General features: G+C 37.2%; 3 protein-coding genes, 1 non-coding gene and 1 pseudogene across 4 annotated transcripts; 4 read left to right on the top strand and 1 right to left on the bottom strand.

The window, feature by feature from the left end:
• Nucleotides 1–7,188: 7,188 nt before the first annotated feature.
• Nucleotides 7,189–9,622, bottom strand: LOC111019050 (Pollen Ole e 1 allergen and extensin family protein). Its single transcript, XM_022295340.2, has 2 exons — nucleotides 9,403–9,622; nucleotides 7,189–7,719 (listed from the first exon to the last, which is right to left on the bottom strand). The coding sequence occupies exons 1-2, from the start codon at nucleotides 9,575–9,577 to the stop codon at nucleotides 7,436–7,438; spliced, it is 459 nt and encodes a 152-aa protein (XP_022151032.1). The 5' UTR covers nucleotides 9,578–9,622; the 3' UTR covers nucleotides 7,189–7,435.
• Nucleotides 9,623–10,093: 471 nt separating this feature from the next.
• LOC148208517 (small nucleolar RNA R21) lies at nucleotides 10,094–10,162 on the top strand. Its single transcript, XR_015788607.1, has one exon. It is a non-coding gene; the product is annotated as a small nucleolar RNA R21 (small nucleolar RNA).
• Nucleotides 10,163–20,808: 10,646 nt separating this feature from the next.
• Nucleotides 20,809–23,204, top strand: LOC111019021 (uncharacterized; annotated as a pseudogene).
• A 15,589-nt stretch (nucleotides 23,205–38,793) lies between these two features.
• LOC111019005 (putative serine/threonine-protein kinase PBL23) lies at nucleotides 38,794–41,541 on the top strand. The gene is made up of 5 exons (XM_022295288.1): nucleotides 38,794–39,207; nucleotides 39,543–39,724; nucleotides 39,808–39,997; nucleotides 40,323–40,714; nucleotides 41,024–41,541. Exons 1-5 carry the CDS (start codon nucleotides 39,084–39,086, stop codon nucleotides 41,348–41,350), a joined length of 1,215 nt encoding a protein of 404 aa, XP_022150980.1. The 5' UTR covers nucleotides 38,794–39,083; the 3' UTR covers nucleotides 41,351–41,541.
• Nucleotides 41,542–43,466: 1,925 nt separating this feature from the next.
• LOC148208516 (uncharacterized) lies at nucleotides 43,467–44,831 on the top strand. The gene has a single exon (XM_088119092.1). It carries the CDS (start codon nucleotides 43,467–43,469, stop codon nucleotides 44,829–44,831), a length of 1,365 nt encoding a protein of 454 aa, XP_087975218.1.
• Nucleotides 44,832–72,089: the final 27,258 nt, after the last annotated feature.

The raw sequence follows: 72,089 nt of genomic DNA, 5'->3' as shown, positions 1-72,089 counted from the left end.
ATGAGTGTTAACACTCAAACTTCCACTCTACCAACACCTTAATATACAAACTTTACTTTCTTTTAAAAAAACAAAACTTCTCATTTATTTTTTAAAACTAAAAAGAAAAATTTGCATTTTTTTTTAAATTAAAACAAAAAAAAATAACTTTTTATTTATTTCAAAATTAAATAGATTATTTAAAAGAAAAACTTTTATTTCCTAATTTAACAAAAAAATCAGTTTTACTTAAAACAAATTTTATTTGCTAAGATTCTTTCCAAAACTATAATTAACAAAATTGTTAAAAAAAATTCATTCCTTTATTTATAAAAACTTATCTTTTTATGCCAAATTTTCTGTAAAATTCATTTTAATAAGTTTTTTTTCTTTAAATGGTAGATTTGAAAACTCTAAAGACTTTAATTAATCAAAATTTCACCTTTTTAAACATAAAAAATAAAAAATAAAACTCTTCTTCTCACTTACCTGGTAATTTAAAATAGACGTTTATTTATTTTGTAATTAAAAAAAAACTCATTTGGATTTTTAAAACAAAATAATTTTAAAAAATGTTTTACTCTTTTTTTTAGAAATATATTTAGAAAGACCTACTTTTGAAACAAAATCCTTTATATATTAAAAAAGTCAAACAACTTTTTAAATTACTTTAAAAGAAAAAACAACTCTATTTATTTTAAAAGATTTTATTAAAAAACTTTATTTAAATTTCACAACTTATTTAAGATTTGCTTTCTTAAAAGAAAAAGAGAAAAAAAAAATTTTTGAAAAACACACGATAATAAAAAAAAATGTACAGTGCAATACTTTATGTAGACCCCTAAATTTGTCCCGTATTCATTTTCATCATTCTTTTTTATTTGATTTGTAGTAGTTTTCTTGTGAAATTTTATTTTTTATTTTACGGTCAATATTTTCCCTTTTGTGTGTTTTATCAAAAAAATTAAAATAAAATTATAAAAATATATAAAAAAAAAGTATTTGATTTCAAATATTGATTTCCTTTTTAAAATCAAATCTTTTTAAATAAAACAAAATATAATAAAATCAAAAATATTTTTTTGGATCAAATATGAAGTTCTATGTTTTCTCATAATGAAATCTTTCAATAAAAATAAAATAAAATCTCAATAAAAATAAAATAAAATCTTACTCATATAAAAAGTTTTAAATTTGATTTATCATAATTTGGGTAAATATCAAAATTTGTAATAAAATCATAAGATTTGATTGATTGTATAATAAATGAAAATATTTTTTCCATTTGTAAATTATGGTTTTGAAGCACTATAAATAAAAGCTATGTGGCTAGGTTTAGGGAAGGGAGAAACGCATCACAAAGACAGAGCTACTACTATCATTTTCTGCTCTCTCTTATAGGTTTGCTTCCTTTTGTTTTTTTTTCTCTCTTGGTTCGTTACTTTATCGTTTTCCCACAAATTCTCTCTCACCACTTCCTACTCGTTCCGCACAATCTGTCACACGTTTGCTCTATCACTATTTTCACCACAACTTTATTCTTCATCATTTGACTCGCGACATATTTGAATAAGAAGGCAAAAACCGAAGTTTTGTTCTCAAGATGGTAAGTTTTCCATGTTGTTATCGAATAAAGTAGATTGATATACTTCCTCATATATTGTTTTGCCTACCTATGTTCCAAGCGCAAGTTTAATTCTTTCGACATTATTTTCGGGATATGTTTCTTCCCTTATTTTATTTCACATTGTTCTTTTATCTATATTGTTAATTTCATATCATGGTTGCTTGAACTATTTGTAACATGTGATTTTATTGATTAGTTTATTTTGATTACATACATGATATTTGACAAATGTATTTAATATTGTACATTGAATGTTATTTTTCTTAGTTTTATTAAATATGTTCAACTAAAAATTTGCAAAAGGGAACTTCCCAACGATGGAACGTTGAAATATTCGGAAGGATTCTTAAAGGGGTTCTTAAAGGGGTGTTTGGCCACGCCTGGGGGTTTGATGTTGGGGTGTTATGCTGCCTAGATTTAGGTAGCTTTGGGTAGCTATTTCTTAATTTTGTGGGATGGAATGAGAATTTTATAGGATTTATGCGTTCTCATATCCTTCCACATTCCCATCCTTTTTTTTTTTTAATTTCTCTATTTTACTTTTTACATTATTTGTTGTTGTAAAAATAATAAATTCAACAAATTATATCAGATTTTTATATTTCATTTTTTAATTACTATATTAGATATTCAAATATTTCTATTCATATATTTATACTAAAATTATTTATGGTTAGAAAAATATTAAAATGATTTCTATCCTGTAGTAAAATTATAAAATTATTTTATTTTTTAATAATTTAAAAAACATCAACATAAATTTACAAATTTGGGGATTGAAATAGTTTAATTTTAGTCTAATTAAGCTACAATTAAAATTTCATTTATTAACTAATCAATTTCGATAAGTTTTTATGATTTCCACAAATGTTCTCAAAAATTTTGCCAACATCAATATGTACTTTGTGAAATTTGGAAGCTTGACATTTTTCTCCATATCAACATTTTAAATCTTTCTTAAATATGCTTTATTATAACTTAAATAATAACATAATTGAGTCACAATTAAAATCTCAATTATAAATTGAAACCATTTTCACAAATTTTCACATATCCCAATGGTTATTTATGGAATTTTGATTGACATCAATATTTCAATATAAATCTATAATATATTAAAAAGTGTGGTGTGTTGTCTTTATACTTATTTTTTATTTTTTTTCCTTCAATACTTCCGTTTTTCTTTCCATTCATTTTTTTTCCTTTTTTTCCAACATTTTTTAAACATTATGCTTTTGTTTTCTTTTTTAACTTTTTTTTTTCCTTTTAACAACTTTCCATTTTGTTTTCTTTAAACTTTTTTTTTTCTTTTTAACCTAAACATTTCCTTTTGTTTCCTTACTTTTTTACATTTTTACATTTTTTTATAACACTTATACTTTTTTGACATCAAATCATAAAATTTTTATTTTCTCATAAAAAAACATTAAACTCCTAAAAATATTATCTCTTATTTTCAATTTAAGAGATATTTTACCAAATCAATTATTTTATAAAATAAACATTTAGACATTCATTATAAACTTTTCATTTAATCAAATGATTTTCATTTTTTAAATATACAACAACTCTCATAGTAATTACACAAATTACATTATATTAAAAAAAATTTAAAACTTGTAACTTCTTCCATGAGTTTTTATAAATAAATGAGGTATGGTGAGTTCAATAGCGGAGTGTGGGCAATAATAGGTGATTAACTATTTTTATTTTGAGAAGAAGTCTATTGAAATTCTATTTGGAGTGTGGTTTTTCATTTTCTCTTCAAACACAAAACATTTTGACATTCAAAAGAAAATTCATACCTCACTAATTTAAAGAAAGAAAAAAACTCACGCCTAAGACTTTTCATTTTCTTACTAAAAAAATAAATACAATTTGACATCGAATCATAGAGTTTCATTTAAATGAAATGGTTTTCATTTTCTCAATTACGAAATCAATTTTATAAAATAAACATTTAGACATTCTGTCATAAACTTTTCTCAATTACATTATATTATATATATTAAAAAAAACGAAAAGTTTCTAACTTCTTCCATGAGTTTTTTTAAATAAATGAGGTATGGTGGGTTAAATAGTGGGTTGTTGATAATAATAAGTGATTAACTATTTTTTTTTTGGAAAAGAACTGGAAAATGATAATTCAATAGAAAAATCTATTTAAAGGTTTTTTTTTCTTTTCTTTTTTCCTGAGAGAGGTGTTAGAAAGAAGGTTAAAAAAATTGAATAAAAACTTGCCGGCAATGATAGTTTTACAAAATAAGAATAAAAATATCAAAAAAATTAAATGATTTTAATTTTCTCAATGACAACAACACTCATGTAACAACACATATATATAATAAAAAAAATTTGAAATTTTCTAACTTCTTCCATAACCTTACTTGAACATTAATGATGATTAAATAAATTTTATAAAATAAATAATTACATATTAATAATAAACCTTTCATTTAAACGAGAGACTTTTCATTTTCTCACATATTTACCATATATATATATAGATTGTCTTGGGTTTGAGGCATCATGTTCACCCTTTTGTTCCATTGTCAATTTAAATCGCATATTTGTTTTTCAACTTTTTGTGAACATATCTTTAGAAAAATATGTTCTGTTGAAGAAGTTGGAGTCATTTGAAAAGGAATGGATAGTAAAAATCAGGGTACTTCGAAGAGGAACAATTGAGACTTATACAAACCATTGAGGTCCACTCTAAATGTTGAAGTTGATCCTGGTTGATGAAAATGTTTTTTTTTCCAACGAGGATTTATTATTTATTCATAAAAATTATTTTTGGATTATTTATAATTCAGACGGTGATGTATAATGAAACTATTGCAAGATGGGAGCACGTTTGAAGAAAAATGGTTCCTGTTTCATTATCTAGAAATGTAAAACCAGTTTATAATAGATTCCTCAATGTTAACCAAGATATTGAGTCATAACTAATGAGTCTGCTACACGCCAGAAGCGTGGTAGACCAATGAGTTCCAAAGATAAAAATCCTAAACATGAATACTCATAGAGATACCGAGAAAGATCAAGTATCTGATGATAATAATGAGATCTTAATAAATTATGTCATGACAGGAAAAAAGATGGAACCGAGCTAATATAGTTATTAACAACATTTTTTCTTATAATGTTACTTTTGACATTTTATCTGAAAATGAAGATTCTGAACCAAAATCTGTTGAAGAATGTTGATAGAGAAAGGATTTGCTTAAGTGGAAAGAAGCAATCCAAGCAGAATTGAACTCGCTTTCAAAATGTCAAGTCTTTGGACCAGTAGTCCGAACACCAGAAGGCGTTAAGCCTATGGAATACAAATGAGTATTTGTAAGAAAAAGAAATGAAAATAATGAGGTCACAAGATATAAAGCAAGACTAGTTGCAAAGAGTTTTTCGCAAATACCTAGTATTGATTATGAGGAGACATATTCTTCGGTAGTTGAAGCAATTACACTAGATATTTAATTGTCCTGATTGTGTTTGAAAGTCTTGACATGCATCTTATGGATGTAGTCACAATATATTTCTATGGATCTCTTGATAATGGTATTTATATGAAAATCCTTGAAAGATTTAAGGTACCTCAAAAATATAATCAATTTTCTCGAGAATTGTATTCAATAAAGTAATAGAGATCATTATATGGATTAAAACAATCAGGAGAATGTGGTACAATCGTCTGAGTGGATATTTGTTAAAAGAAAATATCAAAATAATCCAATTTGTCCTTGTGTTTTTATAAAGAAATCACAATCGAGATTTTCCATTATAACTGTATATATTGATGACTTGAATATAATTGGAACTTCTGAAGAGCTTTCAAAGGGAATAGAATATCTTAAGAAAGAATTTGAGATGAAAGATCTCGGGAAAACAAAATTTTGTCTTGGCTTGCAAATTGAATATTTAGCAGATGTGATATTTGTTCGTTAGTCAACCTGTATTGGAAAAGTTTTAAAAATGTTCTATATGGACAAAGCACATCCATTGAACATTCCAATGGAAGTTCGTTCACTTGATGTGAAGAAAGATATATTTTGACCTTTAGAAAATAATGAAGAGAGTTTCTTGGTCTTGAAGTATCATATCTTAGTGTAATTGATGCACTTATGTATCTTGCTAATAATACAATACCAGATATAACATTTTCAGTAAATTTTTTAGCTAGATATAGTACTTCTACAACAAGAAGACATTGGAATTAAGTAAAGCATATACTCCGTTATCTTCGAGAAACAGTTGATATGGGTTTGCTTTATTCTAACAAATCGAATTCTGGTCCAATTAGTTATGCAGATACTGGATATTTATCTGACCCACACAAAGCTAAATATCAAGCAGGTTATTTATTCACATGTAGAGGAACTGTTATATCATGGCGATCAGTGAAACAGATCATAACAACAAATCATGCCGAAATTTTTGCAATTCATGAGGCTAGTCGAGAATATGTATGGTTAAGATCAATGACTCAACACATTCGTGGAACATGTGGCTTATCTTCTAAACATCATCCAACAATAGTATATGAAGATAACACATCATGTATAACTAAAATCAAGGAATGATATATTAAAGGAGACAGAACAAAGCATATTTCACCAAAGCTTTTCTACACTTATGATCTTGAAAAAAAATGGCAAAATCACTATACAACAAATTTATTCGAAGGATAACATGGCAGATATATTTACAAAAGCATTACCTACTGCAATATTTGAAAATTTGATACACAATATTGGAATGCGACAACTCAGAATCTCAAGTGATGTTTTCATGAGGGGGAGCAAATACATTGTATTTTTTAGTTTATTAAATTATATGAAATATGCACTATTTTTCCTTTACTAAGATTTTTTTATAATAAGGTTTTAACGAGACATATATCATATAATGGACATCTAAGGGGAAGTATTATGAAACTAGTTTATTAGATGTCCATTTATAAGCCATGTGTCTTGATCTCACCCATTCTTAGTGTGCATCTCCTCCCACCGCATGCTTGCCCAATTTCTATAAATAGAGACGTTGTATTGTCGATTTTGAGAGAGAAAATTTGGAGGTAAGAAATCATGTTATTTATGCTCTTTCGTGGTCCCTCGTTTTACTCTCGTGTATTAAATTTCCGTCGACATATCAATATTTTTTGTATCCATAAGTTCAACATTAACATAAGATGTAAACCGACATTTCCATAATATTGAGAAAAAAACGCCATAACATGATAAATATCAACAAAATATCACTAATATTATTAATTTTTTAAACATGTCAAAATTTTTTTAAAAAAATGGTCAAATGCTTATTCATTAATTTAAATATTTTTTTATAATTTTTTTATTTTTATAACATTTTTCATAAATATCCATCTATATCGGCTAGTTATTAAAAAATAATGAAAAAAATATATATATTTAAATAAAATTTTTAGTAATTTATAAAGAAGTCTAATAAGGATGGCAGTGATTTTTTTAATATGAAGTTTAAGAACTAAAAGATTAGTTTTAAAATTTTAAAGACCAAAATAATCCTAGCTTTTAATATAGGAATATAGATATTTTTCAAAATTCATGAATACCTTTGGTTCTAATTGATATACATCACAAGAGGGAAAAAAAAATGAGGTTGATGTACAGAGGCATCAAAGCATATTTGTTTATCCCAAAGTCGACTTTGCATTAGCTACTCAATAAGCTTATATACTAAAACAAACCTTAGCTACTTCACTGAAGCTTATAGAAGACTACATTTTTTCATGAGAAAGTTCAATTCTGGATTTCTACTCAACTTTATTGGCAACATGTTCAGAAACTGTCATATGCAGTATGTTGGCACGCTGCTCGGCCGATAGACGAATGGCCTCACAGTGTGAGAGTGGCCAGATGGATGATTGTAGCTGAACTTCACTCCCGAGCTATTGGCACCGAGATGGGTGCAGTGTTCATGGAAACTGCTGATTGGTCGAGCGAGGCATGCATCCCAGCGGTCGCTTTCTGACATCGTCTCAGCAACAGTGTATATACCCTTGGAGTTCGTAAAGGCCTGGTAGTTTAGAACTTCTCCAGATCTTGTTATGCAAAGGACTGCTACTTCAGCACCTGAAAATGGTAAGAGAATAGGAACCACAATATTTTATATCTCATCTAACTATTTTTGGCAGAACAAAATAGTGTGAAAGAGCAAAAGGGTTGATGCCCTGTAGTTGCTTATCATCTCGAAGTAGCGTAGATACGAGGTCAAAACTAAACTAACCGAGTAAACACCAATGATGGTAAGAAGAAGATAATGAAGATTTATTTAGAGTACTGAGATTTATGCAGCTCAAATGCAAGTGATTCCTTTCCTAGAGCATGCCAAAGCAACACGATAAAACTAGAATTAACCAAAAAGCACCATCAAATTTTGCTTCTAGTTCCTCATCAAATTTGTCCCCAAAAAGATTTCAGCACTCAAAATCTGCATTTTCTCAGTGGTAAATGGTAATTAATAATATCCAGTTTCATCACCACAGTTGAAATTAACATTGTCTTTCTTTCAATGAGTGAGATAAAGACGAAGAGTTCTATACCCTATAGAGTCTTATCACACAACATAACATGGACTTGAATTTTAAGGCAAAAGGACGACTCGGTAAGTACATGATATGAGTTGATCGCTGCAATAGTTATAACGAACAGAGAGAGAAGTTGACAATGAGAGTTACCGTCCGAAGGCAACAATGTTAGCTTCAGCTACTAGTTATGGCCAATAAATTCATCCAACTCAAATATCAAACAAATATAAAATAACATCAACCACAACATAAAACAATAAATACGTGGAGAGCTCTTTCGGTCAATGTGTAACAGCAATGATAATTTGTTATCTCATAGTTTTATTTGGGAGACAAAAATGGGTCATAACCAATGTTAAAAGCACTCTCCATTTCTAAGCATTTCCAAAACTAATAAAAAAAAGGGAATAATTTCCACTATAGCAAAAGGGGATGTTCTACAAGAGGCTGTGATTACATAATCAAACGCATAAATGAAATGGCTGTTCAGAGCTTTAGATGCAGAGAGCCTAAGACCCTAAAAAGTGAGAATATTTCATTCTCCAATTCGACATAAGCTCAGAAGGAACCATATGCACTTCATAACAATCAATCCAGTTGTTAACTATACGAATTCTAAAAGTACCGGACCCAAAGTAGCCCACGGCACGATTTGTTTTTCTTTTTCTTTAACTGAGAGTCGGAGTTTTGCTTCCCGTACTCAGGGACACCCGTGCCCACCCTAAGACCCGGACCCGAAAGACATCAAGAATATTTGTATCAAGAATATTTGGTATTGAGCTGACCAAAAAGTTTGAACTTGATACCTCTAATCCAGATCTCAGGTCTTGCTGACTGGGCTACCACTCGGAGGCTCAAAGGAAATTTGAGACCTATGGTACCAGCAGAGGGATCGAGCTGGAAGGCTCCAGACCATAGTTTACTAATGTAGTTTTCAAGATCATCTTTAACTCGAGAGAAATGGAGCCCAATTCATTCATTACACAAAGTTCTACTTGATCTTATATACGAACAAACCTTAACCCATTAATTAAACATAATTCTTCCTCAAACTGAACTTGAATCAGCACAATCCAGTTAGTTCATGGCCAAAAGCAACAATTTCAGACGAAATCATACCAAAAATGGCCGCCCACTAAAAAATCGAAAGCATCCAGTCGAGAATTCCTCTCCCAAAACATGTAATTGCAGAAAAGCAAAAATGAAAAATTGAAGCGAGGAGACAAACCTTCAAGAACATGGTCTTCTGGGCCGATGGAAGAATCGCCACAGACATCGCAGATAACTCGGCCATGGATTTCCCCGGTCCAACCGCTCGCACCTGAAGCGAAGATGGCTAAAATAATCAAGCCCATCCACAGCTTCTTCCTCTGCGCTCCCATGGACGAACTCGTTCGGGCCATTTCAGCACAAAATTTTGATCTCCACCCATTTATATGGCAGCCAGAAAGAGAGAAATCTGTCGGTGACGGTAGCAATAGCAAGTAAAGTAAGGAAAAAAAAATGTAATTTAGGCGCTGCGCTGGTGGACAAGGGTTAAAAATGTAATTTCGTATACCCACGTGGAGTGCACGTGCAATTGGAGGATCCATATAAAACCATATGAAAGCCCTAATTCTTCATATCCGCCACTCCTACCTCTTCTTCTTCTTCTTCTTCTTCTTCTTCTTCTGCAATTTTCAGATTCAACTGCGAAAAGCTGCTACAAATCCTCGCGTTTGGATTTTTTTTTTCTTTATTGTTGTTTTTGAACGACAATTTCAGCTTTCAATCTCTGGCTTGCTTGTTGGTTCTTAGTTTCTCCTTCTCTTCTTCTTCTTCTTCCTCAAAAACTGTTGCAAATCATTCGTTGGGTTTGTCTGTTCTTAGTTTCTGGTTTTTTTGGCTGAATGTTGATGTGAAGAATGGTTTAAGTTTTATATCCCTATGATGATTGTATAAAAGTAGTGGACTGAAGCTTACTGATGAGAGATCAATTCTGAGGGATATTTGTTTCGAATGGATCCGTTACTTTGGATTTGGTTATTAATTTAATTTTCCTTTTATCTTATCTGTATATCTTTGTTGAGAATTCAGTTCGTTGATCTATGGAAGCAGGGGTATTCAATTGTAGATGTGAGCTTGCCACATTTTGGGGAAATTGGGTTTCTGACTCATTCTATAATCCATTTGGATTTTTGACCCTCCCTAAAAAAATTCCTAATTTGTTACTCCTCCCATTCTAATTTGTAACATTTTTTACTTTTTTTTTTAAGTAAAATTTCCCCCCTTCTTGATTCCGGAAGGGATATATGACCTCTGCCATAAACTATTTTGGATTTATGATCCCTTGAAAAAACCTTGTGATCCCTTTTATTCTAATTGGTGATCCTTTTCCATTTGTCTTTGTAAAATTACAAAATATATCCACTGTTTTTTTAAAGTAAAATTATCCATCCATCCATCCCTCCTCTTAATCCTTACCATCCAATAAGTAAATTAAATCCTCCAAAGTTTGGTATATTCAAGAATAAATGCATAAAATTTGTTTGGATTTAATTATAAAATAAATTAATCCATTTTTTCTATATTAAATTTTTAATTAACTATTGAGTTAGATTTTTTTCTATTTTTAATTGGTTTTTCAAATTTTTTAAATTTGTAATAGATTATTGTGAGAGATTTGTTGAGGGAATAAATATTAAAAAGAAATTTGTTTTTTCTTATAACAAGGGGGAGAGGTTGCTGATTTTGAAACGAGGGTACACGGTAATTTCACAGGGGAGTGGAACCACCAACTACTTTTATGAATTATTGAAGGGTCATCCATTCTAATTTTTCCTTGATTCCCTCCCCCAATCCCTCCCTCTAAACCTTATGACTTTTTTTTTTTTTAAATGATGTAAATTTGATTTTCCATTTTAAACAATTAACTATTTAATATTCGATTTCAACCTTTTTTTCGTATTAGATTCATAATTGATTTCAAGTTTAAAAATTAGGTTTTTTAGATTTCTAATTTTTCCTATTAGATTCAAATTGAAGAAATTTGTAAATAAATTGGTGGAGGAAATAAAGATGTGAGTGAGGATACTTTGATATTTTACAAAATCAAAAATTTAAAATATTTCAAAAATTAGAAAAAATGTGTCATGAATAAGAGATTGGACAAAAATCCCAATTTCCCCATTTTGACTACGATTTTGCCATCTGATTATTTTAACTAAAAACAATAATTCATAGTTTTAACAATAAAATGTCACTCATATAATATTAATATTACTCGTTTGAGCAAATTAATTTTTTTAAACGAATTATATCGACTAGTTTACAAATTGTGACAAATGTCAATAAACTTTACATTTACGTCTGTATAAAACTTTTATTCGCTGAGAGTTTTTCTTTTTTTCTCCTTTTCCTCTTTCTCTGAGTACGGCTCATTGAGAATGTTCCAGTATGTTGAATGGCTATTGTATCTTGGTTACAATTTAATGCTAGTGTTTATATTTTTATATATTTAAATTTAACTATATGATTTAATGAAATGTTCAAAAGTATTCTAATTAGGGTTTAAACCTTACTTTAGTTACTTAATAAGTTTCAGCGGTAGTTTTAACATCTATTTTAGTTGCTAAAGCGAGCATAGCTCAGCGGTAATTGACATGTACCTCGAACCAAGAGATTGTGAGTTCGAATTCTCTCCCCAACATGTTGTACTAAAAAGAAAAAACATGTGTTATAGAGAACAAAAACGACCCGAAACGAGACAATTGAAGCCTGAGATCATCGACTGGGGGAGATCGACCCACGACGTAACGGGCCGGCCCAAAAAGGACGACCTAGTGTCGAGGCCGTCATGGCGCCTCGGCGCAGACCCCACCTCGGCGCCTACTTCTCAACAATCGCCTTCGGGCCAAGATACCATGTGGGCCTCCTTTGCTCGGATCTACATCGGGAGGTTAAACACACCTATTCGGGGCCGAGGCCAATCATTGGGTCTCGCAAATCCGAATTAGGGCTCAACTACAAGAAAGTTTTGGAACCACCCTCACAGCTATAAATAGTCACACCGATTTAGATCGGTTTGGTTTTGCAGGTATTTGTTCCACTATCATCGAGTTAGGTGTGTGCGAGAAGAAGAACCGGAGGGTCAAAATCCACGCATCAACAATTGGCGCCGTCTGTGGGAACGATACATCAAAACAAGCTTCGTCAAAGCGAAATCCCGATCCGAGGCGTGTAGAGTGAAGCGGCCAACCACTCGGGTGAAGCAAGATCGAGCCCTGATCATCGACTTGATCTGAAAGGCGACATGAATCCTGGTGAGAGCCATCAGTGTTTCGAAAAGAAGAGCCTGAATGAAGCGGCCAACCACTCGGGTGAGGCAAGACCGAGCCCTGATCATCGACTTAGTCTGACCACCCTTAACAAGGGAGAACCGACGTCGAGCCTGAATGAAGCGACCGACTTCTCGGGTGAGGCAAGGCTGAGCCCTGGTCGTCGACTTAATTAGACCACCCTTGACACGGGAGAGCCGGCTGAGGAGGTAGAATTTGTTCCTCTGATAGCCGAAGATCGACGAGTCAACATTGGAACCAGATTGGGGAATGAGGAAAGAGAAAGCCTTATAAACTTCCTCAGAAGCAACTCCGACGTGTTCGCTTGGTCGCAGGAGGACATGCCGGGAATCGACCAAGGAGTCATGGTACATCGACTCAATGTCGACGAGAGCTGTAAGCCAGTGAAACAAAAGCATCACGCGTTCAACCAATAAAGGAACGAAATTGTAGCTGAACAGGTGGAGGAACTACTAATAGTAAGCTTCATTCGAGAAGTATATTATCCCTAGTGGATATCCAACGTAGTGCTGGTAAAGAAGCCAAATGGCAAATAGAGAATGTGCATCGACTTCACAGACCTAAATAAGGTCTGTCCAAATGATTCTTTTCCTTTGCCTCGAATAGATCAATTGGTTGATGCCACTGCAGGGTGTCACAATCGCACTTTTCAAAGGACTCACAAAGCGATTGTGCGGCACTTGCTCTTGCCCACGAGCAAGTCAGCCAACAAAAATCGGATAGCCGGCGGCACCACGGCTATATATCGCAACCTCCACCTCCGTTCTCGAGAAAACGGTTTTGGAAGACGGGGTTAGAGAAAAAAGGTTTGGAAAACGTTTGAAGATATTTTGGAAAGCTTGTTGTATGCTTGAATGCAAGAGAATAGATTAGCGGCAAGACAAGAATACAACTCAATGTAGGGAGGAGACTAGGTGTACCCCCCTAAGGTAGATTATAAAGCATTTTGCCTTTGGCAGGCGTGAACATGCAAAGTGGCGAGGAGTCACTCGCCACTAAAAGTACAATGAAAAGTAAATAACATGCAAAAGTAAATACATGACATAAAAGTAGGAGGGAAGAGGCTATCATGGACATGCGGCCATGGGCGACATGCACTGGACGAGCATAACCATGACACAGGACATGAAAGATTGAGTTTCATGGATGCCTACTCTGGATATAGTCAAATCAAGATGCATATACCGGATCAAGAGAAAACCTCTTTTGTCACGAGTCGAGATTTATATTGCTACACGGTGATGCCGTTCGGATTGAAGAATGCATGTGCGACCTACCAACGAATGGTGAATCGGATGTTTGCAGCCTTAATCGGCAAAAATATGGAAGTCTACGTAGACAATATGCTGGTAAAGAGTCGAAAGAACAAGCGACACGAGGAGGATTTGGCAGAAGCATTCGACGTTTTGCGAAAGTATAAGATGAAGCTGAATCCTACCAAATGCACGTTTGGAGTGACCTCAGGCAAGTTCCTGGGATTTTAGTACACCAAAGGGGAATCGAAGCCAATCCAGATAAGATCAAAGCTGTTTTGAAGATGGATCCACCCAGAACTCTAAAGCAACTACAGGGACTCAACGGAAGGATAGCAGCACTCAACAGATTCGTTAGCCGTTCGACTGACAAATGCCTGCCATTCTTCAAAATCCTGAGGAAGAAAGGACAATTCGAATGGACAGAAGAGTGTGAGACTGCCTTTAAAGATCTGAAGTAGTACCTGGGGGCAGCCCCACTCCTCTCAAAGCCAATCATGGTGATGAACTCTACTTATACTTAGTTGTATCCGACGCTGCAGTAAGTTCCATGTTGATAAAAGAAGAAAACGGACTACAGTCCCCAATCTACTACACAAGCAAAGCAATGGTAGATGCAGAGCTTAGATACCCGCAAATGGAGAAATTGGCGTTAGCACTGGTCACTTCGGCTCGGAGACTACGTCCATATTTCCAAGTTCACAGAATAACCATCCTCACCAACTTTCCCTTGCGACAGATTTTGCAAAGGCCAGACACTTCTGGGTGACTGGTGAAGTGGGCTGTGGAGCTCAGCGAGTACGACATTCACTATAAGCCAAGAACTGCCATGAAAGGGCAGCTGTGGCAGACTTCATAGTAGAATTAACCCCAACAGAACCATAAGTATATAGTATCGACCCACAATTGGTTGAGGAATAGCAACTTTGGACACTCTACGTAGATGGGTCCTCAAATTTCCGGGGATGCGGGGCAGGACTTCTATTGGTCTCTCCAGATAGAGAGAGATTCGAATATGCACTGCGGTTCAGTTTTCATCCATCCAACAACGAAGCCGAGTATGAAGCTCTGCTAGCAGGACTAAAGGTGGCCAAGTACGTTGGAGTCAGGAACATACTGATACTCAACGATTCACAGCTGGTTGTAGGTCAGGTGAAAGAGGAGTTCCAGGCTAGAGAACCGCGAATGGCGAAATACCTTTCTCAGGTAAAAAACCAGCTCGACCAGTTCTCAAAATATGAGATTCGACAAATTCCACGTGCTCAAAACGTCAACACCGATGCGTTAGCTCGACTGGCTGCAGCTTATGAAACCGACCTAGGAAGAACTGTACCGGTCGAGATTCTACCTGAGCCAAGCCTAGAAGCTCGGGAAGCAATGGATATCGACGAGCAAGGGCAACTAAAAGAAAACTGGATGAGCCATTTGATCAAATATTTGAGAGATGGGATCTTGCCTACTGAAAAGATAGAGGCCCAGCAGCTACAACGACGAGCAGCCAGATACGTTCTTAAAGACGACAATCTGTACGAAAGAGGCTACTCGTTGCCGCGTTTAAAATGCCTAACACCCGATGAAGCTGACTACGTCATGAGAGAGATACATGAGGGCGTTTATGGGAGCCATTCTGGAGCACGATCCCTAAGTCACAAAATAGTTCGACAAGGGTACTATTGGCCGACCATGCTGAACGACACGAAGCAATTCACCAAAAAATGCGACAAATGCCAACGGTTTGCAACAGTACCTAGGCAATCGCCATAATGAATCTTTGGCCCTTTGCTCAGTGAGGAATAGACCTTATAGGCCCCCCCCTCCCCCACTAGGAAAGGGTTAGACCAAATTTATAGTGGTGGCAGTCGACTATTTTACTAAATGGGCCGAAGCCAAAGCCCTAGTTACAATTACTAAGAAAAAGGTCACGACTTTATCTGGAAAAACACAATTTGCTGCTTTGGAATACCCTACACCATTATCAGTGATAATGGGAAGTAGTACAGGGAGTTAGGCATTAAGCACATATGTTCCTCGCCAGCACATCCGAAAGCTAATGGGTAGGTTGAAGCAGTCAACAAAATCATCAAAAGAACTCTGAAAACCATGTTAGAAAAGCTTAAAAAGTTGTGGGCGGAGGAACTTCCCAATGCATATGGGCCAACAGAACAACACCCTATACTTCGATGGGAGAAACGTCATTTTCACTGTCATTTGGCTCTGAAGCAGTGGTGCCAGTGGAAATTGGTCTCCCCTCCCCAAGGGTAGAGCAGTTCAGTCTACTCGACAACAATGAGTCTGTGTAGTTCAGCATCGACCTATTAGAAGAACATCGAGAAACAGCACGACTACGAACGGCTGAGTACAAAAATCGTATAGCTTGATATTACAAGACCACGAGCGGAAGTCACTAAAGTGGTTGCACCTCAAAAGATACTACCACTAGTTCGACATATTTCTAGATATCTTTATGTTTTTCCATTATTTGGACCAACTAAGGTTGTTGTAACTAAATCTTCGACAGGACGATCTTGCTACTAATAAAGTCTTCGATGTAATACTTGAGTTTTTATATTCATTATGAAATAAATTTCTCAAGTAGGGGGCATCATATGAATATCTACATATCTACGACCAATCAAGAAACTCGAAATTGGGACAGACCTAGAAGCAAGTCAAACAGGCAAAAAGCCAGTAACGACTCAGCATGGTCAAAACTAAAGCAGAAAAATACAGGATATAAAACTGTTTGGCATAAAAAGCCAGGCAAGTTAGAAATCCAAAGGTATCGACATTAGTTCTATTAAAGTTAGATCCCAAAGCCAAAAGTAAATGGTTTAAACTCATATGAGAATAAAACCAGGCTCAGGAGACTTGATTATGGCCAACGAAAAATTGGAAAAAAATTTCCAAATCATGAATAGTATCGACAAGCTCAAGGCACAAAACCAGTGGTAGGAACCAAGCAGCTAAAATCCAAAATTGGATCAAAATCTTTTGGTAGAAGCTCTGTGCATTAGAAACCTTGACATTATTAGCCACTGATATATATATAAATGAGGCTATAGAATGATCTCGCGGTAACGACAAGCGACAGGTACTCTCAAAACAAAGTCTCGATGCAGTTATTCATCTTCTGTTTTGAGAGTGGGGGCCATTGTTATAGAGAACAAAAACGACCCGAGACGAGACAATTGAAGCCCGAGATCATCGACTGGGGGAGACCGACCCACGACGTAACGGGTCGGCCCAAAGGACGACCTAGAGACGAGGTCGTCATGGCGCCTCGGCGCCTACTTCTCAACAATCGCCTTCGGGCCAAGATACTATGTGGGCCTCCTTCGCTCGGATCTACATCAGGAGGTTAAACACACCTATTCGAGGTCGAGGTCGATCATTGGGTCTTGCAAATCCGAATTAGGGCTCAACTACAAGAAGGTTCTGGAACCACCCTCACAGCTATAAATAGCAGTGCACCTAACCCTAGAGAGGAAGTGACTTATCTCTAGCTTATTATTTTCTCAAGTCTCCCTCGCTAACTTAGGCATCGGAGCCCGTGTGACTGAGGTGGTTTGGTTTTGCAAGTATTGGTTTCACTATAATCGAGTTAGGTGTGTGCGAGAAGAAGAACCGGAGGGTCAAAATCCACGCATCAACAACATCCATTTTAATTTCTAAATTCTAAAAAATGGATTGCTCTTAATAAATTAATAGATGGGTGGTGTTGACCAACAACATTCTTATTATTTTCGATCAAAAGATCAGTTTGAATCTTTACTTTCACGTGTACTTATTGGTGAACATGTATTTACATCTTGTATTTATAAATAATTTTTTAATGTTGGCTTTCACAATTTACCTTTATGAAGGTCTATTTGATTTGTGACCTAAAAACAAAAAATTAAAATTTCATTTCATTTTGAAATTGAATCTCAACTTAAAAAATCAATTCAATTTTAGTAATATATTTTTACGAGGAATCATTAATTAAATATTTAATTTAATCTAAAATATAATTAATTAATGGATTAAAATATATTTTATAAATTTTGTATAATTACTGTTTTACAATATTATATAAAGTTTTATATGTTTTAATTATAATAGATATGAAATGAGTTTACAACCTATAAAATAGTATATTTATTAAAGTTTGTATGTTTTTTTAATATATTTCTTCGTATTTTAAATTTAAAATTTAAAAACATTAAAAATCCAAAAAAAAATAGATTTTTTTATCACATAATCTAAAAAGAGTTTGAGAAACTAAATATATTTATGAATCCATTTGATTCAATTAATTTTAAAATAAGAAGTGGAATTCGAATATTTATACCACCAACATTTTTTTCTAACCATAAAAAACATTTAAAATCAGTGCAAGCCCATTAAATAAATATAATATATTATTTAATAAGGTATTAACATGTGAATGAAAGTAGTAGGTAATAGTATTAGAAATTTTCCCCCGCACCAAAACGTTTACTAAGTCGCTGAGTCAGCTCACTCAAACTTGTTACTTCATCGCATTCACAACACACCCACAATTTTTTCTTTTTAACTTCTCGAATCATTTTGGTACCTACACTACACATGAGTGATTACCCTTGTTTACAAGAAAGGAAAAAAAAAGTTAAATTCATACTTACCAATTTTGTTTTATTTGGAAATAGTTATTTATTGCTTACTTTTTCAACTTCCCATCTCTTACAAGAAGCGGACCAGTAGTTAAGGAGCGTGAAAATTCACAGTACTTAATTACCATATTACCTACTTTTTTTTCCCTTCACAATCTGGGTTCTATTTCTGTAGAACAAATCAAGAAAGGAACTCTTGCTTTTTTATGTCATTTACGTATACAATAGGATCTGGATATTGATCCAATTCATCTAATTATTCTTATTTTGTAGTACAATAATCTACTGTATTTCGCTTCAACATTTTTTTGAATAAACAATGGTCCACCTTCTTAAATGATCTTGACATGAAAAAAGAGTTAAAAATAGTCTAGAAGTTTATCAAGGAAATTGCCGTGAGCGGTTTTAATTGGATGGTGTCAATGAGATATAATAGCATTTTGGAAAACTTATTATTCTAATATTTTGTCGTGTCACCATGAAATTATTTTTTCATCCCTGATTTATTTATTCCTATGCAATACACAATATAATTTCCACTTTTTTGTTTTGGTACTTTTCTTTTTTATCTTCCATCTATCTCTATTATTTACTTTTCATCTTTTACTTTTACTATTTTTTCCTTTTTCTAAAATAAAAAAAAATTCAAGCGTTTCCTCATTTTTCTCTAAATTCAAATTCAAAATATTCCATTCAAGTTTTATAAAATTGCTAATTAATTTAATTCACAAAATAAATCTCCCTGTCAAATCACAAACCCACAAAATCTTCCTGTACAAAAATTTAAGGATCTGAAATTTAAAATGAGTATCACTCAAATATTTCAATCTTCGACTCTTTTTGGCTATTTTTTGTTTGAATTTTATTTATTTATTTTTCTTTGTTGGGTTGTATTATTTTATTCAATTTTTATTTATTTACTTTTTTCTTCCTCAAATTTTGCTATGAATAAAATCAAATCTCTCCCCTCGTTTACCTCTCCTATTTGCTCTCTCTCCCTCTCCCCTATCTCATTATTTCTCTCTCTACTTGCGTTGCGTTGTGTTTGGTGTTTGGAATTTGATAGAAATGATTTCAAATTCCAAGATCCGAATTCTAATTAATTGCGTTTGGAACCAAATTAATTTGAAATCATGGAAATTAAAATTTATTGTTTGGATGTTCGCAAGAAATGACAAGAAAGCATAACATGTTATGTCCTTACCATTTTGCATGATATTGTATAAATAAATAACAATAATATAATGTTATAATATGAAAGAGTAATCTCAACTACATATAAAAATAAAATAATTTAATTCAATTAATTTAATAATTTAAAACTTGGCAATGAAATTAAAAAAAAACTAATAAATTTCTCTCTTGAAATATATATTTTGTGAATTATTTTAAATCTAAACCAAAATGAGGGTTATAACTAAACAAATTTAAATCACAATTCAACGTTCTCTTATCTTTTTTCATTTATTTTCCTCTTTATTTTTATGCTCTTTTTTTTTCAAAATAATACTTTCACTAATAAAAAGGTAAAAAAAAAAGCAAAAAATAGTTTTAAAAAAAAGTAATGAGAGATTTTAAATGTAGAAACTACTCTAAACAAAATTCATTGAAAATATTACAAAGCAAAACATAAAATTAATTTATATTTTGACTTAATAGTAAAAGGGAGACAAAAGAGAAAATAGTATGCAATTTGTCTAAATAAAATAAAGGTGGAGTGATTAATTTTTAAAAAAAATGAAAAATCTATTTTTTAGCTATTTTATAGGATAAATTTGGAATTTGTTACTTTTTAATTCCAAATCAATCCAACGTATTTGTAACAGAATTTTTTTAAAATTTCAAATTCTAAATTAGAGGTTACAAACATAGGTTACGGATATTTTTTTCCCTCTCCCTCCTCTCTCTTGCCTTTTCATCTCTCCTCTCTGATCTTTTTTTCTCCTCTTTCTTCTATCGCTCCTTTTTCTTCTCTCCTCTCTCTCTCTTGTATCTCTATCTCTCTTCTATGGCTCATTTTTCTTTCTCTCCTCTCTCTCTCCTATCGCAACAGTGGGCGTTTGGCTAATTTTCTCGATTATCTCGTCTCAATTATCTAGCTGGCAAATTTCCCCAATGATCTCTAACATTGGCGGGTTTTTCCAATTATGTCGCTCTCCTATCTTACTAACACTGGTGAACGAATAATAAAGATGAGAAATATGGATATTCTATTCAAATAATAACTTAATAACACCTCATCTTTCTAGTTTCTATTAACAAATTCTAACTGCTGCTGCTTCTTTTTTTTTTTTTTTTTTTTAATTTACGAAATAACTTAATAAAAAGATCAATATTAAAATTGACCATTTTAAAAGCAACCCACAAAATTGACAATTTTTAAAGATCAGACTGAAATTAAATGGTACAAAAAAGAAAAAAGAAAACTGACATTTCCACAAAGGGAACGCTGCAGAATCGTCACTGATCTTATTCACAGACTCATTTACGGGCCATGCACAGAAAATTTCAAGTGCTCCCTAACCTAGCAGCTATGGCGACGCCCACTTCTTCTGCAGAAATGTCTCACTTTCGCTCTCCCATCGCCGTTGAGTTTCGTTGCCAGTCGCTTTTGCCATTATCAACCACACATTCCTACTCCATTTCTTGTTTGCTCCTCGGCGTTGTTGATTGATTCGATTCCATATTTGAAGCTTTCTTTTTCCTCCTCTAACAATGGCGGAACCATCAGATTCCATTGTCGAAGAGAGAGAGGAATGGATGGTCTCACCTTTCGGCGGAGGCGATCGTGCTCCAACTCTTAGAACGGCTCATTTTCTCAAACCCTCGGTAAGAAGCCCCACGGAGGAGCCGGTGATTGAGTTTCCTTCGCTCTCCGCCGCTCCATTGATGCACAAATTGAAACCTAACGAGCGGCCATTGAACGTCCATTTTCCTGGATGGAGGGTGCGGCCGAAACTGTGGTTAGAATGGTTGGATCAATTGCATTCTACCTATCATTCTGTGTGGAAACAAGTCGGCATATACGAAGCGATCGTGAAATTTCGTTACGAAATTAGAAGAAACGATGATGTTATTTTTGGAATTGCGGAGAGATGGAATCCCAAAGCAAACACGTTCGTTTTCCCTTGGGGTGAAGCAACGATCACTCTGGAAGATGTTATGGTTTTGGGAGGGTACTCTGTTTTGGGGGAATCTGTTTTTTGCCCTCTTGGAACCCTAAAGTTGAGGGAAGTCGAAGAAAAACTCATCCAAGCAAGAATAGAAGTTGGGAGAGGAAGTTGTAGAAATGCCTCTCTAGTGGCGTGGATGAAGATGTTCAAGAACAGTGGGAGCGAAATCGAGCACGAAGCATTTCTCGTAGCTTGGTTGTCCGGTTTCGTTCTTCCAAACACGAGTTTGGTTCGAAAGCTGGTTTTCCCCATCGCTGTTCATCTGGCAAACGGTAATCGGATTGCTCTTGCTCCTCCAGTGTTGGCTGCCATTTACAGGGATTTGAGTTTGCTGAGAACAGCAACAATGGTTTCTGCCCAACGACTTGACAATTTTAGGGGCGGAGATTTCATATCAACGCTTGTTCTATGGTCACAGTTACAGTTAGTTCAGATTTGGGGGTGGGAGAGATTTTCAAATTGCCCAAACCCAACATTTCAAAATGCAGCAGCGACCGAGAATTTGCTCGTTGGCACAGAGTAAAATGTGGTAAGATTCATGATGTGAGGATTGCTGTGGACTTAGCAGGAGAGAAATTTCTATGGCGTCCTTACGCCATACGCGACTGGGCTCCAGAACTCTACCCAGAAAAAGCAAAATGGGCTGATCTAGGTATGGAAGAAGAAGTACATTCTTTTGCTCGATTCTTGAGATCGGATCCCCGATTGCTTGGACTTGATTGCACTGAACTGTATTCGCCACATCGAGTCGGAAGACAATTTGGGTTGGATCAAGATCTTCCAGGCTGCGTCTTGATTTCCAACAAGAACAACACACTCGGGAGTTTGAAGCTGTACATTCCTCCCAGGCTTTACGAGGCACAAGTTACAGCTCGTTATTTGGATTGGTGGAAGAAGTCGATGTTGGGTGGCAAGAAAAATCGTACCAACACGCCTCTGAAACTGGAATCAAGCCCAGTGAAAATGGAGATGGATTATTCAGATAGAAACAATAATTCCGATGTTCCACCTGGGTTTCCTCCAAAATCTTACCCCAAAATCGACATTGGCTTTCCACCCAGAAACGAGGCCACTGAGTCTGAGAATCAGAGTGATGAACCAATGGTTGATGAAACGATGACAACAGTGTTTCGGAAGAATGAGGATGTTGATGAAGGGAGTTCTTCAGCTCCAGCAGGGGATGGAGATGCTTTTGCTCCACAGAACTTGGTGGAAAAAGCTTCAGGTGAGATGTTGGAGATGGGCATGGAAGATGAGGGAGAAGAAAACAGAAGATGGGTGTGGGGTGATGAGGGAATAAGGTATGTAAAGGGAGTTACAGAGATGGAACTTGAAGCTCGTATTAGTCGGCTGGAGAGTTTGGATGCTGAAATACGCGCAGCAAGATTTGGGAACATGACCAATGGAAGCTGCTCTGGTTCTTGATCTTAGGAATTCTCATTCTCGCTGATTTCTCTCTCTTTTCGTTTTTTCCAATTGTTTCTTGAAACTGTTCCATTTACCGAGATTGGGGATTTGGAATCTTCCACCCCTTGACCCTTGATTTTGCACTTTCTTTTTTCCCTGCTTCTTGCGTTGTGCTTGATATTGCTTATTGAAAAAACTCACAGCTCATATTCAATGTCATCTTCTTTCACTTCAGGGAGCCAAATTTTTTGTTTCATAGTTTATTGAGTTATTTAAAGCTTGTTTGATTATTGAGCCAAATTTTTTGTTTCATAGTTTATTGAGTTATTTAAAGCTTGTTTGATTATTGAGTTATTTAAAGCTTGTTTGATAACGGCCTCGTGTTTCTCTTTTTTTGTTTCTATTTCTTTTTTAAATTAGAAACAGAAATATGTTTGGTAATCATTTATGTGAAACAAGAAATAGAAACAAAAACATATTTCTGTTTCTAATTTAAAAAAGAAATAGAAACAAAAATATGTTTGATAACTATTTCCTATTTCTTGTTTCTATTTTTTTTTTACAACTTGTAGGGGTGGAATTCAAACCTCCTGCCATCAGAATTTATACCTTATCAAGTTAGCTAATTAAACATATCTGTAAACAGGAAACGGAAATGTTACCAAATAAGGTCTTAATTGTCTTCTCTTTGATTTTTTCAGTTGATTTAAAATATTAGAGGTATTTTCAAATAAGAGAAAAAAGATAAAGTTGATTTGATTTTTTTTAGTAGAACATGTGGGGAGAGACTCTTGATTTAAGATATATGTCAATTAAGTTGATTTGATTTAAACGTGATATATTAAATTTTAGAGGGGGGATCACGATCATCATTTAATCTTGCAATCCTAATTATAAATAAATAAAACACATCTCCTATTTGTCGTACCCAAAATAAAATTAAAAGAAATCATTCTAATTTAAATAATAAACAAGTAAATAAATAAATGTTTAATTATTGTTTTTTGTCTTGTGTTTTCTACTTTTATTCATTTGTTTCTTCATTTTTTTTATCTCATTTTTATATTGTAATACTAGAATAACATTAAGATCTGGATTATGTTTTTCAAAAGTTTTGGATATTGAAACTAATATTTTTATGTTTTAGTGTCTCGAGATCTTAGTTTTTTTCTTTTAAATACTTGGAAGTCGAGTTTTGCTTCCTATATTCCAGATTACCTAAATCCAAGAGACGTAAATAGTTTTCTAACTCACTTGAAGGTTAAATTCTAAGCCTTGTCACTATGACCGTTACTAGGAGTTTTTTTTTTTCCAGATTTTGAATTTGAAAATTTAAAATATAAAATTCCATAAAAAAATGGTATAAATATAACAAAAAGATATTTAGTTCAATTTATAACAAAAAGATGATATTATTAATTATAATAAATTTACCACGAAAGATATTTAGTTGAATCTAAAATATATCAACTAATTTATTAATATATATGTTATAAATTTTGTATAATTATTATTTTACAATATTATATAATTTGTGATATATTGTGTTTTACCCAATTTAATTTTAATAAAAATAAAATGATTTTATAACTTGAAATAGTATATTTATCAAAATATTTATCTTTGTTTTTATTGTAATTTTTCATTTTAAATTTTTAAATTCAATAGTTGAAAAATATTAAAAAAGAATGTTGTGTTCGGGATTTTTATTATTGTAGATCACACAAATATTCATTGAATCAACTAAAATGTTTTTAAAATATCGCTTTTAAATTTGTTTTTCTTTTTTAATACGATGAGTTGAAGTCACAATCTTTTGATTGAAGATATATATCAATTACTATTTAGCTATGCTCGTTTTGTCGAATCAGAACCTTTTAATCATCAGATGGGTCTTAACAATCATGCTCAAGGTGACATTTTTAAATTTTTCTTAAACTTGGTTTGGCCCGAATTGCTTATGCCCCTAGTGAACTATGTTATAGAGCAATTCGGAGTAATTTCAATACTTTTTTTTTTCACACTTTGGTAAATCTTTTTATTTTATTTTATTTTCTTTATTATTATTATTTGAGAATTTTGGTAAATCGTTTTAAAAAATAATTCAATATTAATTTTACAAATTAATTATTAAAAAATTTCAGCTCGAAAATAGTAGTAAAATAATGTATTCATTGTAAAAACACTATATTTGAAATTAAAATTTAATGTATCATTTTTTATTTTTTGTTATTTCGAAAGTAAAGAGGACTATCACAGAACTTTTTTTTTTTAACAAATGACACAAATAAGGTAAGTTTGAAAGTATTTTCAAAAGTAGTGTATTGGATGCGATTTCAGGTATATCGCATTTAATGGCTGCGATTTTAAGCGAAATAGCAATTTTCATATGCGTGTTAAGTCGAAATTGCAGCCAATGACCGCGATTTTATGAAAGTCGCTGTCATTGACAGCGACTTCGGTGTTTTAAGGATGCTGTTGCGATTTGCGACTTCAGTGTTTTAAGGATGCTGTTGGGATGGAAATCGCGTGCATTTGTGCAAGTTATGTCTCTTATATCAATTATTTTGTCAATTGATTTCATGGTAAGAATTGTTGAGTATTGGTCATGATGTTCATTGTAAACCCTCTATTCATGGGTTTGATTCTCACGAATTTTAACTTTTTTTTTCTTCAATTTCTCTTTTAACCTTTTTTAAAATTTTAGATTTTCTCTTTTTACTTTTTGTTTTAATTTTTTTTTCTTTTAACTTCTTTTTATTTTCAATTGTACGTTACCGTTACCTACCTGTGATTCTTTTTATATAAATTATTGTAATATTTAATATGATCTAAGCTTTATTAAAAAAATATGTTCCTGACGAATGTATACTGTTACATATAATAAAATAAATTACATTTTATAGGTAAAATAAATAAAATCTATATAGAAAATAAAAAATAAAATAAACAATATTTTATACGTAAAATAAATAAATAAAATACATAAAAAAATATATAAATATTTTAAATGGAAAGTCATGTACAACTTACACGATTTCATTCTTCAAAGTCGACGTTATCTATGTCATGTTGGCACTTAAATCGCATTCATTGTATGCGATTTTTGACTTTGACTAGCATCTAACCTATTTTTGTCAATAGTTTGAATGTATAAGTTAATTTTGTAATTTTTTATTTATACTACATTTATTTTATTATTACTCTTAAATCTATATTATTTTTGTAATTTATTTTTTAAATTACATTATTCTTAAACTTTCTCCAGGATCACTTGATTTTGATTTATATATTATATGTTTATGCAAGGATATGCACAACAGTGTGTTCCAGATTGTAGCTCGAACTCGGCCTCCGGACCGACCTGGACGCTTGGGCGGACCTGCACAAAAAGGTGAGCACTCCGACGATCAAGTCAGTATAGGTCGGATTCCAAGTTTAGTTTGAGGCCAGAAATCGTCGTCGTACCTGATCGGGGAGTGAGGTCCTCTACTTATGGGTGGTAGTCCCGCTAATCTCGCGATGGTTACATTCGGTAATCTCGGGACCGTCGGTTACACCCGGTAATCTCGGGACCGACGGTTACGCCCGATAATCACGCCGCAGACAGTTGCTCATATCGGCCCCTACCAAGCTCCCCGGCAGGTCAGACCTGGGCCAAGTTCACCTCGGCCCTCATACTTAGCATTTGTCGACGTTAGTGGCGGCCATCTCGGCTATCCGAGCTGGGCATGACTCATGAGCCATCTTGGAGCACCAATAGGGGTCCTCCACGTGTCCAGGGTGTTCCCTTCCCCAAACATTGGCCCCCTCTCTGTCTGGTCCGAGCTCGACCTGGCAGAGAAGTTCATTCAACCTGCTTTGGACACGTGGCGACTTCCTATTCGTGGGAAAATACAACCGTCGCGGAAGATTTATCGTCGGAATATTCAAATATTCCGACGCTTCGGATCTCAGGGAGGATCCTAGCCGCTCGTTGATTACACGTGTACGGTGGGGAAATTCTTCCTACGGGCTATAAATGCCCCAAATCCTTCAGGTCATACCTTACGTTCCCTGAATTCTTGGAGTTCGATCTGAAGGCAGCTCGAACCCTTGGCAGGTCGGTTTCTTCCCTCTCTCTTTCGAACGTAGTTGCCATGTCGTCCTCTATTAGCAGCAACCTAGGATCCGATTTAGCTCGTAGGTTAGACTCCGAGCTCGAGGAGATAGAAAACTTTAGAATCTCCGATGACGGGGAGGATAGTGACGCCTCCACTTCAGGTCAGGGTTTGGAATACCCTTCTAGGATACCTGAGCACTACCTCGGATCCCTTCGTAGGGGGTTCGCTATCCCTGAGAACATCCTCCTCAGGCTTCCGGAGGAGGGGGAGAGAGCTGACAATCCTCCAGAGGGATGGGTCACTCTCTACTTCAAAATGTTTGAGTACGGCCTCAGACTTCCCCTTCACCCTTTTGTCCAAGAATTTCTCTTCCGGACTGGATTGGCTCCGGCTCAAGTGGCCCCCAATGGGTGGGGTGTCATTTTCACTTTGGCCATCCTTTTTTGGCTACGAGCTCGGGATAGTGAGGAGGCCGAGCTGTTTGACGTAGACCAGCTTCTCGCGTGCTTCGAAGCGAAAAGGATAGCTAAGAAGCCCGGTCGGTTCTATATGTGCGCAAGGAAAGGCGCAGGCGGTATAGTTAAGGGGCCGACCTCCATCAAGGGATGGGTGAGGAACTGGTTCTACGCTTCCGGGGAATGGCTCGCAAAGGACGAGTCAGGTCGTTCCTTCTTTGACGTCCCCACTAGGTTTGGAACCTAGGTACGGAGTAGTTCTTGCTTTTCGTAATTTTCTTTTCTGTCGTTCAGGTCTAACTCGAATTTTGTCTTCGTGTAGTTTCAATCCGTCAAGTCCCCGAGCTTACGCAAGCCTCCTTCGACACGCTGAAATACTACAAGGAGCGCTTTCCAAGGGGTAGGAAGGTCGGAACCCTGGTGACCGACGAGCTGCTGCTTGAGTCCGGACTGCTAGATTACAACCCTGCAGTTCGTCCCATTGAATCCTCAAGGCCGAACTCTGAACTTGGTATGCCGAGCTTGCCTCCCCCCTTTTTTCTCTAACCTTGTGTTGACCCCTGTTTTTATTTCGCAGCCATGGTTTGCGGATTTGCAAGCAGCGTGAAGCGCAAGTCCAAGGGCCGAGCCCATGCTCTTGAGGCCGCCCAGAGTTCGAAACCTGCCACCCCTGCCGTGGCAGGGCCTGCCTCGGAAGATCCAGCCCCAGTGATCGAGCTGGAGTCTTCTGGGGGTCCCTCGAGGGAGAAGCGCCCCAGGGATCAGACCGAGGCGGTGGACGTCCCGCCTTTGGGCGAGGAGGTGAGGGAGGAAGCCCCTCTGAAGCGAAGAAGGAAGAAAAAGAAGGCGATCTCCCCCTCGGAAGTCGGAGCTTGCAGGGTCTTGCCTGCAAGTTTCGCAGATCGGGTGGACGATCCTGCGGCCAGGATGGGCGGGACGTCCGACGTGACAGCACGGTTCAGAGTTGAGCAGTCAAGCTCCGGGGTGAGGGACCAGGTGTCCCGCATCTCAGCTGCAAGTTTGGACCGCTGCCTAAGGAGGGCGTCCAAATTTGTGAGCGACCCTGGGTCCGTTCTGCAGAGGACCATCGATTACGCCGCCGAGGTAAGACTAGTGTCCTCATTTTTGCTTAATTTCGCCCAACAGATAGTTCGGTCTAACTTTTTCCTTGTACCGCTTCTCAGGCGTTCGTTGCTTCCATTCAATCGGCTCTGGCTGTAAAGGCCGAGCTGGATGGGAGGGAAGTTCTGGCAGCGAGGGAGAAAGAGGAGTTCTCTGCTGCCTTGGAGGCTGCTTCCTCCACCATGAAGGATGAGCTGCTGAAGACTCACTCTGAGGTGGAGACTTTGAAGGCCGAGGTGGAGTCCCAGGCCGAGCTGCTGAAGAAGGAAGAGGACAGGCGCAAGGCCCAACTCCGAGCTGCCCACGCTATCACCAGGGCTTGGAGAAGGAGAAGTTCCAGCTCCTGAAGGAGAAGGACGACATGCTCCAGGCGCTTGAAGCGAAGGATAAGGAGCTGGAGCATGCGACTGTCGAGCTGGAGACGGCGAAGGAGCGCCTCAGCAATGGAGTCCTATTGGAGGAATCGTTTAGGCAACATCCTGACTTTGATGGATTTGCCAAAGACTTTTCTGACGCGGGCTTCAAGTTCCTCATGAAGGGCATTGCTTCCGACATGCCCGACCTTCAGATCGATCTCAGCGGTCTGAAAAGGAGGTATGCCGAGAAGTGGGCGTCTGGGCCTGGCGGCACCCCTGGCCCCCAAGCGTTGGTGGATCAGTATGTCAGAGATCTGGACTCTGACTACTCCGATCCCGAAGAGGACCAGGTCGGCTCCACTCAAAAGGGCGCTCCTCAAGCAGGCTCTTAGGCGACCACCCTTCACGAGGCTTTTCGCTGTTCTTCCTCCCTTTTCTTTTTTGTTTGTAAATGTCAGGGCAGAGCTGCAAGGTCTATAAGCCTTGGCTCTGCTCTTCATTCAATAAAGAGGCTCCCATTTGTTTCTACTTTGTTGTTGGCAACCTCTTTTCTTTGCTTTTCCTTTGAACTGCAGCTAATGTCACCTCGCACCTCTTACTTTTGAGGTCGCGCCTTTAATTAAAATAATTTGAAAGTTTGAATTTGAATCTCTCTCTAGCATTCAATGCATTGCACCAACTCTGGATTTTTTAACATCGCCCCCTTAACTTAAAAACGTTAAAAGGCTAAAATCCTAAGTCCGTAGCTATTCTTCATATCGTTCCTCGTACCCCCAAGTTCGGAGGCTTGATCATTTTGAACTTTTCACGTCGCCCCTTTGCCTTGAAGGTTTGAATTTTAAGTTCGTCAGTGGTTTTGGCATCGCACCTCGTACCCTTAGGCTTCGGAGGATTGAATTTGAACCAACTGCTGGAATGTGATCGCGTGGGAGTCCGTGGCCCCCATTTAATTTCTGGTCGAACTCGGAAGCATGAAATTAAATCATCACATTTATTCCGATCATAATTCTTTTGGAACAGTCTTTACAGATTCATTGAAAATCCTTTTGGCATTTCAAGGATAATAACGCTTCAGGTGCTCCGCGTTCCACGGGTGCGCGAGGACATCGCCTTTCAGATCGGCCAATATATACGTCCCAGGTCGGACTATGCCCTTGATCTCAAATGGGCCCTCCCAGGCCGGATCAAGGGCACCCACATGCGTTTGGACCCTCCTTAAGACCAGATGTCCGACCTGAAAGGCCCGAGGTCGAACGCGGGCATTGTAATGTCTGGGCATTCTACCCTGATATTCCGCCAGGCGTAGCTGGGTCATTGCTCTTCTTTCTTCCAACAAGTCGAGGTTGAGGAGCAGCTCATCCTCATTTGTCGTAGGCTCGTAATGTTCTACTCTGTCAGATGGTATGCCGATCTCAACCGGGACTACAGCTTCAGAGCCGAAGGCCAGGGAGAACGGGGTCTCACCCGTCGACTCTCGTTGGGTGGTCCGGTACGACCATAGAACCTCTGGTAGCTCCTCGGCCCACCTGCCTTTCTTGGAGTCCAGTCTAAGTTTGATGCCTTGCTTGATGATCTTGTTGACTGCCTCCACCTGCCCATTTGCTTGCGGATGTGCGGGGGACGAGCTAAGATGACTTATGCCAAGTTTGCTGCAAAAGTCTTTGAACTTGGCGTTGTCAAACTGCTTCCCATTGTCTGTCACTATGGCCTGCGGTATACCAAAGCGACATATGATATTTGTCCATACGAAGGACGTGACCCTAGATTCCGTTATGTGGGAGAGCGCTTCGGCCTCGGCCCACTTGGTGAAGTAATCCACAGCAACCACAGCGAACTTGGTCTGGCCTTTACCCAAAGGGAAAGGACCAATGATATCTACCCCCCACTGCGCGAATGGCCACGGGGCTGAGATGAGGGTGAGCAGCTCGGGAGGTTGGTGGATTATGGTTCCGTAGCGTTGGCAATTGTCGCAAGTTCTAACGAACTTCTTGGCGTCCTGGCTGAGAGTCGGCCAATAGTATCCTTGTCGGATCACTTTGGCTGACAGCGACCAGGCGCCTGAGTGATTGCCGCACACTCCTTCGTGGATCTCTCTGAGGACGTACAGGCCCTCTTCAGGGGTTAGGCATCTCAATAGAGGCAGGGAAAAGCCACGTCGGTACAATGTCCCATCTCGGACCACGAACCGAGCTGCCCGCCTTGCGAACTTTCTGAGCTCCTTGGGGTCTTGTGGTGAGTTGCCCCTAATGAAGTCCGCGATCGGGTCCATCCATGAGGATTCTGGAGCGCCGATCTCCATCAGATCTGGCTCTGAGATTGAGGGATTATCTAAGATCTCGACGGGGACCGACCTGGCCAGGTCGGTCTCGTACGCCGATGCTAACTTGGCCAAGGCGTCAGCATTAGAATTTTCTGCTCGCGGAATCCGGCTTACTTCGTAAGTTCGAAACTGGACGAGGTACGATCTAACCTTGCCCAAGTACTTCTCCATTCGGGTGTCTTTGGCTTGGTACTCGTCTTTGATCTGGCTCACAACTAGCTGGGAGTCACTGAAGACCTTAACACAAGAGGCCCCCAATGCTCTAGCGATTCGCAGGCCGGCAATAAATGCTTCATACTCAGCCTCGTTGTTAGAAGTCCGGAAGCCGAATCGCAAGGCATACTCAAATCGCTCGCCCCCTGGTCCGAGCAAGAGGACCCCGGCTCCGCACCCCTTTTCATTGGAGGATCCGTCGACATAGACTGTCCAAGGTAGGTCGGACTCGCTGAGCTCGGAGGGTGGTGTGAGCTCGGCTATGAAATCTGCTGCTGCTTGTCCTTTCAACGTAGTTCTGGGTTCGAACTGGATGTCGTACTCACTTAGCTCTATTGCCCACTTCATTAGGCGTCCAGAAGCTTCCGGCTTATGGAAGATACTTTTTAGGGGCAAGTTAGTGAGCACCACCACCGTATGGGCTTGGAAGTATGGTCTAAGTCGTCGGGCCGAGGTGACTAAAGCGAGAGCCAACTTCTCCATCTGAGGGTATCTAGTCTCGGCTTCGGTCATAGCCTTGCTTGTGTAGTAGACCGGGTTTTGCCGCGCTTCCTCTTGCCTGATTAGGGCCGAGCTGACGGCACTGTCAGACACTGCTAAGTACAATTGGAGCTTGTCCCCCGGCATGGGCTTGGCGAGCAAAGGTGCCGAACAGAGCTAGCTCTTCAATTGCTGGAACGCTTGCTCGCACTCCGCTGTCCATTCAAACGGCCCTTTCTTTCGTAGAACTTTGAAGAAAGGAAGGCACTTATCTGTCGACCTTGAAACAAACCGGTTCAGGGCCGCAATCCTGCCATTGAGGCACTGAAGCTGCTTCAGCGTTTTAGGTGCCTCCATCTCGATCACGGCTTTAATCTTTTCGGGGTTGGCCTCGATTCCCCGGTTGTTCACCATGAAGCCAAGGAATTTTCCCGAAGAGACTCCAAAGGCACATTTAGCCGGGTTGAGCTTCATTTGACATGCCCTCAAGACCTCGAAGGCTTCGGTCAGGTCGGAGAGATGCGACTTAGACTGCTTGCTCTTGACAAGCATGTCGTCCACATACACTTCCATATTCCGGCCGATCTGCTTGGCGAACATTTTGTTCACCATTCTCTGGTAGGTCGCTCCTGCGTTCTTTAACCCGAAGGGCATGACCTTGTAGCAGTACAGACCTTGGTCTGTTATGAAAGCGGTATGACCTTCATCTGGGACATGCGTCTTGATTTGGTTGTACCCAGAGTAGGCGTCCATGAAGGTGAGCAGTTCGTGCCCGGCTGTGGCGTCCACGAGCTGATCAATCCTCGGCAGTGGGAAGCAATCTTTCGGGCATGCCTTATTTAAGTTCGTAAAATCTACGCACATTCTCTACTTGCCGTTAGATTTTTTAACTAATACAACATTGGAGAGTCACTCGGGATACGAAATTTCTCTTATGTATTTAGCTTTCAAAAGTTTGTTAACTTCCTCAACAATTACATCACTCCTCTCCTTGTTTATAGGTCTTCTCTTTTGTTTCACAGGTCGGAATGATGGATCTATGCTGAGGCGATGCGTCATAATTCGCGGGTCTATGCCAGGCATGTCCTCATGGGACCACGCAAAGACGTCCGAGTTGGATCTGAGGAAGTGGATTAGCTCCTCTCTGTCGGTGGCCCCCAGCTTGGTTCCTATGCTTACCTGCTTTTCGGGACTAAGCAGAGGAACAAGCTCTAGCTCCTCAGTGGGTGCGGCAAACTCCTTCCTCGGCAGGTCGGCCTCGAACTCGAGCGTCCCATCCCTACCGGCGAGAGTTTCGAGGACGCAGACCGATGAGCCTTTGAGTGCGGAGGCATAACACTCCCTCGAAGCGGCCTGTTCTCCTCGAACCGTGCCCACGCCATTGGGGGTGGGATACTTCAAAACTTGATGAAGTGTTGAGGGAATGGCCCGAAATGAGTGGATGATGGGTCTCCCAAAGATGGCGTTATAGGCCGATCTACCGTCAATTACCACGAACTCGGCCATTTGAGTGACCCGAGTTCGGTCCTGCCCCAGCGTGACCGGCAAGTCGATGCAACCCTCTGGGATGACCGATTCTCCAGAGAACCCAACCAGCGGTGTCGGGCTTCTCTTCAATTGCGACCTCGTCCATCCCAAGGCGAGGTAGGTCGGTAAGGATAGGATGTTAGCGGATGCGCCCCCGTCTACCAGCACTCTCCTGACCACCACATGATCAATCAAGGGAGCAATCACAAGTGCATCATTGTGGGGCAGGTGGACCTCCTCCAAGTCTGCACCGTCGAAGGTGATTGGGCAGGTCGGCCCCTGCTCCCTGATGATGCACACCTCGCGCCTGGCTGCATGGGCTAACTCCTTTCTTTTATGTCCGGACTGACCCCCGCTTGGCCCTCCAAAAATGGTATTGATGACCGCAGGTCGGTCAGTGCGCCGGGGCGGCGTCCTTGAACGCTTTCGCTCTTCCTTTTTCTCTACTGAGCTGGTCCTGGGCTTTCCCACAAATTTCTTGAAGTAGCCATCTTGAATTAGATCCTCAATTTGGCGCTTCAACTTCCAGCAGTCTGACGTGTTATGGCCGTGCTCCCGATGGAAGCGGCAATACTTGTCCTTACTGCGCCTCTCCAGGGCTCCCCGAAACTTCTCAGGACGCTTGAGTAGTTTTTCCATTCCAGATTCCTCGATGTTTGTTAGGATCTCGGAAATTGGAATCGTGGTCGGGGTGAAGCGCTCATAAGGTTGGCTCCTGGTAGGTCCGTTCTCCGCCCTTCGATACTCAGCTCGGCCGCTGGAAAAGGATCCCTTGTCCTTGGACTTGGGACCTGCCCTTTCTACATCTTTCCCACTTCTGCCCCGGCCGATCTTTCGCTCCGGTCGGCCGGTTTTGGTTCGGAGAAGCTCCTGTCCATCGATGACTTTCTTCGCCTTCTGAAGCACCTCGGAGAAGGTGGCCGGGGCCTCCTCTCCAAGTTTCACCGTGAGGGCTTCGTCGGCTAGACCGATGAAGAAATAGCACATGGCCGAGTCATCGGAGCAGTGTGCAACCTTCAACTGCTCCTCCTGGAATCTGGTGACATATTCTCGTAGCGTCTCACCCTCCTTCTGCCTGATGGTGGCGAGGTGGGTCGCTGTCTTTTTGTCATAGTGCCGAGAAGAAAACTGGGCGAGGAACTCCCTTCTCAGCTGAGAGTAGGTTGAGATCGACCTGGCTGGCAATCTCCGATACCACAATCGCGCGCTGCCAGTAAGCGCGATCTGAAAGGCGCGGCACTTGATTGCGTCTGATGCCGCTTGGAAGTCCATGAGGCCTTCAAAGACCTCAACATAGTCCTTGGGGTCCTTCGTCCCGTCATAAGGCTTCACGGTAGGAGCTTTGAACTTCGGAGCGATTGGTGTTTCCAAAACGTCCGAGGTGAAAGGCGATTCTCCCAAGTCGCCATCGTTCAATGAATCGTCTTGCTGCTCACATTTGGCCTTTAAGGCCTCCACCTGAGCATCGAGCTCCCCCCTCAGCTGGTCGAACTCCTCCCTTGTGATTATCCCTGCGGGATTGTGAGAGGATTCAGCCTGCTGGTTGGAGCTCCTGTGTGAGCGGGATGGTGACTGCCCTTTTCGGAGAGACGAGCCTCTCTTTCTGTTGAGATGCTCACGGAGGTCTCCCCTCTGGCGAGTGTACCCCTCGCTCTCGTTGTCTTCGGGACGTTCCTCCTCGGCCGGGCCGAGGTGGGAACCCCTTTGCTCGCGTACGTCAACGCGCGTCACTCGATTTTCAGATCGGGACCCTGCGCCTGCAGCTAGCATCATTTCGTTATACATTTCCTCCATGGAGCGCATTTGTGTGCGCATTGCCTCCATCTCTCTCTTGAGCGCATCAAAGTTCTCGCTTGTTGGATCCGGGGCTGGACCCCGGGCGCCCTTCTTAGAAGTCCCACCTCGGCCACGGGTGGCCTTGGACGTCCTCGGGTGCGCAGGCGGTAGGGCAGGCGTGGTGATCCGTGCCGACCTGCGGAGAGGTTCCGTTACTAGGCCGTCGTTACCTTGCCCCTCTACCGCTGCTGCTCCGACCTCCCTCTGGTGGGCATCGCTGGCAGCTAGAGTCATTCGATCTGTCGTATTGGTCGAGTTCGCTGGTTGAACCATGTTCGCTCGCGTGTTGGTTTAAAAAAACTGGGGTGACTTAGATTGTCCTTCCCACAGACGGCGCCAAATGTTTATGCAAGGATATGCACAACAGTGTGTTCCAGATTGTAGCTCGAACTCGGCATCCGGACCGACCTGGACGCTTGGGCGGACCTGCACAAAAAGGTGAGCACTCCGACGATCAAGTCAGTATAGGTCGGATTCCAAGTTTAGTTCGAGGCCAGAAATCGTCGTCGTACCTGATCGGGGAGTGAGGTCCTCTACTTATGGGGGTGGTAGTCCCGCTAATCTCGCGATGGTTACATTCTGTAATCTCGGGACTGTCGGTTACACCCGGTAATCTCGGGACCGACGGTTACGCCCGATAATCACGCCGCAGACAGTTGCTCACATCGGCCCCTACCAAGCTCCCCGGCAGGTCAGACCTGGACCAAGTTCACCTCGGCCCTCATACTTAGCATTTGTCGACGTTAGTGGCGGCCATCTCGGCTATCCGAGCTGGGCATGACTCATGAGCCATCTTGGAGCACCAACAGGGGTCCTCCATATAAATATTTTAAATGGAAAGTCATGTACAACTTACATGATTTCATTCTTCAAGGTCCACGTTATCAATGTCATGTTGGCACTTAAATCGCATTCATTGTATGCGATTTTTGACTTTGACTAGCACCTAACCTATTTTTGTCAATAGTTTGAATGTATAAGTTAATTTTGTAATTTTTTATTTATACTACATTTATTTTATTATTAGTCTTAAATCTATATTATTTTTGTAATTTATTTTTTAAATTACATTATTCTTAAACTTTCTCCAGTATCACTTGATTTTGATTTGTATATTATATATTATATTAAATGAAGAACGTAACCCATCGCTGATAAAAAGCGAAAAAATTAAGGCGATTTTTGAAATTAAAAAAAAAAGAAAAAAGAAAAGCCTCTCGTCCCAAAAATCTTACCGTTGGAGACCCTGAAAATCAATATTTATGATATTATAATAATATTTTAGATAAATATTTCCCTTATTTATTTCCTTATTTCCTTTTCCTTATTAGCCGCGGGTTTGAGAATATACATATAAATATCTCATTCTCATTCCACAACCACAACAGAACAATACTTATCAGAATTCAGAGCGGAGCGTCGCTACTATCTCTAACAATTTTCTTGTTGCGTTCGTCGATAATTCGTGAAGTTTGATCGATGAAGAAGCTGGAGATTGAAGTCCCGTCCAAAGGCTCCGGCGATGGCGAGGCCACTAAATCCGAGAGTTCTGATAATTGTTTTAGGTATATCGAGGGAATTACAGAGATGGAACTTGAAGCTCGGATTACTCGCCTCGAGAATTTGGCTGCAGAGCTACACGCAGCAAGATTTCGCAATCGCAACGCCTCTCTGTCTCCTAAAGGAAGCTCCAATAACATTCGAAGATGCTCCTTTTAATTCTCATTCTTTCTATCAGTATAATCGGTTCGATTTCCTGATCTTGATTTGCTTTTCTGCGATATTTCTTTTGCGTTCTTTTGATCTCAATACTATTTTGTTGTTCCGAAACCCTAATTTCAAGGGAACAAATGTATCATAAATTAGAAATCAAATTCAATCACTATTTTTCACCGTCATCTCGATGGAGTGCTTCTGATTTCCAGAAGTTCCTTTTCTTGTTTCACCAATTCGAATTTTAAAGTTTACGTCACCAATTTTTTAGAATTAAAAACAAAATATTTTGAGAGTTGAATAACCAAAATATAAGTAGCACTAGCACTAACCAAAATAATTTATTTTAGTGAAAAATAATCAATTTTTACTTTTAGCTTGGGATGGTGTATATTTTACCTAAATTTTAAATAACATTGGATTGAAATAGATATTTCAATTTTTATCCGAAGTTGAATTTCTACTTAAATTCACTTACTAAAAATATCGCTAAATTCACTAATTCCATTGAAGTCTTACACGGAATTGCTCTATTAATGCACCAAATTTACTACTGAACAAATCTTGCGAAACTAAATCAATTTCAACAAAAATATAATTACATTGCTTTCTTTCTTTTTAGTTTCATTCACACATATTTTTTGATTTATTAATTTTTTTAGAGAACATATTTTATAATTTATTAAATGCTTGTAAGAATATATATATATATATATATATATGCCTATAAGAATATATGTATAGATACATACATACGGCTTACATTTTTCACCCACTAATATATTTATGATTTTTCAAATTGAAAGTATGTTAGAAAGTAATGGCAACACTGACAGAAATTTAAGAAAAATATTGAACATTTATTTAAGTTTTTAAGGTGAATATCAAAGTCTAACGTACTATTTTATGAAATTGAAAATTTATGATAAAAAATAATACACCTTACAAAGTTCAAGGGTAAAAACACTTCAATCTTCACCGAACAATCTTTGAAATCTGATTCGCTTATAGCAATTAAAATGATTGTGGGAGAAATTCAAGATCTAGCCTTCTTGTGCTCACTTCCTCAAACGTTTATTAGCTTTTGCAAGATGTTAGAACAGTATTTGTCTAAAATGTAGCCTAAGTAACACCTCTATTATTTAATGAAGTATTTTTTCATACGTGGGTGTGGGGATTTGAACTCTTAATGCTTTGGTCAGAATCAAATGTTAATTACCACCCAGCTAAAATTGGAATTGAATAAAAAAAGTTAAAAAATTAACTTTTAACTTTAATATATAAATAATAAAATAACATTAGAGCATGATTTTGTCTAAAAAAAAGGAAAAAAGAAGAAGAATATGATGATTTATTTTAAACCTCGTTTGTTTGTTTTTTTTTTTCTTTTAAATTTTGTCTAAGCATCCTATATGCTCTCTCTCAAGAATTTGAGAACGCCGTTGAGCCTCCAATTCGAGTATTTTATAATGGGTCGAAATCCGGTTTGCTGCAAAGCAAAAAAATGGAAAATCTTCGGGCAAAGAAGCGAGGGGAACGCCTATTTTGGCTCTAACAAACTCGTGAAAATGGGGGAAGTAACCACTCACCCATCTCCCAAAATTAGCAGATTGGACTCAGTCTCTCTCAAATCCAAACTTGGTGGTTTTCGGACATGAAGAAACAAGAGAAAAAAACGAACACGATGGTAAAACTTCAGTTCCTTTTTCCCGAGAAAGACCAGAAAGGAAAAGAAAAGAAACGAAGACAAATTAAACATCTGGTTTTTCCGGGAAATAGCTGTTTTTTCACGTTTATCTCTTCTGTTGAATCCCCCCATCTCATCCTCTTAGAAAATCCTTTATCTCTGTTTTATGGGGTTGGAGCTGAAGACAACATTTGCCTTTGTTATGTGCTGATTTTTCCCCAAAATCACTTTTCCTGCTGTTCCATGCAACATTTTGACTGCCATTTCTGTTTCTGACCTTGTAAATAAACGGGAAGATGAATTGCTTTCAATGTTGCATGTCCGAGGAGAAGGTCAATAGGAAGTCTTTGAAAAAGAGCATTAAGGAGTATAATGACACCAAAACTTTAGCCTCTTTTGCCAACATTTCCTTCAAATCTGGTACGCTTTGTCCCTTGGCATTCACTTGTTTGGCTGCAATTCATTTCTCCATCCCAAATGGGTTCTAATCTTCCTTGTTCCATTATGGTATTTGGGCTTTGAATCGTTCTTTATATTAATTTCTTATATACACACCTAGAAATCAATTTATCTTCCTTGTTCCATTATGGTATTTGGCCCTTGGCATATGCTTTGAGAATTGGATGGATTGATGATGCCTGTAATATTTGGACCCTGTTGCTAGACAACATATTTTATAAGATCCTTGTGTTAAGACTTTTTTTTGCTAGCTGTTTGAAATTGTTGATCCGAAAAAATTGACTGTAAACTTGCAGATAGCAGCAGGCGAAGGTACATAACTGAGGAGATAAAGAAGTTAGGAAAAGGAAACATCTCAGCCCAAATTTTTACGTTTCGTGAGCTATGTGTCGCGACGAATAACTTCAACCACGAAAATCTGTTGGGAGAAGGTGGTTTTGGAAGGGTTTACAAAGGCGTCATTGAGGCCACGAAACAAGTACACCATGACACAATCTTTACTTTAATCATCATCTGTGCAACTCGTATATTGATTTGTGTTTTTTGTATCATCTTCCTTAGGTAACGGCCGTGAAGCAACTCGACCGAAATGGGTTTCAAGGAAACAGAGAATTCCTTGTAGAGGTTTTGATGTTGAGCCTACTTCACCATCCCAATCTTGTTAATTTGGTTGGATATTGTGCTGATGGGGACCAGAGGATTTTGGTTTATGAGTTCATGGCCAAAGGTTCCTTGGAGGATCATCTTCTTGGTACCATTTCCGACAATTCATCAAAATATATTAGAATTCCCATATGAAAACATCCCAGCTCGTAGATAGTCCTCTAAAAACATTGTAGTTAACTGCATATTTCATTTCAGAAAATAGAAAACCAGGTGATCTCAAACATCGGATTTATAACAGCCTTTACGTGTTTTTTAATGTAAATGTTTCACTTTTTGATAACCAAAATCCAATTCGATGCCTTGAGTTTTCTTTTATCCATCTCTTGAAAAAACTGAAGGTGATTTATCTTGAGTTTGCCTTACCAAAATTTTCTATACTGGGTTCTGAAGTTGGAGCCTCTTACTCTCAGATATAGCTTCAGATAAACCGCCTCTGGACTGGAAGACAAGGATGAAAATCGCCGAAGGAGCAGCAAAAGGACTGGAATACTTGCATGAAACCGCCAATCCTCCCGTGATATACCGTGATTTCAAAGCTTCAAACATATTGTTGGATGAGGAGTTCAATCCAAAGCTCTCTGATTTTGGTCTTGCAAAGTTAGGTCCCACTGGGGATAAATCTCATGTTTCCACTAGAGTGATGGGAACCTATGGTTACTGTGCTCCTGAATATGCCCTTACAGGACAGTTGACGACGAAATCAGATGTCTACAGTTTCGGTGTCGTGTTTCTGGAGATAATCACTGGAAGAAGAGTTATAGACAATGCAAGACCAACAGCAGAACAGAATCTAATTACTTGGGTATGCTTTTATATGTAGCATTAAGTTAATGTTTTACAATTCTTGATGCTATTATGGACATTTCTTCGATATTTGATCTTGATATTAGTGAAGAGATATTTAAATTTGATTTTGTGATATGTGATGTAAATGCTGATATCTTGATCCAAATTTTGAAGAACTTCTTTAAACTTCTTATTCTGTAACATCATCAGTATTGATATTTTTGTGTACGACACCAAACTACGAATTCAAAAACTCGAACAGAAGATCTATATTCCGAACTTTTTTAGCCTTGGTTAACTCTCAACCATGTTTACTTCATTGCAGGCACAGCCACTATTCAAAGACAGAAGGAAATTTACACTAATGGCAGATCCAAAGCTAGAAGGAGATTACCCAGTGAAGGCTCTGTATCAAGCTCTGGCAGTGGCAGCCATGTGTTTACAAGAGGAAGCAAATACTCGGCCATTGATCAGCGACGTGGTTACGGCTCTTGAATATTTAGCCGCAAACAAGGATGTTGATGCAGACGTAGATGGCGAATCAGATTCGGGATCCGTGTCAGGATCGGAATTGGGATCAGGTTCAGCTTCTCCTGATAGAAGTAGTAATAATGGAGATAAAAATGTTGATGTGGAGGGTGATGGGAGGTGATTTGGAAATTTGACTAAACAGATAAAAAGAGACATTGTGCAGCTCCTGAAAATTGTAAATGGGGAAAGCTTGGCTCCCCTTTTCCTTCATTCTTTGTAATATTTCCAATATGACAAGGCCATTTTAAGGATATTGGAGTAAATGTGCAAAATGAAGTTGTAATAAGTGAGATGACGTAAATATTCTTTGCATCTTCGTGTTTGGGAGTTTTAAGGTTATGGGGTAGAAATTCGAACTCATGATCTTTTGGGGGAAATTGGGGTTTTTGACCCCACCAATAGTTCAAATTGGATAAATGAACCCCTTTCAAAAAAACCTAATTTTTGACCCCATCTCTACTTAATTTTGAACCCACCTTTAGTGAAAAGACAAATATACCCTTATTTATGATACATTAACTTCCCCATTAACTTCCACCCAACCATTTCACCAAACTTTTAACCTCATATTTTACTTATGTTTTGAGTTTGAAACAATCCAAAATTTTCACACCATCCAAACTCCTCACAGATCACGTTTTTTAAAATCCGGGAAAGAAACATTGTCACGTGTTTGATCATTGTCCCCACACTATCTAAAATTGTTGTCCCCACATTTTCACATTTGAAGAGTTAGAGGTACGTTAACAAAAAAATTTCTGAAATGATTTGAAATATTTTTCATTCATACATTTTCACTTGGCTTCTTGGAAAAAGAAAAAAAATGCAGTCGGTATCCCGGACCAAGTATTTTTCAAGAAAGATGGTTCGGGAGTGAACCGGGATACATCCCGGACCAATCTTGAAGCACTGTGGTTCGGGATATGTCTTGGACCAAGACTGGTCCGGGATATGTCTCGGACCGGTCCGGGATGGTCCGGGATGACATGTATTTTGTTATTTTTTTACCACTTTTTTTTGGACGATATTCTTATCTCACTTGACTTTATCTATTTGCAGGATGCCTTGTGTTTTCATAACATTTGGTGGAGAATGGAACGATAGTGAAAAAGATTACGTTGGTGGTCGCACGAGAGGATTTACAGTGGATAGTACAACCACGTACAGAGAATTTCTAGGTCACGTGTATAGATTGAGTAATATAAACCCCCTTCAGTTCGATATTATAATTAGACGCGTATATCATTTTAAAACTAAAGTTTGTGTAATGAAGATAACTGACGACGATGACCTGAATTTTTTTTTAACTGGTGAAGATGTTTCTGAATCGCCTATATACATATCTACTACGCCAAAGCAGGTACATGAGAATGAAACGTACATGCCTTCTTTCCCATATCATGTAGGCCAAAACGTGTCATCGAGTTGTATGCCCACAGCTTGTATTCCCCCATTCCAGAGACCCACAGATTCGGTACATTCATTTCCTTCCTCATCATCGAACCCCTCTTCTTCCCAACAACCACACCCCTTTTACGGGCATTTAGGTCATGATATGGCGGGTTTAACACCATTGGAATCAGATGTTGTTCCATGTAACCTAGGAGATGACAGGGTATGTAATTGGAATGTGCCGGGATTATTGAATGAAATCAAGATGAAAGTGATGAATCGTATGACCCGTTGGGAGAGTCAGAAGAAGGAGACTATGAAGCAGAATTTGTGAATGATGACTATGACGATGCACTTGATGAAGAGTCTGAGCCCGATGTGGAACAGGTACATGCTGAGATTCGTAGGGATGAAGCAACGATCCAACAAATGGGGTGTGATGGTCTCACTGGACAGCCTAATGATGAGAAGTTGCAACTCATAGTACAGTCTTCTGGAACAAATGATGTTAAGGAGGGCGAAGTATTTGATACGAAGAAGGAGTTGAGTTTGAGAATGCATTTAGTTGCAATGCGGCTGAATTTTCAGTTTAAAGTAAAAAAGTCGACACCGGAACTATATATACTACGCTGCGTTGATACTAGTTGCACCTGGAGACTTCGAGCTACAAAGCTGAGGGACTGCAATCTGTTCAAGATAAAAAATACTATAGCATCCATACATGCAACGGTGGAGTTTTGAAATAGGATCATAGGCAAGCCAAGAGTTGGGTGGTCGGACATCTTGTCCAAGCAAAGTTTACAGACGTCTCCCGCACGTATAGACCAAAGGACATAATACAAGACATGAGGAAGGAGTATGGTGTGAATTTAAGTTATGACAAAGCTTGGCGGTCCAGTGAAGAAGCACTTCGACTTATTAGAGGGGATCCAGCATCGTCATACGGTCTACTACCAGCTTATGGTGAAGCATTAAAAATCATGAACCCAGGTACAATTTTCGAATTGGAACTGAAAGATGGAAAATATTTCAAATATGTCTTTATGGCTTTGGGTCAATCGATTAGAGGGTTTCTGGCTTGTATTCGACCAGTGTTGGTTGTCGACGGGGCCCACCTAAAAGGGAAGTTCAGAGGGGTATTGTTAACAGCTTCTGGTGCGGATGCGAATAACCAGATTTACCCTGTTGCATTTGCTATTGTCGACGGTGAGATTGTAGCATCATGGGTATGGTTTATGACTCAATTAAAAGGTGCGCTCGGCGTAGTGAACAATTTGGTTTTCGTTTCCGATAGACATCACACCATTTGTAAGACAATTGACAAGGTATTTCCCACTGCATTTCATTGCTTTTGTATACAACATATTAAGATGAACTTGTTAGCAAAATTTAAAGTCGATGCAAAGGCACTCGAGGAACTATTTCTAAAAGCTGCGAAAGCATATCGAGAGTCTTATTTCAACTCAATCTGGGCTCAACTTGGTGCGTACCCTGGTGTGAGGGAGTATCTGGATGACATTGGAAAGGAGCGTTGGGCTCGTTGTTTCCAAACAGAATTGAGGTACACACAGATGACCAGTAATAATGCGGAGTCCGTGAATGCCCTCTTTAGACACGCGCGTAGATTGCCAGTAACTGCGTTATTGGACCATATCAGAGGTCTGTTACAGACTTGGTTCTACGATCGACGGATGCTTGCCTCTTCCCTATCAACCATATTGTCCGACTACACAGAAAATAAGCTTGCTGAATACTCGGACAATGCCAGGAGACACGTTGTAGTGAACATCGACCAGTTTCATGTCCAGGTATGTGATGGTAACTTTGACGGGATTGTTGATTTCAACACTAGGACATGTAGTTGTCGGGAGTTTAATTATTTTAAAATTCCATGCTCTCATGCTATTGTCGGGGCGATGATGCGAAACATAAATCCGTACACTTTGTGTGACGAGGCATACACGACGAACTCCTGGGTAATGGCTTATGCAGAACCAATATTTCCAATTGGCCACGTCTCAACGTGGAACAGTTCTCCAGATTTTGTCGATACACCGGTAGAAGCACCAGATATGGTTCCTAGAGTTGGCAGGAGGCGGACAGTTAGGATTCCTTCCACGGGCGAGGTGCGCCAAACACGTAAGTGCGGTCGGTGTGGTACATCGGGGCACAATCGCAAAACATGTAATGAACCTCTTAACACAGCGTGAATGTATGATGTATTGGTAACTTGTTGGTTTTTCATAAATTTGTATGGTAACTTGTACCCCAAGCAACCAACCATGCATTGGTAACCCTATGTGTTATATTATTATTATCATTATTAATGGGGAGGTTGTATTTGAATGTGTCATTCATGTATGATGCTAGAATAATGAACCATGATATAGAAACAATATCGAAAATGCATACTATTCAAAAAATGGGACGACGCGCCCACATCTGTACAGCGTACTGACGCCTAAAATATACAATATTATCTTGGGTTAAAGTGTCCATATTTGACCCGGTGGCATCGTACTCAAAATACCGGACACAGAAAATCCCGCAATCAGTCGTGCTACTCTATTGTGGTACGCGAACCCGACGCACCCTCCACGGCACCACTGGCAAGTCGGGTCGAACTGAAAATATCCCGCTATGATGCAGCAGCGCAGGTAGGATTGTACACAAGGGCTTCAACTCCTTCTCAAGTTCATCCAGTGGAGTGACCGTTTGGAGTGAATCCCATACGGTTATGTCGCCCTGTACAAGGTCGAGCATCGACCCAGTGGTTCCCGCCTACGTTCATGGGGGTGTACACGATGTCTGCATCACTCCAGGGCACGTTGTGGTCCGATTGCCTATCGTGGACATATCGCCAGATTGTATTCTCCTCGCGCCAGGGGTAGTTGATCCTAGTGGACAATACACCCGGCTTCATGCCCGCATATGGACCGTCTGTCCGATTCAGCAGAGTCTGTATAGCAGTTAAAAAGTAATTCGTTAGTTAAAGAATTGTTCAAAACAGCATTTATTAGTTTGAACCGGAAGAAGTAAAAAGTAATTACCGAAAGAAGTACGTCGCCTATTGCAAACTTCTTGCGACATAGATGGAGACACTTCTCCAACTTTTTCGCTGTAAACAGGACGAGACCATCAAGTACGTGTTACATTTAACCAATCCACATTGATGTAACCAAACATATTGACGAATATAGTACTACGAATATAGTAACATGTACTTACTTCGTCCTTCAATTCAACACTAGAGTCCAATAGATCGCGATACCATTCCTTCTTTTGGAAACCAGTTGCAGTGGACCGCAATCTCCCGTCCGTCTTCAGGTCATCCATCCATCTCTGGAACTTATCGTTCAACTGCGGTGGAATGGGACATACTGGGTCGTATCTATCCACGGTGATCCCACGCTGACCGGTTGATGTGTATATATCCTTCAGCTTCCACGAGTAATGCCTCTTGCGTAGCCCACGCCCAGTTAGGGCCTGCTGAAGGTCATATTCGTCCTGGTCAAGGTAAGGTTCAACCTAAAACACAATACACACGTGAGTTCGTGTAATGACAGCTGACAGCTAATATGTATATGTAATGACAGTTTACCTTAATGACTGCGTCCGGTGCCCAGTCCTTATAGGGACGCCTAACGCGTCGGCTGACGGGTCGCGTATCTGATGCAACGTCCGGCTCTTGCATTCCAACAGTGGCATCCTAATATACAACCAATATTAATCATATTGGTATATGGAAGCACAAACGTATACCAGCATTATAGAAATAGGACTTACCTGAAACAAACCGACAGGACGATCGGGGTAAGCATCCGATGCATTGTCCCGCTCCGTTATCGTACCCTGGTCTTCAACCATAAACATCGGATCCTCGTCCATATTCTTCGGATCCTCGTCCATACTCTTCGGATTATCGTCCATGGTCCGATACTCGTCAGTCTTAGGGACCTCTTCCGGCCTCCGGTCCTCGTCCATACTCTTCGGACCTCGTGTTGGGGCCTCATCAGGCCTTTGATCCGATGAATCATCATCATCGGGCCCACCCCCACGTCTAAAATATTTGGTCGGATCAGGGAATTAACCCTGCACGAAAAGTACGGACCAATGAGCGTTATCTCGGACCTAACTAATCATAATTAATAACTAAGCATACCTAATGTTATATACATATAAAATGCGTACCTTCGACATTTTCTTAAGGTATCTCTGGATACCTTTCAGGGCGACCCCGAAGCCAGTCAGTGTGGCATCGATAGCACCAACTCGGTCATCGAGCCTCTTCAACCGTCTACTGATCTTATTTTTGAATTTTTTCCGTTTCGACCTCTTCTGTAGGGCTTCGCTGTCATTTCCACTGGGTCCAGCATCGTCTAATGCAGGATCCTGTAATGCATCATCGTCCAATGTCTCGGCCTCTTCTACCGGATCCTCTATGATGTTCTTTCCTTTGTCCTTAACCCTTCTTTCCTCAGCACCCCTTTCCAAATCTGCAAGCGGGTTACGTACTGCAGCCGGGGCAGGTACAACAGCCGGGTCAGGTACTGCAGGCGGGTCAGGTACAGCCGGTGGGGCAGGTATAGCGCGGGCTTCCGGTGGACGCATGATACAGACCATGTGTTCTGCCTCAGCATTAGTCGAAACCAAGTATTCATTAACCTTGGACTGCAAAAAACTTATGATTAGACCCAAATGAAAAAATAAATTTGTATCGCACGAGGTCAAGATAATTACTTACCATCGTGTTATCGAACACGTCTCTCTACAGAGTAAGAAACCCACGAGAATAAGTGCACGACCACCTAAGGAGTCGAGGAATGGCGTCGTCGCTCAGCCTCATGGCTACGCGCAGACTCAACGTCAATATCGTCTCGTAAGCCCATACCTAGATTCCAGTGAAGTCAAATAAATAATGCATTTAAATAATATATACGATTATATAGTTGACTTAAAGCTCGCTAACCTGAAATGCGTACGGAAACCCTAGAGACTATAAGTCTCTTGGTGTGTGGGGTCATTTCTCGCCTTCTGTTGGTACGCCGGTAGTTTATCCTTCAAGGCATTCTTCAGGCTCCAAAGTGTTCTTTCGAAAATCAACGAACTCCAGTCGTGATTGCAGAACAGCTCCCACCTATCCACAACCCCTAAAAGGATCGTATCTATAAACTGCTTCCTCTCCTTCCCCATCATGGCAAGCTCGACGAAGTAAACTATGCCAACCTTGACAGCATCCTCATCATCGTCAAAAACTGCCTCCATAAAAATCTTCTCTAACTCATTACACTTAACCCTGACACTATCCTTAAAGTAACATGCTCGAAGTCGTCGGCCAGGAATATCGTTATCTACCCCAATCATCCTATGACTGAGGCTGGTGATTAGGTCAAACTCCCGCTTACCAAAGGAGACCCTTTTCCCAAACAGGTCGAAACTAATGATGTCCTGCCTAGGCTCTTCAACCTCTCTCAACAATAGATGATGTATTAATGGACCATTAAAAACTACATCCATGTCCAAAATGGGACCGAAACACGTTTGCCTAAACATGTCTAACTGGGTTGGGGTTAACCTACCCTTCAGCCTAGAAGTGGTTTTATCTACATGGACAAGGTTGGTCAACGTGGCCGGAAACCAGTCATCACGGTTTAGAATTAGTCTCAAATCCATTATATGTCCTATCGAAGTGTCTGCATTCTGCCTTCCATCCCAGACCGTATCCCGGACCATTTCGCCTCCGGGATGAAAGGCAGAAAATGGGGTTTCATTCTCTGCCTTTCATCCCGGAACAAAACGGTCCGGGATAAGGTCCGGGATGGAAGGCAGAATGCATTATGTTTGGAAAGCCTCCCATCCCGGACCTTATCGCGGACCATTTCGCTTTCGGGATGAAAGGCAGAGAATGAAACCCCATTTTCTGCCTTTCATCCCAGAGGCGAAATGGTCCGGGATAAGGTCTGGGATGGAAGGCTTATGCAGCCACTTCGAATTCGATCCCGGATTCAATCCCGGACTCTATCCCGGACCAAAATCATCCGGGATTGAATACGGGATTGAATCAGAGATTGATTTTTTCCCCAAATTTCTCAGTCCTGCAAGCACAACATGAAAATGACACTAGATCTACATGGTTGCTTCAGATAGGGCCGATAATGAAATCAGAACAACAAACGTTTCTAAAAATTTTGTTATAATCTACCCGACCACTAACCTTGCGATCGATGACTTCTTAGGGCGAAACAATGGAAGAGAAACGTCCGAGATAACTTCGTAAGGTCCGGAATGGATGAATCGTCCAACGTCCTTTGTCCGAGATAACGTTTGAGATGGGTTTTAGGGTTTTAGGACAAATGAAACGTTCGAGAAAGGGTGAAAATTTTCATTGGGCCAGGAAACGTCCGAGATGGGGTTTAGGATTTTACTTATTTACTTGGAGGGAGTTCCCTTCATTTTTAAATATGAGGGTACTATGGTAAATTGGCTTGGGGAGAGATTCAAAATTAAGTAGGGTGGGGTCAAAAATTAGGTTTTTTTGAAAGGGGTTCATTTATCCAATTTGAACTATTGGTGGGGTCAAAAACCCCAATTTCCCATCTTTTGGTTAAGATATATACCTTTATGTTCGACAAAAGATAAAGAGAAACTTTTGAATTGCATTTAAAACAAAGAAAGAGAGGAGAATAAAAGTGAAAATCTAACAGAATAAAAAAAAAAGGAGAAGAAGAAGAAGAAAAATGAAACTTCTCCACACATGTTGATTCTCTCTCCTTTTCTCCTATTTATATTTGATTGTTTTTTTTTCCTCAAGTTTTTTCCATGGGTTCAAATGAAATTTGAGTTCTTTTCCACCAACACGTTTCAAGAATGAAAAAATAGAACCTTTAAAAAGTAAAAATTTTAAATTAAAAAATGGTAATCCTTCCCAAAAAGTAGAGCATGTCAAAAAGAAAAAAAAAACTTGAATTAAAAAAAGGAAAATATTTCACTCCTAAAGATTCAGGAGCACTTTCCTCTTGAGTACCTACTGTAGCCAAATAACATGTGGATAAATGTTTTTTTTTTCTTTTTTTATTTATTAACTTTTAATATCTCCTATTTTGTCTCTTCCTGCATCACATCTCTTTCATTTTTTCTATGTTCTCATTTTATCTCTAACTATATATTTCAATTCAAATTAAAAAAAAACAAATTTACTATATATTTTTTAAAATATATTGTATCTTTTTTACTATATTGCTTCAATACTATTTTAAAAAGAATATTTTTTTTAAACAAATAAAACTTGGTATGTTTTTCACAATCCAAAGTACATTCGGTAGAAAATTTAACTTCTTTTTTAAACAAATATTTATTTTTTAGTTTATCTTTGTTTCTCATATTTTTTTAAATACAGAAGGATACATTAAATTGAACAAAAATAAACCAGACAAATGAATAAGAGAATTACTAAACATTTTGTAAAATAAAAATAATTAAAAAAATTGAGATACAATTAGCGACGATTCATAGAAGAGAGAAAAAGGAAGAATAAGAAGTTGGAGGAGAGAGGAAATAAAAAAAATATGGACGAGAGAGAAAAATTAAAGGATAAAAATAGGAGATAAATATTGAAAGTTTTTTGACCATGTAGCATTCACGAGGACGTGCTCTTGAATCTTCAGGAGCCAAGTTTTGTCCTTAAAAAAAAGAAACTATTAAATGCAGTATCTCATCCTTTCGGGATTGGGAGGAATGGATAAGGACGAAATGGTATAATGTTTTTTTCTCTCTCTCTTTTTGAGTAAAATGGAATGGTGAAGGTAGAGATTTGAATCTCCATCTTAAGTCACGTCTATATCGAAATAGACAAAAATAGTACAAGTGCTAAGATGATGATATTTTAATCTTTGGATGTTTTACCAAAGATATGTTAGGAATGGTAATATAAAACAAAGTTTTATAAAACTCATTTGTCCTACATCCATATTATATGCTAAAAGTCTTTTAGTGAGCTTGTAACAGATGGTTTGGGTAATGCAAAGCATGCCTCACATGTACACTACTGCTGCAGTGCCTTTCTTAATTTATGAAATTAATTGAACACGTGTTTCATCCTGAAGAATTAGTTTGTCTCTTCTATAGTATAAAAGTTTTCCATGACAAGTATAAAGTAACTTTATGATACGCAACAATTCAAGCGTATGGACTTATCTAACCTATAGCCAATTTAATCTAATCATATAAGTGGTTTCAACCCAAAAGGATAAGAGTTAGAGGGATTACCTTTGTAGTCGTTACCTTAAGCAGACAGAATACTCACTATGCTCGAGGCCGGAAACACTTCCACGAGTTCGATGACCAATCAAACAAGCATGCTCCGATCACCACACTTGTTTTAAAGATTATGCTATAACGTGATGGGATGCTTTGTTTTTTTAGTATGAAAAAGAATCAAGAAAGTCGAATCACCTCATGGAGAGAACTCAAGCCCATAATGAGGAGACAATTTGTTCCCAAGTCATTAATCAAGTTGAAAAACTTGAGACAAAAGGACAAAAGTGTTGAAGCTTACTACGACGAGATGTGCTCATTGCTTAAAGAGCTTAACGTATATGAAGATGAGGAGAGCACCATGAATCAGTTCTATAATGGACTCAATGGAGAAATTGTCATGGTGATTGCGGAAAGAGAAGAAATTCAACCTTGTACTAGGTTGGAAGAAATGTTGCACCTTGCCAAAAGGACTGAGAGAAGACATCAAAGAGAATCATCGAGGTATGTTGACCCTAAACCTATTCTTCATGTAATTCCAAATTTTGGAAAGGGTAATGTACCTACTTTAGTCCTAATGGTAGAAAATAAAGAGCATGAAATATTTTGTGGAACTAGGTATGAAATATCTTCTACTAGTGATAACAAAGTATTGCATGAATTTATATCTATTGTTGAGGAAGAAAGTACTAAGATTAAAAATGAAATACTTTATGATGACATGCATGTTGACCCCATTACTAGAGATTAACGTGATTATATACCTATTGTTGAAAAGGTAAGTGGTATTATGGAAGATGAAATACCTTGTGAATCCACACATAAATTCTTATTCCCATGGATCACAAGTTGTTGCATAAAACTTTACCTTTTGAGAAAGAAGGTGGTGAGATATCTACTCTTGTACCATTAATGCATGAAGAATTAGTTGTGGATGTTTGTGAGTTGATAAATATGAGAGAAAAGGAAGAAGAAATTTTGAGACCGAAAAATGAAGAGAAGAAGAGTAAGGTCATTCCTAATCGGCCTCACAAGCCAAATCTTAAGGGAGTGTTGAATATAGATCAATTCTTTCAAAGTAACATTTTTTTCCGAAGAACTTGTATTCTTCTAAGACTTTTACAGGAAGTTCCAACACTTCACATCAATCATGGACGAGCACAATTAGAGAGAAAAGTCATGGAGGCTCATGACAACATAGAACTTAAAGAACTCATCCTACCATCATCTTTTGACTTTAAGATTGTCTTACAAGGTAAGTACGAATTAAATCTTAAAGTTATTACTAACTTGAATTATTTTTGTGTTAACTTTCAGGACTTACATAAAGAAGAAATCCAGACGATGAAATGGAGCCAAATGGAGGAAATTGTGGAACAAAAGTCAAACTTATTCAAGTTTGACAATTTTAGACCGAATCCAAAGGAAAGGAGATTCCTGACATATGCTCAAGAATTCTACCTTGAGTTTGAACCAAAGAGAAGAATTCCTTTCCAAGTACTTTCAATAATACATGATGATGACTACAAAATAGCACTCCAAGGTGAGTCGCACGCTTACACCACCAACGGCGGGCTAACCTCATAAGAGGTTGCCCCGGCGCGCCCGCCAGCGTCCAACCCGCGCATGCACCTCCACTTGCCGACAGCGCTCACGCATGCCCTAGTCCTGCCGTGCTAACCTAACAAGAGGCCAATGCCCCGGCGCGCCCGCCAGCGTCCAACCCGCGCATGCACCTCCACTTGCCGACAGCGCTCACGCATGCCCTAGTCCTGCCGTGCTAACCTAACAAGAGGCCAATGGCCCCGCCAGCATGTACGTCCGCCTGATGCATGCCAGCGGCCAATGCCCCAACGGGTTCATTTATGTACCCCTCTTCTATAGTCAAACGTCACATGCCCACCAGCTTCCGCCTTGGTTTGCCCCGAACCACATTTTACTAGGAGAGGTTCTGCTCTGATACTATTCAGTAACGCCCCAGGCCCAGGATTTGGAATCCGGATTTGGCCTTAATTGTCCCTGGTATCGGTTCGTTCATGTACCCATCCTCTCTAGTCGGACGTCACATGAAAATACTATTTATTTTAGGGCACATTAAAACTTGAACTTGTGACATAAGCATTGAAACTCAAACCTCTTACCAATGTGACAACACCTTAAGATACATGTGCCTCAACCAATTGATGAAATTTAACACATGTTATAAGGATTACCAACCCAAAAATTTATTTATGACTTACCGAATTGACGTTGGATGCGTGTGCACGAGGGAGGCGAATATAAAACAGTTTTGCCAGAGGAAAAATCGAGAGAGAGGAAAGGAAAAAACGTATGACAACTTAACGATACAACCTAGGTTTTGTGACTTTAATTCTAAGCACAACCCATCTTTTATTTGTTTTTTTCAATTTCTTTTATCTTTCTTTTTTTTTTAATATTTCCAAAATTTCCTGATAAATATTATCTTTTTTTAAGATAAGAATAAATGACAAAAAGACTAAATTAGAAAAAATCTCTATTGATAAAGAAAAATTTAAAAACAAAAATAATTCTCTAGTTTATGCATTTAAACTACTAAAATATTATATATAAAAAAAAAATGCGGGGCGTTACACATTCTCAAGATTTAGCCAAATAGTGGCTGGTGCATTTTCCCCAAAGTGTGTATCATTCATATTTTCCATAAAAGTTAAGGAAATAAGCAAAGAGGTTGTGATTTATAAAATTGTTTGATATTTGAAACCCCAAACTACAACTTCTGTCACCATTTTTCTTCATAAACCACAATTGCATTTTCAAACCATTTCACTTCATTACTTGATTCTGAAGGCAGAAGTCCCTGAGGTCGACCTTGGATTACTGATAGTGTACTTTATAAACCACATTTCATGACATTCAGGTGAGAATTATTTAGCAATTTTCGGTCATTTATGGTTTATTTACGTGCATAGCTGATGTTTTTACATGATCAAGCCATTATAAAGAATTGGAGCATAAACGATCAATTGAGAGAAAAACTAGAGCAAAAAGAGGAGATTAATTCAGCCACATCAGCGTCGTAGTGCCATCATGTAGCGTCATGGCACCTGCAGATCAGAATTGGGAGCAAAATCCCAAAAGAAGCAGTGCCACGACGTCAGTATACATCCCATGACGCCTGCAGACAAAGCTTATGTCTCTTTTCGTGATGACAACGTCGTAACGCTGTAATGTAGCGCCATAACGTTACGAACTTGCACGTCCGTCACAAATCTGGGACAACGCCATGGCGCTGTAGCGATGCCCTCACATAAGTAAAATATTAATGTGTTGTTTTTGGGGACTTTTGGGGATTCTCAGATTGGAGATTTGGAATTTTGAGAGGTTTGGCTCGAGAGTTGAAGGAAGAAGGGCGAGGAGACGATTTTCGAAGGCTCGTGATCGTGGAGATTGAGTCGGGGACGGTCAATCGACACTACGACTTTAGTTTCTCTCCTTTCCCTTATCTTTTCTAGATTTATTATGAAATTCTCAATGGGATTTTATTGTATTTTCATCAACATGAGTAGCTAATCTTCTTGTTCTAGGGATTGATTTAGCCGCTGGATTTATGAGTTGGATTTATTAACAATTGTCTTGATTGATTTGTATTTAATCTATTTATATATTTATTCGCTTAATGCTTTTAATCTCTTGATCACGGATTAATTGATGCTAAATCTGAATCTTATGCTCGGGAGAGATGGTTTAGATTGGAACTTGAATGCACGATTGGGGTAGTTCTAAGATCCGGAGATTTAGAAGTATCTTAGAGATTGTTAAAAGAACAAGACTTAAGACCTTGTTTGTTAATGAAACTAGATAGGGATATTGGTTACTTAATAAGTGGAAAAATTAATTGTGCTCGGGAGAGACAGTTATGATTCTTGATGTCTTGACTTATAGATCAATTGCATATTCAATCTTAGGCATGTTTAATTTGTCAGCTTGTAGGTTCAGTTAGTGAAATCACTTTCCTAGGACTCGTTCTCCATAAGAGTTGTATTTAGAGTCTTTTATTCGCTTTGTTATTTGATTTTTGTGTGTCAAAAGAAATTCCTTGTTGTTTCTCTAGATAAAATTGGACAATAATATATGCAGTACTTAAGTGACTAGAAACTTAATCCAATGGACGATATCGGTAATTACTTACCATTTTTATTAAAACTTGACCCGTACACTTGCGGTAAGCAATTTTTGCTACAATTACTCCCAAGTATTACTTGTGACCGTGTACGCTTGCACGTATTCCTTATCTTTAAAAGATAGAGAAAGTCCGAACATCCATATCCTGAGAGAAAGCCCTACAAAAATTACATTGAATGAGCTAATAAAAAATATTCTAAAAGTGAAAGCATTCGTTAATTAATAATTTCATTTTTCCATTTTGTAAGACACATTATTTTTAATTTTCCATTAAGATTTTATTCAAAAGTCTCATTCCTCTCAATCTTCCATCCGTAAATTAGAGGGATACTTTCAAAATATTCTTAATCCTCTCCAAATCGATCAAAAGAGCCATCAGAAGTCGTCCAAAAAAGCGTCCAGCGAAAATATTTTCACTTGTTCTCGTGAAAATATTTTGGCGATTTGGCGATTCGACGATGGCAAGACACCACGCACAAGACGAAGATGGCAACGAGCACACACGGCACACACATGGTGATGATATATGCCACCATGCGATCCTAAGCCCAGAGCTACATCGGGCAACCCACCAAAAGAGTAATAGAGGACGTTATCAATTTGCACCTCCATAGGATGCACCCGACTGCTGCCCACAGCATAATGACGTACTTCACCACTGAGTCTAGGGTCATACCACCGGAGCCCAGTAGATGTTAGTGGTGACAAGCCACGTGTCACAAGGCTAAATTCCAAATAAAAATTTTCGCCCTGTGCTGCCTAAGGTTTCCACCTTAATTCAGCCTAACACTTTTATACCCAGGACCTAGACATTGAAGGCATCGAATCCCGCAACGAAGCATGTAAACGCTTGTGCTTCAATTTTGTTTTAGGAAGAACTACAAAGAAAAACAAATAAGCAACAAAAGTAAGATACATAACCTTTGAAGATCGTTCGTCAACAATAGCACCAACGCCACCAAAAAGCCGTCTCACTATTCTCTTAGCAAGGACCGGTTTGTGGGAATTGCCTTTTGAAAAAGTGAGGGAATTTGGTTTTCGTGAGAGAGCTATTTGAGAGAGAGAACATTTGAACAAAATCCATCACTTCCATTTTATAGAGAGGGAAAGGAGTAGGGAGAAAGCAACCTCACCACCCACCAATATCTCACTCCCTTGCAAGGGAGTGAGTTGTTTAATTAAATTAAAATTAATTTGATTTGATTTGATTTAATTAATTAATTAATCAATTATTAAACTAGTTAATTAATAATAATTAAATATCATATATTTAATTAAAGTTTTATTTGAATCATATTCAAATGTATATTTCTCTCATAACCTATAATTTTAATGTGAACCTTATTCACATTAATTTTAACCTATAGTTTTGATATGAATACATCATATCAATCATTATCTGAATCTTATTCAATATAACTCTCATATTATATAGTTTAATTATGAATGTCGTCCAGAATTAACTTTATATTATAATGTACCTATATACATTATATTAATTTGTATCTTATATAATTAACCTACATTCCCTTAAATAAGTTGAATCCCTCAAATTCTTTCACAAGTTTTGATCCTGGTTTTACCTGTTATGAGCCAGCATAAACTCTAATGATACGAGATTAAATGATTAAATTCATTAACCAAAATAACCAACATTTGTTAACTGTGGGTCACTCCACTAAAGACCCACAGCTGCACTCTTCGCACTAGAGAATATTTTGTGTCCATGGATATCGAACATTAACAGTAAGTCAATCATTGAGTGTTTGTAACTTGAGATGGGTCAAATTACCATTTTACCCCTTAATTACATTTTTCTCCTTAAGTACCACTGATCCTTTAATGAACAGCATGTTTATGGTCCAACCATTAAATAGTATTCCCTCTCGTGCCAATGAGAGGGTGAGTCCCCTTTTTCAAGTCTCAGAGTCAGTACTTAAGATAACATTCATCTACTTACCCTAAAATCGAGAATGATTGAATCCCGTCTTGTGTAATTATGTTCCCAGCTCCCCACTTGGTATCTTCCCTAAAATGGTAGGGATATTGAGTCGCGACCCAGACCACTCTTACCCATACAAATCAAAGGATGATCTTTTGTAGGCAGGAGTCCATAACTCACTAAGGATTGAGATTGAGTTGCCTGGTTTTCCTATGAAATAATAATCTATTAGTTAATGGAGTTACATATAAAGATTAATTATTTCACAATCCAGTCTTATACAAACTCATTGCATATGGTATCCCCACTTGCATATCTCCACATGAACGATTCGGATTAAGTCGTTTATAACTATTACAAAATGAGTCGTATCCATAGTGTTACTAGTATAAGGTACCCAACTTTACCTATATACTATAGACCCTTTAGGTTATTACTGGAGCATTATCCACTTGTATATCGAATACATATTGTATATTAAATATATACTCTGTATATCAAATATATACCATGTACGCCAAATATATACTATATATCAGTTAACATACTATTCCAGTTACATGACATAACCTCGAATGTTAGTTTATTTGATTTGGGTTAATGCAATTGTAAAAGGAATTTCAATAAAAGCTTTATTGAATAAATATTTGTTTTACATTTACAAACCACGAGTTTAGGGAATAAAACCCAACAAATAGAAGAGTGTATAACACAACAAAGAGCAACATGACACACATAAAGGAGGGGGCAACGCCCCCAATTTTCCTTACCTCAACTTTATTAGATTCTGAGTAAGAATCTACAATTGTGTCACAATTGGAGTGAATTTGAATGGATGCCTTAGACAACCCTAAGCTATCACTTTTATAGTGTAATTATACGAGTAACCACTAACCACTAAGTGTAGTGATAGCTAAATAGGTGTCACTCACTCCTTAATAGGTGCTTTACTATTATTAGTCATGTATGACTTTTGACTTGCCTTTATTTATAGTCCACTAACCCGTTACTCCTAACCTCCTCCCACTGCCTTAGTTTTAGGGACGTTGACCATGACATTAGGAACAACTCACATCAGGCTCATAGCCATCATCTTCCCACGTAGATGCCACACATAAAACATCTCCCACGTCTAGGAACATCATGTGGACTAGAACTGCCCACTACCCAGCGCCCACCTACGCGTGCGCACGCACCTACTTGGACACCCACCACCTACGTGTGCCGAACTGCCTGCATCTGCTAGGGTGCGCACTTGCTCTGTCACGCCTAACTTCTCCATTCTTGGTAGGTGTGACTGTCTCCTTGGTCACTTGGCTCCTACCCTTTCTACTCCATGGCTCATTTCACCTACGGGTAGAAAGGATAGCGCTCTTGTCTTCCGTTTGCTTCTTTGTTTGGATAGCTAACGACAAAGTGGAACATTCTTGTTCATTCTCTTACTAATTGAGTGAATTTAGCACAAGTATACACTAATTAGTCGATTGTAGCACTAAACAAGGTCGTCTCCTCTGGGAAATTAGTTTATAGCAAATGGTTAATAATTTTGAGATACCGAAAAGATTATAATAAAATAGCATGTGATAATAGGTGTTTGTTCAAGTAAAAGAAAACAGAAAGTCATAAGAACAACAGAAGAGCAGAATCAGTTCGAGTTACTCCTGAAAGCTTCCACTACGAATACCAAAAAAAGGGGGTTTTCGAATGGTTAAAGGATTCGAGGAGAGAAATTCCACAAACTGCCTTACGTCGGTTGCTACTTAAAAACACTCTTAAAACTCTCACTTCCCAGACTCTCACGGCTCTCTCCCGAGTTACCCAACAAATGTTTTTACCCAACTCTTGCTACGGTTAGAACAAGCTACAAAACAGTCTAAATGCGCTATAGAGTGAACCCGATCCCTGGGTGTTCACTACTCTAATTCAGAAAGAACGCAGAAAGCTATATCTAACAGAAGTGAATCCACGCACAATGGCTCTCTCAAGTCTCTAGTGAGTTTGCACACTAAACCCGTAGGCCACACAAGTTTAGAGAGATATAGAGAATGAAAGGCACGCTTCTATTAAATCAAAGCTCTAAGGCATTCCAAAGTAGCAACAATGTAGTACAGAGAGTTTCCAACCCCTCCCTGAAGGAAGGGGGGTTAGTTCATAGTGGGGAAAAGAAAGCAAAATGAAAAGGTAGAAGAATAATCCATCACTGAAGGTAACAGAAAGAAAACTGAGAGCTTCCTCAAGTTAACAGTACGAATCCCAAGCAAGAATCTGTCCTTCCTTTTCCTTCGTTGATGGAAAAACACGTCAATTAGGGAACATTCCCTGAAATCGATGTTTCCAGAAGATGACAATCGGTCTGTCCTCCTTTGTTGGCTTGGGTGTCTTTTTCCTTAAGTACCAGGTCTTTAATTTAGGGCACCCACGGAACCTTGCGCAGATACTGTACGGACGCTGTACAGATGCAGTAACAAAAAGGTTGCTTAAACGGGTTACTACTCTAGCCTTCACCCTGTAGCATCTAAAGCGCTTGCATGCTCTCAATTTCAGCATTTCCTTTCTCAGCTTCCAGCAACACCGCGTTAACCTGCTAGCGCCTCAATTGCTCCGAACGCACCATGCTTTTTCCTGCATCAAACATCCAAAAATTTAGCATTATCTCAAGAATTTGGATGAATATACAATTATCTATGCATTAAAGGCTCTCCCTAGAAATTCTTACATTCTCACAGCTTAAGTAACTTTAATCTCACATTTCCATACACAAATGCCTTTAATTTGACCCGTAAACTACTCTCTGTTTAAGAGTTATCAACTCCACACAGCCAACAGTCACTTGGATTGAGCTCCTCCTCGCTTGGATCAGACTCCTCGTTGCTAAGTCACTCACCACAACGAGCTCTCTGTCCCAACTTGCTTTCCCTTTATTTGAGATGCTTCCTCAATAAAGTTTCTCTATGGTTCTCTTGTCTTTGTAGCTTGACGAACATATTTTTCCTTTGCTGTATCTTTAATTTCTTGCCTAAGAAGATCATTCTCTTGCCTTTGAAAAGCAATTTCCTCTTACATCCCGTTTGTGAGGTTAACCACATCTTTGTTCATTTGCAACAATATCTCTACAACATGATTGAAGTAGTTTTCCAAATGTTTTGCATATCCTACTAGAGATTCCTCCAAAGCACGGATTTGATGTTGTTGTTGTATAGTGATGGAAACTAGATTCGAGACGTCCCTTTTAAGCATCACAATTTCATGCTCCTTTATAACATTGAGAACTTGTCTCACTGGAAGTTCCATTTTTTTTTTCCAAATATGTAATCCTGACTTCCAAAATGCCATTCATTTTTCCTACAAAAAAGGAATGAACTTTCAACAACGATACGTGGATGTTTCTCGGGAAGAAAGAGTTTTGGGTAAAAATTTGTATCCATCAGTAGCGTTTCCTAGCAAAAGCTAGATGCTCCAACATCACTTCGACTCTACGTCATCCTTTTGCTTGTGTCAACTGTCGCCTTGATATTGAAACTACTATTTGATTCTAACAGTTGTGGTACTCAGCTACCACCTAAGTGCAATATGTCCACCACATGAGCGCAACTTGACTACCACATGAGTGGAACTTAGCTCTGATACCAACTGTCAAAAGACAAAATTCCAAATAAAATTTTTCGCCCTATGCGGCCTATCTCCTAAGGTTTCTACCTTAGTATAGCCTAACCCTTTTATACTAGAACCGAGACATAATAGAAGAGTGCGGAACACAACAAAAAGCAACACGACACACATAATAGAGTACCCTAACTTTATTAGCTTTCGTGTAGGAATCTATGATTATGTGACAATTGGAGTGGATTGGACAACCCCTCAAGCTATCCTTTTATAGTATTAGTATACAACTATCCACTAGCCACTAAGTGTAGTGCCACCTAATTAAATAGGTCTCATTCACTCCTTAATAGGTGCTTTACTATTAATAGTCATACATGACTTTTGATTTGCCTATATTTATAGTCCACTAACTCCATTAAGTCTAACCTCCTCCCACTAGCCTTGTTTCAGGGATGTAGACCATAATATTAGGAACAACTCACATCATGCCTATATCCATCATCTTCCCACGTGGATGCCACCCATAAAACATCTACCACATCTAGGAACATCGTGTGGATTAGAACCACCCATTATCCCCCGCCTGCTTAGTTACCCGCCACCTACGTGTATCCAACCACCTACGTTTGCTAGGGTGCGCGCACGAACTGTCACACCTACAAGTCGTACACTCGATATCTATGCACGCTTGCGCCTACTTCTACGCCCACCTGCATGTTTTGATTAACGTGCACCCACTTCTGCGTGTCCGCCAGCTTGCATGTGTTTGCTTCAGGCAATTGTGCTTGCCCACCTACGCGCATTAGTCATTCGACCATCGGCTTGGCCCCATGTTGTCCGCATGTCTCCAATTGCCAGCCAACCTCTAGTGCCCGGATGCATTTTTGCACATGTTGTCTCGATGTCAACACATGTTCTCCTGTGTGCTTCGCAACCCGTCCACCAATGGTAACAGTCTCTAATATGCGAAGTGGACCTCCCACGCATATTCGTAAATGAGCTATGAGGCTTGACTAAACATCCACCTACACTCAGTGCCTGCAACTTGTACCTGAAATGCTTGTCGAATTGTGCAACATTGGCTCCGGTTGCCAATTTCATCACACGTTGATCACCACTCTTATTGTACTCATGGCCTTGGCCCAATTCACCAAGCCATCTTTATTCCGAAATTCGCCCGCATAATACCACAACATTGGAAAACCCACGAGTAGAATGATAGAGGGCTTTGTGGAATCACACCTAATTGAGACCAAGATCCACTAGGACGATAATCCCTACATCGTTCAACGGTTGAGCATCGTCATAGGCTTCAAATCGTTAGTTCAGAGGCCTCAAATCCACAGGTCACTCTGTCATCTCATTAAAGGGCATTGGGTTGATGATTGACTTGGTCGATAGGGCAGGTCGTCGGTACATTGTTGTCGGTGCACTCGTGGCACGAGTCCAGTTATTGTCATGTATTTTGCATTATATCAAATATTCGATTATGATTTACTACCTTCAATCAAAATATGTTCGTTCGACAAAATATTATAATATGTATACTAATTTTAGTATATATGCAATATACTTATCACTATTGGGTGTATTACTATTATATCACGTGCATCATACATCATGAAATACAAATTATACCATGTGCATTATACTAACTATCTCAAAGTATAAACAAATTATAGCATGTGCCTCATACTAATCTCAGAGGTATATACAAATTATATCATGCATATCATACTAATTTTAGAGGTATATACAAATTATACCACATGCATCATATTAATCTCAAATGTATATACAAATTATACTATGTGCATCATAATAAAATATATACATGTATACATCAAATATATGAGATATAAATCCAAGAAATTTCAACTGAAAAATAATGTCAATCATAGGTTAATATACAATTATGTAATGAAAAATGATTTACTTGTTTAATTAACTAGTCTTTTCACACGTGCAAGGCACGTGATATCTCCAATTTATTTGCTTATATATTAAAATTAATGGTGAACTTATCAATTTATATTGAATATTTATGATTTTTGTAATAATTAAATTAATGAATTACAGCCGTACAAATATTTTTATAACAAAAATAACTACAAAATTAATTATAAAATATATATTATTAATCATAGCCATACATAGGAAGAGAAGACAATTTTTTTTTTTGTAGAAAAAAGTTGAAGGGAGAGGTATTTATACTATTGTAAAAGTTGTTGAATGTTGCATTCATTATTAAACTTCCAAAACTATTAAAATTCTATTATTAATTATAATTAAATATAACTATTAATTAATTTGAAATAATTTAAATATAAAAATTAATTTACTTATTTCTAGTTTGAAATAAAATATCAAAATTTTATCCAACTTTAAGCATTCATAAACGGTCAAAACATTTATAACATAATTTAACTAAAAATAAAGTTTAAAAGTTTAAAAGGATGCATACAAATTTTAAGTAATAACATAAATTTAAGATTAATTATAAAATCATATTAAGAATAATAGTTCATATAAGGAAGAAGAAAATCGATGTGCACGTAATAAAAAAAAGAAATTACCTGTCACGAATGTTTGAGATTGCTAAACAACAGTCACCGTAGTGTTCAACTACATTCAATTTAGAAACATAAAAATATATAAAATAAAATAAATTTAGAGAGAAAGAAGAGTAAATGAAAGAGTGAAAAAAAAAACTTTAAAGACTCCAAAACTTTTAATATTCAAAACTTAAATATAATTCAACGTTATAATTATGGAACTAATTTATGTAAATTGAAAAGACAAAATTTTCATATTATATTTTATGATTTAAATTGAATATTAAATCTTAAAAATATCTTATAATATTTAAAATTAAATAATGAATCATATATATGGTCTTATTTTATTTAAATAATCGGCACATTTATAACATAAATGAAATTGTGGGTAAATGAGTTGGTTGAATTGATATAGATAATTACTCAATATCTTGGTTTAATCAAGAAATCTATTATCAACTCATTCACAATTCCATTGATAATAAAATATGATCAACTTGTCTCAAACTATGCTCCAAAATATCTTGAAAATTTTCATTATACGTTACATAAAATAAAAATATCATAATAATACTAATATAGAATAGAAAAACAGGCAAAGCGAGTATAGCTCGGCCATAATTGGCATAATATTGTGAAAAGATTATACATCTTCATCAATCAAGTGGATATCCATTGTTCTTCTCCAAATTACCATAACTTTGATAATTCACTCTTTCTGAAATAACTCGAAATTTTGTAGCGAGATATAATTTTCTAAAAACATGATGATATAACAATAGAAAATAGAAAAGAAAAAAGGTGAAATTTGTATATATAATTTAAAAAAAAGAATGGTAAACGATATTTGACTTCAAACTAAAAAAGTACATTGGCAAACATATAATTATATATAGAAAGTAAAATGTGAGAAAATGAAAAGTCCATATATTTAAAAATTTGAGAGAGATGAAAAGTCACATAAAAGAAATTAGCCTTAATAAACCATTAATATTTAGTAAAGTGGGTGTGTGAATTAACGGTAGTGTTAAAGAGTATTAAGTGGGTGTTAACTATAACGATGTTGAAAGGTTTTTTTCTGGCTCTTTTTTTTGAGTGGTACGTGTACATAAAATTAGTGGATGAGTTTTCATTCCTTGTTTTTAATTAATAAAAAAATAGTTTATGCATTATACAATAAATCAAGGTTAAATTTGTCCAAAAAAAGTTTCTTCCACATGCGTACTTTTTATATATTATAGATAGATATAGATTATTTTTTTAAAATAATCATTCATTAATGAGTATTGATATTTGCCTTAAATGAATATTAATTTAGTAGGAAAGAATAAATTTAAAATAAGGTTCAAATTTTGAAATTTTAACCATTAGTATTGTGAAAGTATAAATTAAAATGTCATAACAAATGTGGTAGAAATAAAAAGAATGTGATTAATAAAATGGGAAAAAAATAAATTAATTACCCTCCTTGGTTAATATACAAACTTAAAATTCAATCATTAATAAATATACTAGCCATAAATGAAATAAAATAAAATATTATAATAGATATGATAGAAAAATCATAAATGATGATATTTTCATAAAACAGAATATACCTTCAAATCTGGAAATCTAAAATTTTAAATATGCATGACATTTATGCCGGGGCAGCTCAGAATGATATGAGACCTTAGGCAATATTTTAATAGAGAGGTCTTAATGCAATAAAGTTTAAGTTTATTTCATTACATGCTTGATTTTCAACTATATTATTATCTACTATTTTTGTTTCATCTTTTGATTTGTTTATACCTATCATTTCTTTTATCATTTTATTACTTTTACTTAACAAATTTATCGAAAGCACGATTTTGAGATTCAATCCATTTTTCTATTCTTCTTTTCTTCCTAACGTTTTCATATCTAGATTCATATTTTCTTGTAGACATATTGATTTTCAAGTAAGAAAATCTAAACAAATCTTAGATATCAAAATATTGAACAATCAACAATATGAAATGATTTATTCAAAAAGGTCAAAGAATTTGAATAAAAAACACTTAGAACTTTGAAAATACTAGATTGATTTGAGCAAATAAGAAACTTTGATTTCTAATCACCCATGGAGGAGTTGTGGACCACACAGAAGTTTGAGACTTGAGAGACACTGAGAAAGGGAAAGGAAGATAGTCTACATCACTAGCAGATCTATAAATTTTGTTTAGAGGGCTGATGTACCCAATCCTATCACGAGTGGCTTAGGCAACCTTGTAAGAACAAGCACCTACCTTCTAAACACACACGGCAACACCTAGTATACACACAAATAATCACCCAAGGGGAAGAAGAAGGGACTAACCTTGAAGGTCAAGGCTTTGGATAGACAGAACTTGTTCTAGATCCAAAGTGAAACACTCCACAAGTTTGATGACTAACCTAAACTTGCAGGTTTCAAGAGGTTTCAGAAAATAATTATATGGTTGTAGGGTGGAGTGATGTGAATAAAGTAAAAAAAAATGAAAAATCTATTTTTTCTCCTAAAAATAGGGTAAATTTGGAACTTCTTATGCTATAATTTCAAATCCTTCCAAATCCGATCTATTTGGAACGGAAAATTTCTTGACAAAAACTGATTTTAAATCATTTATGATTTCAAATTCCTTCCCTTTCTTTTCACACCAAACAACGGAAATGATTTAAAAATCAATATGATTTGCAATTCCTTGCAAATCAAGGGATCCAAAGAGGGGGTTAAAGACAAAAAAGATATCGATAAACAATACAATAATTAATAGAAAACGTATTACCTATGTGTAACGACAATGTATAAATTGAAAAGAAAAAGTTAGCCTTAAAATTGTCATGAACAATAAATTTAAATAGACGACAACTGGTGTATCAATTGAAAAAAATGTCTTGTGGGTTCGAAAGAGTAGGTTGGTGACTACACCATATAAAATTAAAGTTTAAATATTCCACTAGTGTGTGTGTATGTATGTATATGTATATATATATATATATATATATATATTTCGTTTAAGAGAAGATGAAAAGTTTTAGTTGTGAAAATAAATTTTTTTTTAAAAAAGATAAGGAATATGAAATGTCTCCCACTGTAAACTCGAGATATTTTTAACAAGTTATATTGATGGTTGAGATTTTAAAGGAAATTTGAAAGAAATTGTGTTAAAAAGGTTAAAATTTAACAAATTTGAAATGGAAGTGAATTAAAATTGAGAGAATTTAATGATTATTAAATATGGATTTTTTTTTTCAAAATAATTATATATATAAATACACACACGTACATATATATACACACATATATATATATACACACACACACATAGATAGATAGGAGTATATAGTTAAGACATTCCAATTAGTAGCAAAAATCTTTTATATATTTCAAAATATGTCACGTGTTTTTTAAAATTTTCAAATATAGCACAAAATCATAATTCTAATTTTACCTTTTTTATTTTTCCAAACTTGCAAGTAAAATTTTTTCGTTTCTCATTTGTTCGTATATCAGACACTTATATCAATAGTATATCTGATACTCATATCAGTTTTACATCAGCAGTATATTAGACACTCATATTAATAGTATATTAGATGTATATCACATATATATTGAACATAAACTTATATCATATGTATATCACATACATATTGTATACCAATTCGTATTTTCTAATACGATCATTCTAACTATAATGTGGAAACGTAAATAAATAAACATTATATTAAAGGAAAAACTTCTTTAAGGCTACGACAAAAGATACAGACAAGTTCAACTTTGAAACAGAAACCTATACTATAACAAAACTAAAGAATAACTAACATAACTAACTAAGTTCTCATAATCTAAAAACAAATAGAAAATACTAAAGATTTCCAACTCCTCATGCCATATGCTAAATCACTATCTAAACAGTCACTCAAACATTCATTAATATTTAGAAAACAGAAAAATGAGTACAAAAATACTCGATAAGCAATTTGCATATCAAATTTCGAAATTCATTTTCTTTTCAAAATATTTGTAAACAAAAATACAAACATATCAAAACGCATAAAAGTACAACTTTCAAAACATTTAGTACAACTTTCAAAACTTTCAAATAAACTATACATTAGGAAACAAAATCTTCAAATAAGACAAAATTTTCAATCAACCAAAACTTTCAATCAATCAAAACAAACTTTCATTTGTTCAAAACAAACTTTCAATGATTCAAAACAATCTTCCATTAATTCAAAACAAATTTTCATTCGGTCAAACTTTAAATCATTCAAAACAAACTTTTGTTTAATCAAAACATTTATATCAAAGTGGAAAATATACATTATTTGTGCATCCTGCAGAACATATGTCCACCTGTCGGTAATACCAATCAATCAATCAGAAGCTTCCATCTGAGTTGTCGAATTAATATGAACTAGAACAATCATAATGATTACTTAAGTGTGAGGTCACATGGGTGAATAACACACATGAATCTTTATTCCAAAGAATTGCTTGGAATGACTAAATTCTCCTTAAAAGATTTTGTCTACTATCTATTTTTAAACGTGATAAATTTATAGTATATTATTTTTAACTTTACTATTTATTAAACCACCAAAATAACGTATTGTTACTATATAAATAAAGACTTGTTTTTGTTTTACAATATGGAAAGCAAACGGCGTATTTTTCGATTCCGTTCAGCTTCGGCGAGTTCACGCCTAAATTCGAAGTTGTGTTAACCTTGGAGAACAATCGGTGAACATACGATGTAGTACAATGGTAGTGCGAAATTGCTTTCAAGGCAATGGCTTTGTCCATGGCACAACGATCTTTTTCATTTAATCCTCATTTGTTCCATCAATCTGAAAGCAATTTTTTTCTTCAATGAGCATTAGATAAAAAGAAATATGAAAAGTTTTACCAAAAATCCCGAATATGTTATTGTATCAAAAGGCTGCTGGAATCACGTGGGTTGCTCATAACTACCCATCTGGGTAGTGGTTGCACATGGTTGGGTCGCGCATATCTGTTCAACACTGGAGTTAAATTCTAATAGCTGTTTGTAGAGAGTCCACTTCTGATGTAGAAGACACAGCGGATCTGTTCAGGTTCGGATTAGCTCGTGGCTGCCTCAGATCTATTCGAGTTCATGGCTGTTCGTTGGTGCAGAATGTCGAATCAGAGATCGAGATGTCGGACGAACACACCATATCTGACTGGTTCTCGTGGATCTATTCGTTGGCGTTCGTGTACTGTTGTCACCACTGCACCTGGAGTGTTCGGGTTCAGATCGCTGCCACCCAGTTGGATCGTTTTAGATCACGTCCATCAGAGCGCAGTCAGCTAGAACGTGGTTCACAACCATCTATCATGGTCTGCCGATCGTTGCTCATGGTGGGTCACCGTCAGATGTTGTGCGTGATCGAGTTGCCGGAGCAGATCTGATCGCTTGGGTCGCCGTCTTTCATGTTGATCGTCGAGTTTAAGGCGACACCTAAGGAAATCTGAACGACCCAACCGCCTGCCGCCATTCGTGGTTGCTGTACTGACATCAGAGTGTCACGGATTCAAGCGAGTCAAGCTGGAACAACACAGATCCTGATCTGGTTCGTGGGATTGGGCTTCAGGTGTTTGGGATGAGTAGCCGCCGCTCATGGCCGTCGTTAGTACTCTACCACTCGTGGGTCCAAAACGTTGAAATACTCATGGTCGCCGAAGACGTTCATGTGTGGTCGAAAATGGGTGACTATGTTGGTGGCTGGAGAAGACGAGGAAGAAGAATGAAAAAAATTATAGAAAGAAGATCATGGTCTGCAGTAAGAAGAAAAGAAAAAAAAATAGAAAGAAGATGATCGGCCTTCAGCAAGAAGAAAAGAAAGGGAGAAGAAAGAAAAAAATGGACGGGTCCTAGGCAACTGAAAGGAAACAAAGAAAAAAAAAAGAAAAAGATGAAAGATAAGTTATGGATCTTTTTTTGTCATATTCTAAAAGTGAGAAACCTATATGACTTAAACTTGAATCATCTCTGAATCGACCCGTGAGCCATACCAATATATCATCATTTAATACTTTTTGTGGTTTATATGTGTAAGATTTTCCTTAAATTTTATAATTTCTCTATTTTTTATTTTTCTTTTAGAATTGTCGATTGACCCGACACGTTTGAAGATAAATAATTCTCTTGGCATTCAGGAATGGATTATGCGCAAATGCCACAATTGTGGGGAGGCCACCAGAAAAATTTCAAAAATAGAGAAAGAAGGGAAACTGAACAGGTGAATTTCTTATTCTATTATTGAGATTTGTGCGATAATATAATTTTTCATGTATAAATGATTTGGCATAAATATGGTGTTTGGTTATGTCAAAATGAAATTGAAAATATTTGGATGGTTATTTCTTCTCGCTACTTAATTAAGTTTTATATAGACTAGTTTTTCCTATATTATGAACGTAAAATTTTAAATATTTAATTGTCTTAGAGGTTTTTAATAATTTTCAACTCATATCATTGTCATAGATTGAACATGATATTTATTGATAATTTTATGCATGAGCTAAAGCAAGTTTCTCTGTTTTCTTCTTTGTAAAATTTGCAATTATTTATAACAATTGAAATAATTGCTACAGTTGTTTTGAGATGTAACTTAAAATTGTGAAGAAGAAAATTGAGGTAATGAAGTATCTCAATTTAAGTTTATCTTAATTTAGTGGTGGTTTGAGATCTTGCTTGACTATAGTTAATATTATAGTCTTATTTTGATTGAATATATAAAATTATTCGTTGTGAATATTTTTATTGTGAGCATATCTATGATCTCAAAAGGGATAAATTGTACATTATATGGTACATAATTGCCGTCTTTATTTTCTTTTGAAGTATTATGAGTATTATAGAAGGTGAAAAGTTGTGAATTTATATGAATGGTTAATTACATCTAATGTCAATTGACGATGAGATGTTGCTATTATTTAGCAAACTGTGGAAAATATCTTCTTGGTGAAATTTATTGACATTATTATATGAAATTAAATTAATTATTGTATAATAATTAATTTCGGATATTATGACTATAATCATGTGAAATTAAATTATCTTAACCACCTTCTTGGTTGAAAACAAGTGGAAATTGATAGATTTACCTAAGAAATGGAGCTGTGATACAGTTGCTGAAAAGTGAAATTATTTCTTTGATATATTGTGAAAATCCAAAACGCTTTATTTGGGTGGTATATATAGACTTGATGGATAACACACTTATATGTCTGATATATTGTGAAAATCTATAGCGCTTTATTTGGGTGGTCTGTATGGACTTGATGGATGATATATGAAGTCTTCATAGCTCAATTTTTGAGTGGTTATCTATGACTTGATGAAGCAATAACGTGATTGTGAAGGTGAGTCGTCTTCTATTAAAGAGTTAAAATGTATCTTTCTAGAGCTTTCACGATGACCCAAGGTTTTATGTGCATGGCCATTTACACTGATTTATATTGCGGGATCGAAAAACAAGGAATAAAATGTTTTGTGGGGGTCTCAACCATAATTACTAGAAGTTCAAGAGAAAACCCGCTTTCATTATTTAGGTTGTTGCCCCACTTCACTATGCATTAATTCAAATCGTAAGATATTGATGCTTAAGTTAATTTTCCTTTACTGCTCAGAAAATGTATTTTTTAATAACTAATTAGTCATTCGTGGGGATTGTTGGAAATGACTAAATTGTCCTTAAAAGATTTAGTTTACTAGCTATTTTTAAACGTGATAAATTTAGAGTATATTATTTTTAACTTTACTATTTTTTAAACCACAAAAAATAGCATATTGTTACTATATAAATAAAGGCTTGTTTTTGTTTTACAACATGGAAAGAAAAAATTTTTTAGCGTGTTTTTTTATTCCATTTGGCTTCAGTGAGTGTACGCTTAAGTTCAAAGTTGTGTTAACCTTGGGGAGCAATCGGTGAGCATACGATATAACACCATGGTCATGCCGAAATTGCTTTCAGGGCAACAGCTTCGTCCACGGTACAACGATCTTTTTCATTTAATCTTCATTTGTTCCAATAAGAATGTCAAACCACCAAAAGTGTCTTCCCACAAATAAGTCATAACAGAAATTCATCAATTTCAAATTAGGTTACTACCCCAAATAAGTAAAATATTCCCAAAACAAAAATGACATATTTGGATAGCGCTATCAAATCAATCAAAAATATCTTTCAAATAAATATGCAAAACAACTACTTACTTATCATACGAAATCAATTCAAAATTTTTAAATAATTTCAAACAGACTTTATCAAATCATACAAAACAAAATTTCAAATATTTCACAAATAAACAAAATATCAATTTCAAACATTTATGCTCCGTTTGGCATATGGAATTGATAGGAAATTATTTCAAATTCCAGGATTTTAAATTATGGAAATGATTTCGAATTCCTAATTGCGTTTGAAACCAAAATGATTTCAAATCCTTGAAATTAAAATTTATTGCTTAGGTGTTCACGATGAATGAAAAGAAAGTATAACATTTTACTATAATGCCCTAGGATATTATCTTGTAAATAATATAATATTTTAGTATCAAGTAGTAATTTCAATCACGTAAAAGTAAATGATTTAATCAAATGAACTGCACAAAATTAAAACTTACAATCTCATCTTTATTCTAAAAAATAAACTAAAAAAATTGCAAATGTCTTGATTCATATATATCATTGTCTCCTTGGTTTAGAAAGGGGGTTGAATTATAGATACTACAACACTTCAAATTATATTTGTTAGTTCTCACTTTATTCAAATAAATGAAAAAAAAACTAAATTGTTATTTTACCCTTTAAAAAATTGAGTGAGCAATAAAACTGGAAATGGAAAGAAAAAAAAATCTTAAACTAAAAACACATATGAAAATCATTTTTTCACCTCAAATTAAATTAGCA

Source organism: Momordica charantia (assembly GCF_013281855.1).
Source record: "Momordica charantia cultivar OHB3-1 chromosome 10 unlocalized genomic scaffold, Mcharantia_2.0 BLBB01000010.1, whole genome shotgun sequence".
Classification (NCBI taxonomy): domain Eukaryota; kingdom Viridiplantae; phylum Streptophyta; class Magnoliopsida; order Cucurbitales; family Cucurbitaceae; genus Momordica; species Momordica charantia.
Note: the sequence above shows the minus strand (reverse complement) of the source record. Positions and strands in the feature narration are given on the sequence as shown.

Coding starts and splice junctions, on each gene's coding strand:
- LOC148208516 (XM_088119092.1), top strand. CDS start 43,467: ATGAGGAAGGAGTATGGTGTGAATTTAAGTTATGACAAAGCTTGGCGG.
- LOC111019050 (XM_022295340.2), bottom strand. CDS start 9,577: ATGGCCCGAACGAGTTCGTCCATGGGAGCGCAGAGGAAGAAGCTGTGG. Junction 7,720..9,402: donor AGAAGACCATGTTCTTGAAG/GTTTGTCTCCTC, acceptor TACCATTTTCAG/GTGCTGAAGTAGCAGTCCTT.
- LOC111019005 (XM_022295288.1), top strand. CDS start 39,084: ATGAATTGCTTTCAATGTTGCATGTCCGAGGAGAAGGTCAATAGGAAG. Junction 39,208..39,542: donor CAACATTTCCTTCAAATCTG/GTACGCTTTGTC, acceptor GTAAACTTGCAG/ATAGCAGCAGGCGAAGGTAC. Junction 40,715..41,023: donor AACAGAATCTAATTACTTGG/GTATGCTTTTAT, acceptor ACTTCATTGCAG/GCACAGCCACTATTCAAAGA.